Source organism: Talpa europaea (genome assembly GCF_964194135.1).
Source record: "Talpa europaea genome assembly, chromosome: 12".
In the NCBI taxonomy this organism is placed as follows: domain Eukaryota; kingdom Metazoa; phylum Chordata; class Mammalia; order Eulipotyphla; family Talpidae; genus Talpa; species Talpa europaea.
In genome coordinates, this window is record NC_140079.1 from 78,328,500 (window position 1) to 78,398,695 (window position 70,196).

A 70,196-nucleotide genomic window follows, 5' to 3' on the forward strand; every position below is an offset into this window, starting at 1 on the left:
AATCAGGAATGGCGTATCTGGACAGTCCTGGCTCAGAAAGTAAGTTTGCAGCAAAGAGATTAGCTGAGGCCACGGTCTGTTGAAGACTTGACTAGACCTGGGAGGATCCACCTCAAAGATACTTCACACAACTAGAGAGTTGGTGCTGGATGATGTCTATGTTTTCCTTCCAATTGCTTCATGTATTTCAAAACAATGTTTTCACGTACCTGCACATTTCAGTTACGTCTTCTTGGTTATTAACACTTTGATCGTAATGTAATTTCCTCTTTACTCCTAATAATTTTTCCAGTTCTGAAGTCTACTTGTTTGGTTTTAATCTAGTCCAATCCAACTCAATCGAAACTATATATGGCCAGTTCAATTTAAATATATGTTTACAAATATTTTTTATATGTTGCAAGTATTTACTCTTGACTTTGGTTAAGCTTTTAAAAAGTATTATTTTAAACTCTAGAGTAAAATAGATTTCTTTTTCTGCCTTCAGTTCCACGTGTTTCAACATATTTATAGATTAATATAACCACAACCATAATTCGAATATAGAAGTCCTATCACCCTCAAAAAACTCCCTCCTGTTGCTTAATTTTAGTTAATTCTTGCCCCCGTCTAATCCCTGGGCATTCTCCATTCCTGCAATCTTGCCTTTTCTAGAATGTCTAGAATCATACTGTCTGTAATCTTTTGAGATTGACTTCTTTCACTCAGCATAGTGCTTTTGAGATTTATCAATGTTGCATGTCTCAAAGGATCATTCCTCTTTGTTACTAAGTAGGATTCCACTCATGGGCTTACTGCAGTTTATTCATTTACCTGTAGGTCATCTGGGTCATTTCCAGGTTTTGTCAGTTATTGAAGAGAGCCTGTAGAAACATTCATGTACGTATAGGGTATGTGTACACGAGTTTTAATTTCTCCAGTGCAAATACCTAGGAATGGTTTTATAGGGTTATATGGTAAATTATACAGTACAACGATGATAAATGTATGACTTTGTAAGAATAAAGAGTGGCTGTGTCACTTGGCATTCCTGCTGGCAATATATGAGTGTTCCAGTTCCTCCAAGTACTCACCAACACTTGGCGTTGCAGCCATTCTATTAGGTGTGAGTTACATCTCATTGCAATTTTAATTTGCATGTCCCTGAGTGATATCTGTTTTCAGATGTAGTGATATAAAAAACTTTTGCCTACTTAAAAAAAAAACAACTGGTTTGTTTGCTTTATTTTTCAGTTTTGACAGTTATTTAGATATTCTTTTCCAGATATGATTTACAAATGTTTTCTTCCTATCTGATTTTTGTCTCTTTATTCTCTCTGTATTTTTGTAGAGCAAAAGTCCAATTTATCAATTTTTTTCTCTTTTGTGGATTGTGCCTTTGCTGTCATATCTAAGAGCTCTGCTTAGCCCAAAATCATGCAGACTCTCTCCTGTTTTCTTCTCAACATTTTATACTTTTATATTTATGACCCAGTTTGAGTTAATTTTTGAAATTTGAGAATTAATCTGGGATTTTGCTTATTTAGATATATGGATGTCCTATTATTCCAAAGACACTTGTTGTAAAGACTATCCTTTATTAAATTGCCTTTGCATCTTTGTTAAGAAGCAAGTGGCCTCTCTGTGGCACAGCGGGTAGAGCACAGTGCTGTGAAGCCATCCGCAGCCTCTGCAGTGCTGGTTCAATTCCCTGCCAGCCAGGGAGATTCCCACAAGGCAAGGCAGACCTCTCTTGTCTTGCCTGCTGCTCCCCTCAGCAGTGCTTTCGGTCCGTCTGCCTGTTCTGCTCCCCGTTCTGTCTCTGGTGAATCCTCTCACCCTCCCGTGCCTCTGACCTCTACCCCAGTGCTTGCATAAATAAAAAATAAATCTTAAAAAAAAAAAAGGGCTTCCCCTGGTGGCGCAGCGGTTGAGTACTGGGCTACGAAGCTGCCCGTAGCCTCTGCAGCGCCGGTTCACTCCCTGGCCACCTGCGAGGGTCCCACATGGTGCGCAGACCTTTCCTGCCGCGCCCACTGCTCCCCTCAGCAGTGTACTTCATCAGTCTGCCTGTTCTGTTCCCCGCTCTGTCTCTGGTGAATCCTCTCACCCTCCTGTGCTTCTGACTGTACCCAGTGCTTGTATAAATAAATAAATAAATCTTAAAAAAAAATAAAAAAAAGCAAGTGGCTCTCTATATGTGGGTATCCCTGTGAGCTCTGTTCTGCTCCATTGGTTTCTCTGTCCATTCCTTTGCCGGTACCTGTCACAGTACAGTGTAGATTTATAGTAAGTCTTCAAGTTGAGTAGTGTGCCTTCCTTCCAACTTTTTCTTTCTCTAAAATTGTTTTAGCTTTCTTAGTCCCTGTTTTTCCATATAAGTTTTAAAGTCAGTTTGTCTATTTCTACAAAAAAAAAAAAAATCCTGGGACTTTGGTTGGAATTGAGTTAAATCAATAGATCAATTTGGGCAGAATTAACATCTGAAGATGAGGTCTCCCCACTTAGTCTTCTTTGGTTTCTTTCTTCAGCATTTTATAGTTGGATTTATAATTTTTAGACTCAATTTTGTTAGATTTCTTTTTTTCAAGCTGTTCAAGATGGTGTTTAAAAATACTTTGGTTTCCAACTGTTACTTGGTAGTATATAGAAATACAACTGTATCTTCTAACTTTGCTAAATTTCATTTTAGGAGGTTTTTTTTTTTTTTTTTTTTTTTTGGCAGATTCATGTCTATGTAGATGATCACATCCTCTGAAATAAGAAAAGTTCTGTTTCTTCCTTTCCCACTTGTGTACTTCTTAACCTTCTTGTCTGTTTCCTTATCTTCCTGGGCTGGTCAGGGCTTCTGGTCCAGGGCGAATAGAAGAGGGCCAGTTGTACCTCCTGCCCTTTCTCACCTGATTTTAGGGAGAAAGCACACATTCTTTCACTTTTTTTTTTTTTTTTAGATTTTATTTTTATATAGATGAACTGGGGTGTAGGCCAGAGGTGCGGGAGTTGAGACAATTTACCAGAGACAGAGTGGGGAGTAGAACAGGTGGATGTACTGAAATATTCTACAGGAGAGATCTGCTGCATCATGTAGGTCAGTTCCATGGCCAGGGATCAAATTCAGGCTGTAGTGATGATAGCACTGAGACTTAACCCCTAGGCCATCAGGGAGGCCCACATTCTTTCACTTTTTTTTTTTTAAAGATTTATTTATTTATACAAGAACCAGGGTACAGGCCAGATGCGTGGGAGGGTAAGAGGATTCACCAGAGACAGAGCAGGGAACAGAACAGGCAGACTGACGAAATACACTGCTGAAGGGAGCAGTGGGCGAGACAGGAGAGGTCTGCTGTGCCATGTGGGATTCTCAACGGCTGGCAGGAATCTAACCTGCACTGCAGAGGCTGTGGACAGCTTCACAGTGCAGCGCTCAACCGCCTGCGCCACCAGGGAGGCCCCATATTCTTTCACTCTTAAGTATAATTAGCTGTTGGTTTTTGAAGCCACCATTCTTTGCTTCAAGGAAGTCACTGTGTATTTTTAGTTTGCTAAGTTTTTTTTTTTAAATCTGCAAACCTTTTCTGTCAATGCTTCAGTTTTTTGATAATGATCTAGTAATAGAATAGAGAACATTGACTGATTTTTAAAAGTGAGATCTAATTCACATTCCTTAAAATCCACCATTTTCAAGTATACAATTCAGTGGTTTTTAACATGTTCAGAGTTGTGCAACCATCACACTAATTCCAGAACATTTTCTTCATTGCCCAAATAAACTCCTTTTACATTCCTGATAGCAATGTATGAGGGTTTCAATTTTTTCACATCCTCACTTATTACTGTCTAACACCTTACATTGTGTCATTTTTTATTGCTATGGGCGTGCAGAGGTCTCTCACTGTGGGTTTGCATTTTTTCACATGCTTATTGGTCATTCCTGTCTTCTTTGAGAAATACCTATTCAAGACCTCCACCCATTTTAAAAAATGGGAAATTTATCTTTTTATTATTGTGTTCTGAGTTCTCTAACCATTCTGTATACAAATCCCTTATCATATATGATTTGCAAATATTATCTCCCATTCCATGGGTTCTTACTTTCTCAATAGAGTCCCTTAGTGCACAAGCTTTACATTTTGATGAAATGGATTGTTTAAGTCAACCAAAACTTACCAAAGAAAAAACATGACTTATCATTTTTTTCCTACTAAATGAACTGAATTTGTAGTTTAAAACCCTTAAAAAAAGAAAGCTTCAGGCCCAGATGGTGTCACTGGCAAATTTAAAAAGGAGAAACACCGATTCTACACAATCTCTTCCAGAAAACAGAAGAGAAGGAAACATTTTCTAACTCATTTTATGAGGTCAGAATCACTGAGAAACCAAAATCAGATACAAGAGAAAATTACACTCCAGTAGCATTCAAGAATATAAAAACAACCATCTTCAGCAAAATATTAGTAAATAGAATCCATCAATATCTAAAAATAATGTACTGTGACCAACTAGGGTTTATCCCATGAGTGTAATAGTGATTCAATTATTTAAAAAAAACCCATGGGAATGTGGAGAAATCCCTGCTAGTGGGAATATTTAAAATGATGCAGCCACAATACCCAATAGTGTGCAGGACCTCAGAATGTTAAAACACAGAGTCATCACATCTCTATGATAGCATCTAGCATTTCCACTCTCAGATACATAAACAAGAGAAATGAAAACATATGTATACACTTAAACCTGCACATGGATGTTCATAGTTGCATTACTTGTAATAGCCAAAAGTTGAAAACTCAAATGTCCAATTGCTTCATTGATTGGTAAGATCTGGCATACACAGAACACACAGTGAAATACTATGCAGTCATAAAAACGAATGAAGTACCAATACATGCTACAGTGTAGATGGACCTTGAAAATGTCACGTTAAATCAGACATATAAGGTCACATATTGGCGATTCTATGTATATGAAATGTCCAGATGAGGCAAATTCAGAGAAATATTAGTGCGGGTATAGGGAATAAGTGCTAGTGGATACAGGGTTTCCTTTTAGGGTGATGAAAATGTCCTAAGTTGTGGCAATGGTTGCATAACTCTGTGAATACATTGGAAACTATTGAATTTTACCTTTCAAGTGAGTAACTTTTGTGTGAATGATCTCATAAGTGGTAAAAAAGCAATTATGACATCATAACCAATTGTAGAAATGAGGACTCCGTTCTGTTGTATATTTTCTTCTTTGAGCATGTGCCCGTCAACTTTTCCTTTCCCACTTACTTTACGTGTTGATGATGATGAACTTTTAAGTCTTTAGGTTTCAGAATATTCTAGTGGAATCCTGCCTGGAATTAACACTGAGTGGAGATGATGACTATGGAAATTTGCTGAACCTCCTTTTCTGGGAGAGAATGATCCAACTATACACAGAAGATGCTTCCCTCTTGCTAGGTAGAGCCACAAAGTTGTAAGCGTTGTATGGAAACTGAATGCCAGAAAGGGGTGTGGGGTGATGAGACCCAAAAGGGTGGACTCTGCTGGCTGTTTACTCTATCTCAGCCCCAAGAGATAGCTCAGTCCCTTTTCCTTTCTGTGATGTTGCTGGACCACTGAAAACTACATTTCCCAGACTTCTGGCCAGTTGGCTGTTGGCCAGTTAAGAGACTTGAAAGTGAAAGAGAAGAGACTTTCTTCCGCTCTCCACTGCCTTTCAGCATTAGCAGACACTGGCTCCAGCACCGACCATTTTTTACCTACCTTCTTAGAGCTTCCAGCACCAACTGCTTTGAGTCCAACCCTCACCCCCAACTCATAAAAAATGCAAGCACTGGTCCCAATGGGTTCCTTCCTCAAAGTTCCAACCCAGCGTCCAAGATTAGCCCCTGTGACCCCGCCTGGCCCTGGTATTTGTGACCTTGTATGGTCCTCTCCCACACCTAATCAAGGTTGGCCTCTGTGACCAATGGAATATCATGACATGAGGCCGCGTGACTTCTGAGACTAGGTCATAAAAGACATGGTGCTTCTGCTTTGCTCTCATGGTATGTTCACCCTAGAGGCTGCTGTGAGGACAGTCAAAATGCCCTGAGCAGGACTGAGCCTCCCACTGACACCAGCACCAACTTGCCAGTCGTGTGAGTGAACCCCGGGCAAGGCTCTTTAGTCCTCTGGCCCTCATCATGCCTCAGACTCTGCAGCCCCAATAACTGACCAAAACAACAGGAGAGACTCCAGGTGAAAACCACCCACCCACCTCAGGAGACTCCAGACCGAACTACCCACCAAGGTGCTCCCAATATTCTTGACAGAGAAAGTGTAAGGAGCGATTGCTGTTATTTTAAGCCATCAAGTTGAAAGGGTGGTATGTTAAGCAAATCAATAACTCAAGTAACCATGTTTCTTAAATGCTTCCTGCAGTTCATTATCTCTGGGTTACCCCAGTATTCACATCCTACCAATCAAATGTCTTCCAGCAGCAGTGTAAGTACGTCCCTGGATTAAATGCCCTATATTTGAGTAACTAGTGTGGTTTCTGTTTTCTTGATAGGATGCTTTCAGTTTCAGGAAGAAAACATTAAAAGAAAGCAAAACACTCCTTAGTGCCTCCCTGTTCTCCTTCCACAACCCAGGAAATTTGGAAAAGTCTGGACTTGTCCCAGCTGAGCTACCTGTACTACACAACACTGGGCTGAGGTCAGACTCTCCTGTCCTGGGTGTCCCCTGCCTACACTCCTCCCATCCTCCACCAGGCCTCTAGGCACAAGTTCTTCTCTTGTCCTATTTCTATGGGGCCCCGGGACACACATGGCAACATGGGGTCTGGGTAGGGAATACAGAATTTATTTATTGTTCTGTGTCTGGGTTTTGCTCCTTAGACATGACAATTCCTGGATGGAGGTGACTGTCTCACCTCCCTGAGTGGTAGTCCCATGGGCCTGTTTAAAATTGTTTTCCAGGTTCAAAGTGCACTGAGAAGGTTTCACAGTTTTTAATACTTTCTAGATGCTCAACTGAGGCAAAGTGACAAAATGGCCCTCCCGCCCCCGCCCGCCAAAAAAATAAAACCCCAAGCCCCAGGCAGCTGCTGCTGCAGCCGTATGAAAAAATAATACAAACTCTCCTTAAAAAATAGATTACACAGAAAGAACCCAGAGGACAGAGGGACACTGGGGAGGGGATGCGGGGGCAGCTCCAGCCACCGGCAGGAAGCCTCGAGGAGAGGCCTGGGGGGGCACTGAGATGAACTTCAGGGGCTGAGATGCTGGTGGACTTTCCTTGTCCGCTCTGCCCAACCTCTCTCTGCTGCTCCCCCCTGCAGCTCTGGCCTAGAGGCCACAGCTCCCCTCTCCTCACCCTGGTACCTGCTTCTGACTAAAGTGGCTTCAATAAAGAAACAAAATGACCCAAAGCAAGAGAGAGCAGCTACCTGGACATAGGGGTTTTACCCAACAGGAGCAGACGTCTCTCTGCATTAGGGGTTTGGATAACTACCAATACCTGCAGCTACCTGGGCACTGCCTGGGGGTAACAGGCCCCAGATTCCCCATCTGGCTCCTAGGAATATGGCCTCTCCTGTGCAACACACCTTCCTGGGGAGGCCTGGTCTGAGGCGTCCTCCAGCCGCCCCTGCATGACCTACAGATGGTGGAGCATGCATAGGATGGTGGCGCGTGGCATGGGACACAACTCACATGGGCCCTCCAGCTCATGCAAGGAGAAGCGAGAGGCGGAGCGGCCCCACTAAGACAGAGGTAAGGCAGGGTGAGGTGATGGTGTGTGTGCAGCTGGACCAGCTCAGGGCCAGGGACAGAGACAAGGCAGGAGCTATGGCTCCCAGGGCAAGAGAAGGCGAGTCAGGGCCTGGTGCTCAGGAGGGGCTGGGTGCCTGCTGCCGGGCTGAGAGTGCCACACCCAGCCACCTCCTGCAGAGGAATCTGGTGCAGGGTGGATTCTCTGGAGGTGGGGGCCAAGGTAGCTGAGTGGGCCGGGCTCAGTCAGGGACCTCAGGGTGGGCAGGCAGTCCACTTTCACCACGCCGGTAGGTCTCCCAGAAGCCCCTGTCCAGCTGCTCCAGCTGTGTGCTCAGTGGCAGGTGGCCGGCCAAGTGCATGCGGAGGGTCTCCAGCCACTGCTCCAGCTTTATGAAGGAGGGTCTAGGTGACAGGGGGTGGGGTGAAGGAAGAGATGGTGGTTTCTGGTTCTGCTGGAGGCTGGTCCCACCTCCAAGGCCACTTGAGCCCTCACCACCAAGCCCCCAACTCACTCACCTCTTCTCAGGGTCCAGGTCACAGCAGCGTACAGTGATGGGGAAGAAGCTTGGGGGGCAGTTTGGGGGGCAGTAGCGGTCCAGGAAGCCTCGAACATTGAGACCAAAGTCCATGGTGCGGGGCAGGTAGTCGGGGTCAGCGTTCACACGCCCGATGATCTGTTCAGCAAGAGGCCCAGTAGTTACCCTGGGGATGCTGGTGCAGGGAGCCACCCAGGTGGGTTTGAGGGTAAGTGACACTGGTGTGGTGCCTGCCTGCCCCTGCACTCCCAGGGGAATGCAGATTTCTATGGGCAGCCAGCCCTGCTCCCTGAGGCCCCTGCAGACTTCCAGCCTGCAGCCTGAGAGTATGGGGAGTGCAGTGAAGCCACTGGACCCAACACCAACCACTACCTAACCCTGGACCTACCTCGCACAGGACGATTCCAAAGGAAAACACATCCACCTTCTCATCATAGCTGCGGCCTGCACAGAGAGAAGGACTGTCAGCAGGCGAGGCTGGGCTAGGGATGGCGAGCTGGGTGAACCCAGCCAGCGGATTGGGAGCAAGAGGCAGGTGCTAGCAGCCTCCATGGGACGAGGGAGTAGGCTCTGCTCCCTGACCCCACCTGATCTCAGCACTCCTGGTGGTGAGAATGGGAGTCCTGGGCAAGGGGCTCTGAGCCCTGCACAGTCACGGGCAAGTCATGAATTCTGTGGTTGCCCCAAAAGATAGCCATGTCAACCCCCTGGAACCTGAATGTTACTTTATTGGAAAAAGAAAAAGGGTTTTGCAGACATGATTAAGGATCCTGAGCTAATTCTGGATTACGCACGAGGACCCTAACGGCTGTCTCATGTGTCCCAATAAGAGACACAGAGGAGGAGTGGACACGGAAGGTGAGGAGGTGGCCATGTGAAGATGGGGACAGAGTCCAGGGATGCCCATCCAAAGCTAGAAAAAGCCAGGAATAGGTTCTCCCCTAAATATCCTGAAGGGAGCACAGCTGTACTGGACTTCAGACTTCAGAATGGACTTCAGACTTCTAGAACATGGACATCCCAAAGTCCCTGACTGAGCCTGGCCCACCCAGCTGTCTGTGGCCCCCACCACCAGACTTCCAGAACTATGAGAGCCAATTTCTGTTACTTAAGTCACCTGGTTTGTGGAGATTTGTTATAGCAGCCCCAAGAACAAATATAGCCTGTTTCCCTACTGGGGCAAGGAGAGTAATACTAACAAATTAAGAATGTTTGAAACAATCAGTCCACTTCATCAGGATGAATGGATAAAGAGGTTGTGGTCGTATGCAACAGAATGCTATTCCATGAGACTGCATGAAAAGAATTTCAGAGAAAAGAAGGAAACCCTGCCATTTGTGACAACATGGACAGATCTTGAGGGCGTTATGCTAAGTGAAATAAGTCACGGACAAATACTGTATGATCTTACGATCTTACCGTCTCAAGCTCACGGATACAGAGAACAGATTGACAGGCGCCAGAGGCAGGGTGGGGTGGGTGAAATGGGTGGAGATCCAAGAGTACAAACTTCCAGTCATAAAATAAATAATTCTGGGGATGTAAAGTACTTGCTGGCGACAGCAAGTGAGGACACCGAATTGCATGTTTGTAAGTTGCTGAGAGTAGAGCTTAAAAGTTCTACTAAAGAAAGCAAGAAAAAAACATTTGCAATTATGTGTGGTGAGAGATGTTAATTAACTAGACTCACTGTAGTACTTCACAATACATACAAATATTGAATCATTACATTGTATACTTAAATTATATAATAAATATATCTTTAAAGAAAAGTCAATCATGGGCCTCCCCGGTGGCGCAGCAGTTGAGCGCTGGTTGCGAAGCTGCCCACAGCCTCTGCAGCGCCAGTTCGATCCCCAGCTGCTCCCCGGCGACCGGAGGAGGGTCCCACATGGCGCGCAGACCTCTCCTGCCGCCCGCTGCTCCCCTCAGCAGTGTACTTCGGTCCTTCTGCCTGCTCTGCTCCCCGCTCTGGCTCTGGTGAATTCTCTCACCCTCCCGCGCTTCTGACTGTACCCAGTGCTTGTATAAATAAATAAATAAATAAATAAATAAATCTTTAAAAATAAAAAAAAAGTCAATCAACACTCTTATCTACTGAATGCTGACTACTTTACCAATCTGAGTTGGTGCTGGAGTCAATCCCTAAAAGCAGGGGCTGTGAGTCCCACCTTGGACCTTATCTGGGGAGCTATGCTAACTGCACAGAGCTGACACTGAGACGCTCCGGCTCGGCCAGTCCTGATCTTGTGTTGCCACATCGCTTGCCATGGAGGGGCCATGATAGGCCTGGTCAAGAATCAGAGGAGCTGTGTGAGGCTGACCGGAGGCCGATGTCCATGCCCTCATCCCTGGACCTGTGAACATGCTCCCCTACCTGGGGCTCTGCAGGTGTGAGGAAGTTAAGGTCTGAGATTGGGAGAGTGCCCTTGACTATGCAGGTGAGCCCTGTGTAATCACAAGGTCTGTATGGAAGAGGGATGCGGTAAGGCCAGAGAGGGAGCTGTGACAATGGCTCGGGTGAGGCAGGGGCCATAGAAGCTGGAAAAGCAAGCAGGTTCTTCCTTGGAGCCTCCAGAAGGGAGCAAGCCCTACTGATCCTTGATTTCTGCTCAGCAAGACTGACGCTGGACCTCTGATCAGAACGACAAGGTCATTGTGTTTTTCAAACCAAGTGTGTGGTGATTTGTCATCGCAGCAAAAGGAAGCCAACACAGGGACCTAAGAGGAAGCTGGGGGCTGAGGCTGGGAGAGGCCAAGGGTTGGGTGGCCCGGCTGGGTCTGGGGTCCCTGGGGCCTAGGGGCAGCCCCCACTCACCATTGATCATCTCGGGCGCCATCCAGTAGGGGTTGCCCACCACTGTGTAGCGCTTCTTGCGGTCTGGCTTCTTAAGGCTTCGCAGGTCATCAGACTTTGTCTTTTCTTCCACCATGAGCCGTGCTAGCCCGAAGTCAGCCACTACCACATTCTTGTTCTGGGGTGACAACAAAACAGAGCCCACTGAGTGCTGCCATGGCCACCTGCCACCTGGTGCTAGCCTGGAGTCTGCATTAGTCCACAGATAGCCCAGGACATGCCCAACACAAGGGGCCTCTGAGCACTGTCTGCCAAATCATCGGCAAAGCTTTTTTGTACACAGATGGATTCTGGAGACATAGGGGCTCACAGCTCTCATTAGACTCTAAAGGGAACAGTCCCTGTTGTGAGAACCTTTCCTCACCCTGCCCAGCACACCCTGCTCAGGCTGGGTATTGCAGCAATGGCCATGACTAGCAGGGAGCTAGCTCCCTGGGAGGTGGGGCTCAGGCCCCCACCTTGCTGTGCAGACTGCTTCCAGCAGCCTCCTGGGCAGGCCCAAAGGGCAGGGACTCCCGGTCCACTGTCCACTGCTTCCTGACTCGTACCACAGGGCTTTTGCATGTGCTGTTGCCGCCACCTAGAAAACCTGGCCACCTGTCTAGAAAATGTCCTCTCTGAATCTTCACCTGCCTGCAGTGTGATGGACAGTGACTTCCAGATTCATGTCCACTTAGAACATCAATGTGACTTCATTTGGAAACAGGGTCTTTGCAGATCTAATTGCCTAAGATCAGGGCACACTGGATTAGGGTGGCTCTAACTGAATGATAAAAGGAGGACATACACAGGCAGAGAGAAGGCGGCCATGTCAAGGCAGAGGCAGATGACTGACGAGACTGCACATCAAGAATGCCATGGAAGCCAAGCAGCCACCAGAAGCTTGGAGGGAGGCCTGGGACAAATTCCCCCTCAGAGACTATAGAAGGACCCAACTTTGCCAACACTTGGATTTTGGACTTTTGGCTTCCTGAGCTTTCTGAGAACGCATTTCTGTTGCTTTCAGTTATCCACTCTATGGTTTGCTGTGACAACCCATGGAAATAGTACAAGGGGCAGTGGCCACCGCCAGTCACCCTCCTCTGCCTTCTGTGAACAGCCTGTGGCCTCTCTCATCACCATCCCTTCCCCCAGCCCCCTTCCCCTGCCAGGCTCACCTCTCGGACCAGGCAGTTATGGGAGTTGAGGTCCCGATGGATGATGTTCATGGAGTGGAGGTAGGCCTGGGGGTGGGGAACACAGAGGTTAGCAGGTAGCTGCACTGAGGGACCTCAGCCCAACCCTGGCACCCCTGAGGCTCCCACCACCCCTCTACAGGGTCCCCCAGTTGGGTCCTGTAGGGGTGCTCTTCCCACTCTTCATTGCTCCTCCCCTGCCCTCGTTCAAAGCTTGCTGGTACCTCCATTTCTAAACTCCATTTGGATGTTCAGGTCGGTGATCGAGTGGATCTCTAAGGGGGTCAGGTCACTAGCCCACATGGTGTGTGGGAACCAGGACTACTTACCATCCCTGAAGCGATGTCCTTGGCGAAGCTCACCCTCTGGCTCCAGGGGTACTGGCTGTCCTGGGGGGGGAAGGACAAGAAAAAGATGGTTGGGGGGGGGCAAAGGGAGCAAGAGAGACAGGAGGGAGCAAGTGCCCTAGAGAGTCCAGGGCCCTCCACCCTCCCTTCTGCACCCACAACTGTCTAAGATGCTATAGGTGTGGGTGAGTGACTCAAAGCAGTTTTCTAACAGAGCTGATTTCAAATGCTCAGGAGGGATATTCCTTTATGGTTCCTCCTCCGAGGAAAAAAAGCCTTACCTTCTCTACAAAATCCCATCATTTCAAGTTAAAAAAAAAAAATCTAAACCTACTTTCAGGGTCTGATAGTGGTAGATGGGCCTGGGGGTGGGACGGGGGGTTGCCGGCAGAGCACTAGCCACAAGTCACGCAGGAGAGTAGGAGTTTGGGCTCAAACCATTTGGGGAAAGGCCTGATTCTCTTGTGCCACCCCAGAGACCTCTGGGGAGGGCAAGAGGATCAGTGTTTCTAATTGTACTCAACCACAGAGTAGCTTCCAGGGAACCACACCTGTGGGAACCTGCAGGGACGCCACTCTGGCAAAGCAGGCAATCCAGGATGAGAGACTGAGGCTTTGGGAAGGGGGCTGGGAACCTGGTGTCTCAGCATGACTCCAAGGAGGGGGCAAGCCCTGGGTCCCCAGGACACCACTGTCGGCACCAGAGTTCTAGAAGTGCCCTCCCAGCACTTTATTCCTAAGATACATCTGTGTCTTTTTCCAAGCTCTTAAACTAAGTTCTGAGTTTTATGAAACCCACCTTATCTGAGACCTTGGTGGAGGCCTTGTGGACAGTACTGACCACACCAAATAGAACTGTGGAGAGTACTAACCACTGTGTGTGCTATATTTTTCTGTATTGTACATAATTTATAAATTAGCCACAGTAAGTAACTAACAGTGATAACCAATAGCAAAACAGAAACAATCATAAGAACATACTGTGGTCAATGTTATGTGAATGTGCTTTCTCTCAAAATATCTTATGTACCTAATATCTTCTGGCTCCATTAGATCGAGGGTAACTGAAATTGCTAATAATGAGACTGAGGATAAGGGGGAATTATTGTAGGAAAAATCATTTGGTTTTGCCAGAATCCAAGTAAAGTCCCGCCATCCTGCAAGGTAACGTGAACAGGACAGCTGACCCAAGAGCCTGTGTGTCCCCTTGGTGATACCCCCCAGTTCTTTGGGTCCCTGGCTTTAATGGAGTGTTTTCTGCTATTCATTCAGAATCAGGGCTTGAAGAGCTTTGAGACCAGAGCCAATGTACCCTGAATTGCTGAGGGGTTGTGGCTCTGGGAGGAGCTGGCCTGGCCCAGGGTTCTGTGGAGGGAGCAGTGCCTCCCGCAGTGCACTGTGGGCACTCACCATGCTCTTGATGATGCCACGGAGTGTGCCGCCCTTGATGTACTCGGTGATGAAGTTGAGCCTCTTGTCCTTGTATAGCACCCCAATGAACTTGAGCACATTGGGGTGCTCCAGGCATCGCATGACCTTCACCTGGTGGGGTGCAGACAGGCTGGGCCTGGGGCTGTGCCCACATCTCCTCCCTCTGCCATCCCAGCAGAGGCCACAGACAATCCCAACACTGCCCATGGCCCCTATGGGGCCCACGGCCTCCTTTGCTTGGGCGGCTCCCACCCCCAGGATGTCCTTGCCCTATTGGCCTCCTTTCCCTTCCTTCAACTTGTGGCCTGAGTGTCACACCCTCCCAGAGCCTTGTCTATTTCCTCTCAGTGGGGAAGGGCTGTGGGCCACAGGCCTATTCGAGGCCTGGTCAAGAGGGTGTGAGAGCTGGCCCGCTGACCTCCTTGAGGAATGTCCTCTGGGTTTCCTCGTCGAACCGGATCAGCTCCTTCATCACCATCACCTCACCTGTCTCCCGGTGCGTCACCTGAGTGGGGACACCAAAGCAGGGAGACTCAGTGCCCACAGAGGCTCTGCTCTAAGCCGGCCCGGCAGAAGACCCTATGCAGGACTGACAGGAAGATGGACGGACAACTCGGACTCTTCAATTTCATGCCACAATCCCAGGCCCATGGCATGGGATTTGTTCTCCCTATAGATGAGACTCAGGGAGGAGTCCTAACAAGCCCAAGGCTTCCCAGTTGGCAGGGGAGCGAGGCTGCTGGAGCTTGGGCCCTGGATAGGGGGAGAATGTGCAGGGGTCACCAGGGTGCTGGCATTAGGCTGGGAATGGGCTACCTTCCACCTCCAACCCAAGGAACCATCTCCCAACAACCTCCTCCATGCAAAATAGGGGGTATCTCCATAGTACACTCCAGGAGACCCAGGTGGAGGAGGGCACTGGCCAGGGAGTCTGGAAACCATTACCCCTTCCACAGGATTCCTGGAGGCACTGGGGGGAAGAAGTAGGCCTGCTGGGTCACATGTAGACCCTAGGCCGGCTCACGGCCCACACATGCCCTGTACCTTGATGGCCTGGCCGAAGCAGCCCTTGCCCAGCACTTCGCCATGGATGAGGTCAGAAGGCCGGAAGATGCGGTGTGGTCGGCAAACCACACGGAGGGATTCGGAGCGACCCAGGTCCTTGCGCTGGGAGGCTGGGGAGCTCAGTGAGCTGGCACCTGGAGACCTGTCGATACTGCAGCTCCTCCTGGGGGGAGCAGACATAGTGCCCAGTGCACCTGGTTGAGGCCCAATTCCTGCCCACCATGTTCCCACCTGCCAGTCCTAGGTCACTGCCTGTTCTTCACCCTCACCCTCAAGTTGAGAGGGTGGCAAGGGGCTCTCCGAGGGCTTCAGCCACCCTAATGTCAATGCCCAGTGTCTGTCCTATTCAACCTTCCTGACTGAGGCACCCGTAGGAATATTTGTCCTTGTCCTCCTCTGCCGTGTAATCTGGGTCAAACATTATGTCTCCCAGCATGTGGGTTCCAGGCCAGGGGGTGCAGAAGTAGACAACTGCCCAAGAGGCCTTAACCCTGACACATGTATGGTTCCCTACAGCGGCCTGAGCTCCCGACAAATTCAGGCAAGGAAGAATCGCATTAAAGGTTAAAGGTGGTCCTCCCGGGGTGGTCCCCCAAAGCCTTTACCAAGAGTCCCAAGCAGATCCCACAGTAAGTGGAGTGAGGTCCAGGCTACCTCTGGGTTTCTTCCATGTGCCCCCATCTACCTTCAAGAGAGTATGGTGCCTGGCACCTTCTGCCTGCACCATTCCAACAGCCCTCTAGCCACCTGGCTGCAGGCACTCTCTTACACAGAGGAGGACCCAAATGGTCTCCATGAAGCATATCACTTTGCTGCATCAATCACCCCTTCAGTTGGGTCCCGTGATGGGTGGGCAATAGCCAAAAACCCTTGACACATCCAAGGCCCTACTGTTAGCTTCTGTATGGGAGCTCATCTGTCCCATCCCAGCCCCCACCCTTGTCCCCAATTCCATCTAAAGGTCCCATCATCCTGAGCTACTTGCCTATAGCTCCCGAGGTACTGGTTCCCCCCGACACAGAGCTCTTTGTAATCCCCAGCTAGGGAGCAGTTTCCCTTGATTTCCTATTTCTCATTGTTTTTCCTTGCTCACAGGCCCAGTACACCTTGCCAGACTGCTTTTTTGCAGGGCTGATTCCCCATCAGACTGAGCTCCTGGATGGTGGGGACAAGGCCCAGCATGAGTGAAGTACCTAGAGACCCCAAGGCCCAGCCTGACTTACAGGATGGGCTTCTGCCGGCCGGAGCTGCCAGCCTCCCCACTGGGTGTGTGAGCTGGGGAGACCAGAGGGCTGGGCTCAGGTTCTGGCCCATGGCCCAATGTGTCGTGGGGGTCGTGCTCAAGAGTCAGCTGGAGCAGGCGGCTGGTTTCCTGGATCAGCAGATCAATCTGGGGAGGTGAGTAGACAGGTAAGTACAGGTGGTAGTCACGGGGGCGCTGGAGGAGCAGGCGTGAAGACACCCCTCTGATTCCGCTTGACTGCCCTGGACCCATACCTCATCCAGGGGCACGTTCCGGATGGGAGTACCATTGATCTCTAGGATCCGGTCTCCGACGTGGATGGAATTCTTCACATCGGGGCTCATGCAGCCTGGGTCCACTCTGTGGGCACAGGGCAGTGGTGAGACCCCTGCCTACCTTTCCCCTGGAGCACTTATAGGAAACCAAGGCCCAGGGAATCAGATCAGAGGTAAGGGGGTAAATGGTTCTATCTTGCATAATTCTGCATTGGTGGGAAGAATTTTGTAAGTAGTTGCTAATGTCTGCTTCAGATGTGAAATTGGAGAGAAGTGGCTTGTTGTCTCTGCCGTGAGGACAGAGCTACCCTTTCAACTGCCTGGTGAATCCTAAGAGGGCCTGAATCTACTGGCTTCCAACCTGACTCCACAATCACCGTGCAAGATGAAGCTGAGGTTCCCACTCCCCTGGAATCGTGGGGGTCTAGCCATCTGCCCTGAGCCACACTGTAGGCCAGAGCTAACACCCCTCAGATCAGCTAACTTAGGATGGTCAATTTGCCAAACTTTTTTTTTATTGTTAATACGGAAAGTGTCATGAATTTGTGTCATCCTTCCTCGGGGCCGTGTTAATCTCTGGGTCCTTCCAAATTTAGTATATGTGCTGCTGAAGCTAGTGCTTTTAACTCTCTGGTGTTAGTTACATGGTTATCATGTTGTTATAAGAGTTTTTTTTTTAAATATTCACCTTGTCTATGTTTGTGATGGAGAGCTGCTAAGATGGGGGCTAGAAAGACTGAGTCCTTTAAGAAAAATGATTCAAAATTCTTTATTATCAAGTCTATGTGCTCACGTGGAGGAGAGGCTCTTCCTTACACCAGAAACAAACAGAGGAGAGCAGAGTGAGAAAATCACCATTTTGTACCATGAAAGTAATGACTGATAAAGGTGAGGTTCACCTGTAAATGCTAGGAACCGTGCGGGGAAAGGTTCTTGGGGACAGGGTATTTAGAGACTCGAGTCTCACAGATGACTTATTGATCCCATTACAAAGGGCAGAATCCTTTTCAGCAGAGAATGGACTGCACTTTATCCAAGTATTCAGAGCTAATGTCCCCAACAAAGGACATACTTTATTGATGTTGTGTGTCCACCAGTGAGATGCAGGGGTAAGGACAGAACACTATGCAGCAGCAGGCCAAACACGTGACCTAAATCTACTGAGGGAAAGACATTAGGCATACCCAAGTGGAGGGACGTTCTACTTAACAGCTGACCCATACTCTGCACAGATGCCGAGGTCAAGGCGGACAATGAAAAACTGAGGAACTGTCACAGATTAAAAGAGACCTTAGAGACATGATGATCCAATGCAGTGGATGATCATGGACCTGCACTGGGGGAAACTTCAGTGAAGGGTGGCATTGAGACAACTGGCAGAACTGAAAGGCAAACTTTGAATCTGAGCTATATATTGGATAAAATGATTGTATCAATGTTAAATTCCCTAAATGTCCTAACTGCATTATAAGATACAACTGATAACTGTATAAGGGAAGACTTTCATTTTTAGGAAAATGCCTGAAGTATTTGGCGCAGGGGGGAGGGATGGGTCTATGATGCCAGCAATTTGCAATCAAATGATTTAGTAGATAAAATGTAAATATATGTGCTATACACAAGCATAAATAAGCTGGAGTGTGTATGAATACATGTGTACATATGTGCACACATGTATATAGACAGAGGGTGATACCTCTATCCCCTCCCCACCAAATGTGGCAAAAAGTTAAAATTGGTGAATATTAGTGATGAGTGTATACCATATCAAGGTACACTTTATTTTAGCAAACTTACTGTAAATTTGAAAAACTCAAGATAAAAAGATCACAATACAATGAATTTATTTTAACTGATGCAGGTTTCTTGTGGATATCACCTTAAAAATACACATCCATTAAACTCAGTCTCCTGCTAAGGGAGCTGGGGCACAGATACATTAAGCTTTCTTAAGATGCTGCTATGAACAAAACAAAAGTGGTCACCTAAGACCAGCAGACAAGCAAGAAAGCAAATGTGGCCAGCAGCCCTTGGGCAAGCTACGCTGCTTTCAAGAAGGCTGTGGCTCTTTGCCAATATTATTAGGGAGGCAGATGTTGGCTGGAGAGAATGCTCATCTGGTGGAAGAGACAGGGAGGGGGGTGCCAGGGGCTCTCCATTTCTAAGATCCTGCCTGGTTGTCAGAGACCAGCTGGGCCCCCTGCCTCTAAGGAGCATTTCCCTTGGCCTCTGGCAAGATGCCCTGGTCTGGGAGTTTCTCCATCTCTCTCACCAGTCGGACCCACTCATTTGTATACATAAGGCAGCTGCTGACCTGGCTGAAGCTCAAGGCGGGGGTGAGCTGCAGATTTCAGCTCAGTAGCTTTTCTTTCTCTGGTTCCATCTTTATTTCAATCAGGCTGAGGCATGGGGCCTGAGGTCCAGCCAGTGGGTGAGAAATGTTCCCTGTGTCAAAGGGAAGCTGGGACCTGGCGCTTAGGCCCAGAGATGGGGACATTTAAAACTACACCTCAACGAGTCAGTGAAGGCCTAGGAGAAATCTTCAAAGGCTCCAAGGCATCCAATTTCTTCATTGCTGAAGGACCACAAAGCCCAGAGAGATGGAATATGTAAATATATGTGTTTACATATGTTTACAGAGCGCTACCAAGGTCACAGTGCACTAGCAACTGGGCTGGCTCCCCACTCTTCATGCCTTTGTGCCCCTCGGACCTTTTCTGCCTGCTGTAGAATTTTCTTTAGGGATGGACCTGCTAGTTTCAAATCCGGGTTTTGTCTGCCTTGCTATGCCTTTATTTTACCCTTATTCTTGAAGATATTTTCATCAAGTATAGAATTCATAGTTGAGGGTTATTTTTCTTGCTCAGTGCATTGAACAGTTATGCTTTAACATTCTCAGAAATGTGCTGTTGGTGATTTTGCTGAGCATCATAGAGAATACTTATTCACACCTGGACGGCACAGCCTAACTACGGGGGGTGGGGTGGGGGGGTGGGCGATGGGGTGCAGTCTCTGGGGCCACCACAGTGCACACAGCATGGTTTTTACACAGGGCATGGCCACACCCATGTTTCACTGATTCTGGCTTCATTGTTTCTGTTGAGAAGTCAGCTATCAGTCTCATTGTCCTTTTACTAAGATAATTTTCTTCCGCTGTGGCTACTTTAAGGACTTTTCTCTTGTTTTAGAAATTTCACTAGATGGGGTAGGTTTCTTTTTATTCTGCTGTTTGGGATTAATGGGGTTTGAGTGTGCTGGCATCAGTTCTGAAAAGTTCTCAAGTCACTGTATCTTCAATTATCGCCTTGCTCCCATTCTCTCTCTTCTTCCAGAATTCTAAATAGTAATTATCAGATCCTGTCCTTGTCCTCCAAACGTCTTAACCTTTCTTTCACAGTTCTCATCGTTCTAGAACCCTACTCTGCTGTTAAGCACTTGCACTGAGGCTTTTATTTTAATAACAAATATTATTGTAATAATTTCACTCAATAAATCTTAACATTTAAATTTAATATTTACTTAGTATCTTAATATAATTACAGAATAATATAAAATTTTAATAATTATATTTTAATATATTTCTTTTACTTGGTTCTTTTCCAAACTTATTTGCTCTTTACTAATTTTTTCAAGCTTTTTGTATTTATGGAAACATGCTAAGCATTATTTCAGTTTCTGATACTTTCGGTTTTGGGTGGCTTTTCTCTGGGCACCTTGCTTCCTTATATGCTTAGTGATTTTTGCCTGAATCACCCATCTTCCTTGGGACATTTATCTCATTCAACGAAGCCTCATGGTGGGATCCTCCAGAAGGATTTATATCTGAGTCTGTCAGAGTCTAGGAGCATGGGCAGTTAGGAAGCACATTCAATACTGACAATTTTATCTTGAGGTTTTTTTGAGACCCACCCAGACATAATGAACTTGGCTTGTAAACCCAAGTTTATAAGGTCTCAGGGAGTTTCCTTCCCCTTTCATTCAAATTCAAATCAGTTTATCTTACTTTCTGGGAGTGGGAGCCTGATGAGAGGTGCGGTTATCTCCCACCCATCACCCTGAGTGCTCTTGGTCCCAGCTCTGGGGTGAAGGGGGAGGAGCGGCTCTATCAGACCCACTTTTTGAGCAGCTCAGGGCTCTGAGTGGCCTAGTCATGAAAAGATTTGAAAATTGAACCATCATTTTCAAGTACCAGGTTGTCAGAGCTGGGTTCTACCTGTCCAAATGCTCGCCTATTCTTAGGGCCCCAGCCCCAGAGTTTGCCACCCACCTACAGCACCCACAGCCACAGTCACACCAGCTGCAGCCTCAGCAGGCCAGTCACTCACCCCTGGACGCGAACCGTGTGGGAGTGCTCTGTGCCACAGCCTGGCGGGCCATGAGGAGGATCAATAGAGACCGAGAGGCCACGTTTGCCGTGAGTTGAGGCTGGGATGGATACGAGAGTTACTGTGTGGGGCAGGTGGGAGCTGGGGGAGTCAGGCAGGATCTGCTCGATGACGGGGGTCACCACAGTCTGGTAGTAGCAGTGCCCACTGCAAAAGCCGCAGATGGTGAGGACACAAAGAATGGGGGAAAAAGAGCGTTAGGACAGTCACCAGCATTACCTCCCACCTCCCCTGCTACCCCCAGTCCTAACCTCCTTTCTGCCACGCCCCTTTCCTTCACTACTCCCATGGGGAGGATGGTCTTAGCTGCCTGATGGCCTGGGAAGGACTGAGCATGCCCTTCTCAGTCCAGCCCAGCCCAGCCCTTGCTCCTCTCTGGGGCTCAGTCATCCTGGGTTTGTCTATTCTCTGTCATGCTGTAAGATGACCTGGGATAAATCCAGCTTAAGCGGACTTGATTCCAAGTCCATTTGGGATCAAACAACCCTCAAACCCAGCTTTATCAGTGGTGTGTATAGAATTTGTTTGGTCTCCGTCCTGGTTCCTGAGAAAGTGGCTCTAAATTCTTGGAATAGGAGTGTCTTTCTTTTCACACCTGAGTTGATCTTACTGATATGACTCAGCATGGGGGCTGGCCCCCGCCATGCCATCACCGGAAAGATGAACTGGTGAGTAGGTGGGGGAAAATGAAGGGGACTAGAGAGTGGGTTCAATCACCTGGCCAGGCAATCAATCTTGCCTAATAAGACCCTTCAGGGTGTGTGTGCCCACGTGCGTCACACGTGCTGACTCCCTGAAGAAGTATGGAAGCTCTGCATTGGTATCCTCCCAGACTTCACCCTTTGTACCTCACCTCTTCATATGGTTGATCTGTTGAAAAAACTTATAACCCTAAATACATAGCACTTTCCGGAGCCTGTGGGTCAATTAAGGAATTGTCAAATCTGATGGGGTTGTGGGAAGCCCTAACTCTGTAGCCAGTTGGGGACCACTGAACTCGCAGCTGGCATTTGAGGTGAGGGTGGTCTTGCCAGGCCTGGGGCCCTGCACGTGTGAGGTCAGTGCCTGTGAAAAGGCTGAGGCTGAGGCCCTCTAAGTCTGACTCCTGTGTTGCATCTCCCAGTCACTTCTGCACTGTCACCGGCAGGCATGACCGCCTCCCTCAACCTCACCTTGTGGAAAGGGCCAGGGCCCTGGTGAGGGAGACCCATGATGCAGGTAGGCGTAGGGCCCAGGTTCTCACCAGTACAGCTTGGAGTGCTCCACCAGCGTGTAGGTGTCCCCATCACCGATGAAGGTCCCACAGGTGAGGCAGATGAAGCACTCTGGGTGGTACTTCAGCTCCCCCGCCACCTGGTGGGGGTTGGGAGAACAACCAAGCTCAGCACCACCTTGGGCTCCATCCTCCTCCCCTAGTTGGACCTCAGAAGGGCTCCCCAAACTCAGGGGCCCGGCTGTCAGCTCCATGGGTAGGGGGTGCAGGGAAACAGATGGACAAACAGGTCAGAAGGCACGAAGGAGTCAGAGAGCAGTGAGAAGAATGAGAAGGAGGTGGAGCAGGTAGACCTGTGAGGACACAGACACCCCCTGTGCCCCAGGTGCGGTGTCATGGGGGAGGGGCACTCACCATGACCAGCCCCTTGGTGATGTGTTCAGAGCACCCATGGCAAGACTCGCCATAGCGGGCCCAGTAGTCCTTCTTGCAGAAGAGCTGCCCATCCTTTTCATAGTACTGGTGTGAGAGGGAGATACTGCATTCACAACACCTGGAGGAGGGGCGGGGCTTAGTACCACCTGGCACCCCGCCCCCTGCGATCCTACCCCTACCCCTTGCCATTGTCTCACTGCTGTCTCTGGAAGAACTGGGGAAGGGCAGAAGCAACCTGCGCTGGGGCACAAGGCTCGGGCCAGTGGAGGCTGAGATGGATTTAGTCCCCTGGCCCCACAGCCGGCACAACCATCCACAGCAGTTTTGTATCCAGAGTGTCTGGCCTGCCTGCCAGTCCTGGGGTGAAAGTGCTCCTCATCTGAGCCTGCTCCTTGTCAGGTAAGGAAGAGGGTCCAAGACTTGCTCCTGTTCGTGTCAAGTGGAAGGAAGGGAAGCTGGGAGCCGAGGGCGCAGGTATAGGGCTGGAATAAAACGTGGCGGGCCCCATTCTTCGCGGTGGTATTCCTCTCCTCACCCCTCCGCCCCCCAGCAATGTGGAGGCAGTTGGGCCAGCTTGTGTGGATGGCAGTGACTTGTGAAAGTTGTGAAGACCTATTAAGGGCTAGCACCTTGCTCTTCTCTTGGTTAATCCTCACAGGCTGCCACGAGTCACATGAGCTTCAGAAGAGCTGCAGTGCCCCAGCATGGGTGTCACAGTCTCACAGAGCTAGTTCTTGCCACACTAAGATAATGGCAGGAATTCAGTTCAGAGGAGACCAGTCAGGATCAGCCCCATCAGCGCTGTCAGTTCTAAGAACGGACTTAGGGGGTTCAGCACAGCCCCCAGCTCAGAGCCACGGATCCTACTTCTCTCAGAAAAGCAGTCACACTGTATGAAGAATGACCAGAGGAGGCAGCAGTCCTTCTGCCCACCTGTGACTATGCAGGTGCTTCTTTTCATCAACTCTCTCCCTCTGCAGGGCAGCAGCTTCCTGCCTGCCCGTGACCTGTCCCATGCCGGGGCTTCTCTTCACTGACCTCCCTCAGCAGAAGCAGCTCTTCTCAAGGCCACCTGCCTGCAACCATGCAGGCCTCTCTCAGCAAACCTGTTCCTTTCAGGGCAGCTCTTTCTGCCCATTTGTGTCTATGCAAGTGTCCTTTTCTGTCCCTTTCTCTAATAAACCTGCTCTTTTAAATATAAAAAAAAGAATGACCAGTGGAGCAGCGTCAAGACCAGGATGTCCCTACCCCTCACCCGGAGCACCCCACAGGCCAGCAGTCCAGCTAAGCCAGGAACAGTAAATGCAGAAATGTGGGATCCTAGGTGAGCCCAAGAACCACCAGTTCTGCAGAGCCTGACTGGGGTGCTGGGAATGTGGGCCAGAGGACAGACACACTGCAGAGAACAGGTTAGGAAATCCTTCATCTCTGCTCTTGCAGGTGCTCTGGGGCCATGCCAAGGACACAAAGACAGGAGGACCCTGTCTGAGCTCAGGGCTCAGCAGGGAGACAATCCAGGGGACAGGAGGACAATGAAGATTGAAACCTCCCCCCAGATAGCCAGGGAACCCTGCACCAACCTCGGCCTGCACAGACCTCACTCTGCTGCCTACTACTAGGGAACCAGGGATGAGGGGGAGGGAGAGGACAGCAGTAAGAGTGCTGGTGGGACACTGTCTCTTTAAGAGGATCCAGCCAGTTCCCCATTGTCTGGAAGCCTAAGGGGAGGGGCAAGAGACCACAGCAGAGAGGGGTGTGTGTGTGTGTGTGTGTGTGTGTGTGTGTGTGAAATGTCAGAGTTCGGAAGTACAAGGGGGTGTATTCAGGAAGGGGGGCCATCTGTGGGCTCCCCCCATGAAAAGGGAGGGGGGAGTGGGCAAGGGTGGGGGAAAGCCTCAGGAGACTGCCCTGGGATGTGGAGGAGGCTGCCTGCCGGAAGTGGAGGCTGGCCACGGAGCCATGATGTCATCCACTGCCCTGTGTGGCTGTCCTTCCTGCCCCCACACTACTGCATTCCTGCTCCAGTCCTGGGTGCCTGTAGGGGACCAGCACCTTATTAAGGGGGCAAGGAAGATGCCTGGCCAGGAGGCAGGAGGCCCAGGGATGGGGTGAGATCTCCAAGGGCTCTAATCTAGAGAGAAGGTTTAGTGGCAGGAGTTGTTCTGCAGAGTCAGACAGTCGTGACCTTGGGGAGGCCCCCACGCCTGGTGCAGAACGGTGATTCATTCATGCCCTTCTACCAGCTAGACACAAATCATGTCATAGGAGTCAGTACAGGAGACACCCTCTCCCCTCAGTCCCTTCCTGCTGCTGGGCTGCAGGAAGCCTGCCTCTCAGTGGGTGGGGAGGTGGGTGGGAGCTCAGGAGCAGCTGCCTCCCTGGGGAGAGAAGGCTCTTGTCCCAACCACAAACTCCTACTCCCTCCCTCGCTGGCAGACGCTGCTTGCTGCTCACCTCAGCGCCCTGGAAGACCCACACTGACCCACCCATGGCGCCCTGGTCACCACTTCCTTGAAGCTTGCTCAGAGGCCTCCATACTGTCTGCACTAGTAGCCTTTGTTGGCCCACCAGTCTGTTATTAAGCCATGGGCTCCCAGGGATCCCGGGCCAAGCACCCACAGAAACTGGACCCTGAAGAGAACAGAATGGCTCCTGCCACACACCCAATCTGTAGCAGTCCCCATCCCAGCATCTTCAACGCTGTCTCAGAGTACCCAGTTCAGCCTCCATCTCAGACTGGCACAGGGGACCACTGTCTCAACCGGGGATCTAGTTGAGGCTCAAAGCGGCTGGGTGGTGGCACTCAGGCCTCAGTGGACTTCTGCTGGAGGAGGCACACAGGAGTCCCTGACCCTGTCTACTCCCTTGCTCCTCAGGCCCACAACTGACCAGGAGCCAGAGGAAACAGGTGGGGCAGGGCAGGTCTGGCTCTTAGGGTGCCCTGCACAGGCTCCTGCCCTTACAGAGGATGTCAGGTATGAGGGTGTGTAGAGATGGCCCAGGATCAGAGAGGAACACTTGGAAGACAGGTGTCTACCTGTCTGGTCCTGGGTGTCCCTCCCGGAGACTAGTGAAGATGTAGCAGGCACAGGCAGGAGAGGAGGTCATTGTGGGGGGTAAGAAGAAGGGGATCCTGGGAAGGGATGAAAGGATTAGGCTAGGAAGCAGTGGTAACCTCTGCAATGGCAGTCTACCATCCCAGGAGTGTGCTCTACCCAGGGCGACATCCCTGGATGCCAGGAGTGAAGAAAGAGTAGCTGGAGGACTAGCCTCCAGGGAGACTATACCAAAAGGGCCAGAAGCTCAGCGATGGCCTGCTCGCTCCCCCTTGTGAGCCATCAGACAGTGACCAAGTTGTTTCAGTTCTGCCCCACGCGGCAGGGCCCAGATGGCCCACAGCTGACCCAGTCTGAGCGCTCACACCAGGGGCCTTGCCTGAGGTCTAGGACAGGTGGGGAGGGGGCTTTCCACTTACTTGGCCCCTCTGAGGAAGCAGTTTCTTCTTCTCAGGGCTGAGGTCAGCATCCTTTGCAGCTATCTAAGGCAGGGGGCTCCGGAGGCCCACAGGGAGCACAGGGGTGGGCCAACCAGCCGCTTCCCCATCCTACCCCAGACACTCAAGATTGGAGGCTGCAGGGGGGTGGGGCTGGTGTGGTCACACGCACGGAGGAGGAGCAGCATGCGTGCGAGAGGACGTGGTCCGCAACAGGAAGCAGCTAAAATCTTCTGCTTGGGCTCATTGCGGTGGGAGGCTGTGGCCAGCAGTCTGCCCTCAGTCCTGTACAGGAGAGGCACCTCCATGCTCTTCGGCCTCTGCTTTGACAAAGGCACTGGGGACTCATGGCTCTCCGGAGACAGGGACAAGCTCAAAAGCAGCTGCCTCTTCCGGTGCTGCCCCCCAGGGGGCAGTCCTGTCCTTTCCTGAAAGGTCCCCAGAGAAGAGACTGTGCTCCAGCCTAGGCTCTGACCCCTCAGGGCCAGCTGCATGCTTACCCTCCTTGCCCGGGGCCAGCCCACCTGGCACCCAGGAGATATTTCCTGCACGAGGGCAGCTCTAGGGCTCCTGCGCTTCAGACTTCTGGGAAGGGACCTCCCAGCGGGGTTCCAGAAGGGAAGCCTGGATCACTCTGGGCCTAAACATAACCTACCAGGAGGTGCAGTCCCTTGGGGCTGGATGACTGGAACAAAGAAAGAGGCAAGCCTGGGGTGACAAAGACCCCAAAGCTCATGCAAAATGCACCGTACTGCCCAGCCATGAAGCTCAGGGGCTGCTGGCAGCTCCACCACAGTGGCACTGAGATGCTTCCAGTGGGACACCAACCAGTGTTCACGTCCATCGGCTGCCTGTCAGCCAAGTGGCCCAGGCAAGCAGCAACCCCTCCTCTCTGAGCTGCCCTCCTAACTGTCAAGGGAGTAGGGATACCGTCAGCCTCACAGAGATGTAGGGGCTGGGAAAACCCACTCCACTGGGCCAGGAACACTCGTGTTAAGTCACACTGTAGACTATGGCTCTTGCTGCCTGTGGGCTCCCTCTCTGTGCTCCCGTCTATCACAGGAAGGACAAACTGGACATGGCTTCTCCCTTCTGCCCCCAGCTGGGGCCTCACCCCCCTGCTGATTACGGAAAGCAGGGACCCCTCCAAAGCTAGACAGGTGCATCCCTCCTGTGGCTTCTGTGGCTGTACTCCTGGTCCTCCCCGATGTCTCCCAAGACTCCATCTCCCTCTCTACTCCAGGCCCAGGGGCCCCAAAATTCGCTTGTTCCTATTTCAAATCTCATCCATCACTTCAGCGTCAGTCCTGAGCAGGACCTCATCTCTGGCCTTCACCTCTGACAGACCCCAGAGCACTCTGGCCCACGGTGGGCAGGGAGGGCACTGCCACCCTGGATAATCTACTGCACCTCCAACTCGACACAGATGGGCATAGCTCATCACCACCCTGACCTCTGACTCCATCAGAGACAGCGGAACACAGCCCTCCCCAGCACCAGGGTGAGAAACCTCAGGTTCTGCCCCTGCCCTCACCTCTTTCCTTCCGCAAGGATGTGGACTGCTTTCTGAAAACTACTTGCTCCCACTGCTCTCAGAATGCCCTCACCTTGGCCTTCAAGGGCCCTCACAAATCAACCCCAATCTTGTCCCCTCAGTGCATCCCTTGCTGTTTCAACCAAATAAACTACTTCTGTTCCCTCACCTGTCCACATGGTTCCACCTCTCTGACTCTGCGCACGTGGTTTGCACTATGGAGAGTCACTGTCTCCTCCATCCCGAAGGCCTGAGCACCTGATTGGGAGTCTCTAGCATGGTGTCTGCCTCTTCTGACATTACCAGCCAGTATGGGCCCCATGTGTTCATTTCACTCACTGGCCGTGTTACTTCAGGCAGAGAATTGACCTCTCTGTGCCCCAATGAATGGAGACAACACTATGCAGTAGTCCCCTTACCCAGTTTCACTTTCCTGGGTTTCAGTTACCTGTGGTAAACTGTGGCCCAAAAATACCAAGAAGATACTTTGAGAGAGAGACCACATTCACACAACGTTTATTACAACATATTGCTATAACTGCTTTATTTTTCGTTATCATTGTTACTTTCTTCCAGAGACTAATTTATAAATTAGACCTTACCAGAGGTACGCACATATAGGACAGGCCAGTATGTAGGGTTCAATCCTACCCACTTTTTCAGGTATCCACTGGGTGTCCTGGAACACATTCTCTGCAGATAAGGGGGGATGACAGTGTCTAGCTATATAAAGTCCTAAAGCCGTGTCCAGCCCTCACTAAATCATAAAAACTCTAGGTGATATTCTTAAAAAAACAAAAACAAAATAAAAAGCAAAAACCTCATCTGAGGCGTCCACTGCTGAAAATGAACTCTTTTAGCTGGTGGTCGATGCTCTGGCCCAGACAGGCTTCCTGGCACCTCCTTCCTCCTAAACCTGCTGTTCACTAACTGGGTCAGGTGGTGTCACAGTTCTACTCTTGGCACCTGCCGGGGCCTCTGCCTGGAAGTGCTTCCTACCACACCTTCCCACCTGGAAATCTCACGTCCTGTGAGACCCCAGCTCTGCCGTCTAGCCATCTCTAAAGCTGTGCCCTGTATCTGCCCTTTGGTATGGTCTTGCTGGGTCACTTTTGGGTCCTCACGTGCTTGGCCTTGGTCCTAACCCACACTTAGGAGCAGGTGTCTGGAGGGAAGGGGCTGGTCTAATTGGCCAATGTATCCTCACAAGCCCCACTTCCTCCTAGGTGGGGTTTGTCTCCCTCCCTCCCTAGGAATAGGAGCACCCACAAGTCAAGGGTGCACTGCTCTCCACCTCTTCCCCCCCGCGACCCCCTGAAGTGCCAGCAGGCTTTGGTAACTAACACTGGAGGAGATGCAGGTCTTTCCCCTTCTTTCCTGAAGGGTCTAGAGTGATGAAACAGAAAGGCCTGCGGGGATCTCATCCAAATCCCTTATTTTTACAGGTGGAGAAACAGAGGCCAAGGACTCATTGGAAGTCACAACCAGAAACAGCACCAGGAGGAACAGCCAAATCTGGACTGCTTGCCCAGCCTCTCATCTCTGGCAGCCCTTGCTGAGGGCACCCCATCCCTGACCAGGTCACCCTACCTGAAGCAGTCTGCGTGCCAGTCAGCGTTCAGGGCCTGGAGGTACTGGCCGTCATAGATCCTCTGGCCGCAGCTTGCACACACGGGCAACTCGCTTCCTGCAGGAGTGGAAAGAGTCGGGAACCATTCCTAAGAAGCATGGTTTGGTGCAGGCACAGCTACCATCCAGACCCACATGCCCTGCACCACCAGCAGCGCTGAAGAGTGACTGTGCCCAGAAGAAGGAGAAAGAACACAGGTCTGAGAGTCTTGCTGAGACTTGGCTAAGTGACCCAGCCTCTCCGGACCTCAGTTTCCCTCCTGTAAACTGAGAGGAATCAGATGTTCACCCTGCAGCAGCAACATTTCAACTTGGGGTCTGGGCAAGGTAAAAGGGGAGAAAGTAGCAGGATTTTGAAAAAAGACACCAGGTGACACCTCTACAGCCCCTTTCCTCTTCTGCCTGCTTAGGAAGAGGACCCTTCAAAGGGACTGGGCAGGGCTGGATTGGTGTATTCTGACTGAAGCCCCTGGGGGAGGGCAGGCAGGAGTCCAGAAGTGCTGGCCCCATACTGAGCTTTGGCTATGCCCTGACCTGATGAGGAGGCCAGGGCTGCAGAATGGGTTGCTCCCAAGCACCTGTTTCAGGGAGGCCTGGCATCTCCTCAAGCTGGCCACTAGGCATGCTTAGTCATCCTTGAGGCCTGGCATCTTGGAGCTGGGTGGGCCCTGGAAGCTCCCCTATGCTTGTCTCTCCCCATTGTAGAGACGGGGAGACTGAGCCCTGGACGGAGGGTACGGCTTGCCTGGTCACAGTCAGGCTCCCAAGCTGCTGCCTGGCCCTCCATGAGAATCCGGGGGCCTATGGCACAGATGAGGGGAAGGTCAGCTCTAGACCCAAGTAGACCTTCCGTGCTGTGGGGGAGGCCTGGCGCAGCAGCACCTGCCTTGGGCCAGGTGGGCCTACGTGATGATTCAGCTGAGGCAACCCAGGAAAGGAGACCTGACACCTCTCTTGGGTGGGAGAGTTTTGCAGGTTTTACACTCTGGCCATGGTGCAACACCAAGCGCTGGGCCCCAGCAAGGGTGACAGGGCTGGAGAGGCTCACCCCATCCTCCTAGCCAAGACTGACTCAAGGCACCTGACAGGAGCAGGGAGAAGGGGTGGGTGGGCGTCCCCAGGACACTGCCTCCATTCCCTGGAGGCTTATCTCTGCTCTGCCTATCTGGACCCCAATCACCAGCACCGAGGGTCAAGTACGTGGCCCCCAACTATACACACAGGGAAACTGAGGCCTGGCAAGCAGCACCAGCCTCAAGGTCACCGGGCCATGAGGCAACTAGTACCCAGAGCTGCGGCTTCCCCAGCGTCTCTTTCTTCCAAGGCCGGGTTAGAGCCTGGACAAGGGGTGGCCTCAGGGAGAGCCCCGGGTGCACAGAACACGAGGAAGGAGGTCTGGGGGGCAGTGCCGGGGACTCCTCCGGGCTGGTGGCTGGTCGGAGGTGGGGGAGAGCGGGGATAAAGGGGAGCAGGGGCCCTCCGCCCGCGGGAGGGCAGCCCACCACAGGCCGAGCAGGGGAAAATCGGACTGGAGCGTGTCAGGGAGGGGCCTGCGGGCTCCGCAAGGACTAGCTCATCCAGGAGGCGGCAGGGGCGCGGCCTCGGGGCAGACCCGGCCTCCGCCGCAGCGCGGCCCGACCCCCTCCCGCGCGCCCCGCTCCCCCGCGCGGCCCCCGCCCGCCCCCGCCCGGCCCCGCGCGGGCGCCCGCCCGGCCCGCACCCCGCGCACCTTCCTCTCCCATACGTTCGTCCCTCCAGGTGCAACAAAGTAGCGTCAACCTCATGCACTCGGCGGGGGGCGGGGCCCGGCGGGGCTGGGGTTGGGGGCGGCCCGGCCCCGCGAGCGCGCCCGCGGCCGCCGCCCGCCCGGGAGGCGCAGGCGGAGATGGCGGGCCCGGCCGGGCTGGGCTCGGGGCTCGCGGCGCCCCCGCCGGCGCCTGTGCCACGCCGGGTCCCGCGCGCAGCCCGCGCCGCCGCGGCCTGGGGAGGGAGCCGAGGGGCGGGCCGGGGCGGGGCCTCCGAGCTGCGGCACGGGGCGGGGCGGGCCGGGGCGGGGCGCCGGCGGCGGCGGGAACGGCCCTGCGCGGCCCGGCCCCCCGCCCCGCCCCGCGCCCCGTGCGTCCCCCGCGCCCCGCGCCCCGCCCCCCGCGCCCGCCGGCCCCCCGCGGCTCCCCCCTCCTTTCATTCATCTTCCCCCGGCTCCGCCCGGCGCGGCGACGCGGGACGCCTTAGCCCGGGCCTGCGCCTGGGAATGGTGCGCGCTCGGGCGCTGGCCTAGGGCGGTGCGGGCGGCCAGGGATGGGGCCTCAGTTTGCCCGCGGGGAGCAACGGTGACCGAGGCCAGCTGGAGGCTCGGGACCTGAGCCAGAGCTGTCCCTGGGGACCTCGGTGGTCGCCTTGGAGAGGAGCGCTGGCCGCGCCTGGACCGCCTCTAAGCCCTGCTGGGAGCGAGACCAGGCTGAGGAAGCCATGGCCCATGTGTCTGGCCCTCGCTCGCCCCTTAGGCGGGTTGCTCCAGGTGCAGGCCCTGGGGGAGGAGAGGCACCCCTGTCAGGCTGCCACAGAGGTGCTCTGGTGTTTGCTGCAGTGCTGGCTGCCTGGAGCAGGCACTGCCCAGGAGGCGACACAACTGAACAGGGTTTGGGCAGAGTGACCGAGTCAGAGGAATTGGACTGTCCAGGTAGCACAGGTGCAGGGTTCAGCGCTAGAAGGGTGGAGGATTTGCCTAGAAGTGGAGGATCCTGGAGTGTTGGGCCTGGGGAGAGGGTGACCCTCTCTCTCCTAGACCCACTCTCTCACTTGATCCCACTGCCTGGGAGGGAAGCTATGAGCCGAGAGGTTGACCACCTTCCTAAGAGCAGCCAGTGGGCAAGGGGTAGAGCTGGCTTCAGCCTTCAACCTGTGTAGACGTCTCTAACCCAGGTTTGGGGCTGATGGCCTGCAGGGTGGCAGCACTTAACTCTGGGTGCAATACAGTTATCTGGGGGAGGGAAGAGAATTTTCTTTTTTAAAAAGAAAAAAGTTAGATTTTAAAAAGCTAAGTGTTCAGGTTGACATTGGTGCCCTTGCTCTGCCCACTGATCATATACTGTCCCAGGACTTTGACCGAGAAATCTCGCCAGGAGGCATGGAGGTCCTCAGAGGCAGTGCAGCGATGTTTCTGCTTGTTTGTCGCCTTTGTACAGGGTATGTATCAGGTAGGGTTCTGGCAGGAAACAGGACCACTCGGTGGAGCATTTAATAAAGGGGATCTTAGGACAGGAAAGGGTTAAGCGGAGCTAAGGAGAGCTGTACCATCCCTGGGTGAAGGGGCTTGGAAGAGGGCCCCTGTAGGAGAAGCCACAATGCAGGTGGAGGAGCCCAGAGTGGAGCTGTACTTAGTTGGCTTAGTGACATTACCTAGTTTAGACAGAACTAACCTTCTTAGAATGAACTGCTGGCAGCCAAAGATTCCTGAATAGAAAGCAGAGACAGAAGACAATCCTAACACTGCAAGACAGCAGAAAGAGAGCGCAGGCCCCATCCCTGATAGGAGCTGCTGGCCAGCCACCAGGGACCGCTTATCAGCCCTGACACATCCAGCACATAGTGCGGAGGAAATGTTGTCTTTATTTTAGCGAAAGCAAAAAGGGAGTTTTGTACTATTAATAAATAAAATCATTCAAATATGATTCATCTCATCTTTAGAGCATTCTTTGAATTTGGCTTTTGCAAGAGTTATGTGACCAGCATTTTTATAGTCAAATCTATATATTTAATTTATAATTGAATATGTGTATTTGGACCCAAACCTTAATTTGAGCACAAATTGAGGGCTCTAACTTAAATGTGTTAAGTTTTAGGTGCCCATTTGCCATCCGGGTAACAAATATATTTTTTTTCCAAATGGGGGTCATGATGAACGTTTTCTACATGAGGGGTCTAGAACCCTGTGAGAAAGGTTCACTTACTCCAGGTCAGTGATTAGGATTATTTCAAACTTGCCAATTTGGCGCCTGACTGAACTCAAACTGGTGATGATCAAGAGGCTCCCCAGAGACCCGGTTGTCGGGTGAGCCAAGGACTGTTACCCAGGGCAGGAGCACCACAGCCTGAGCTGTCCTCTCCTAGGGACAAAAAGAGCTGGCATCACAGGATCCCTGCTGTCAGACTCCATCTGCCCCTCCTTGCCCACGCTGGGTGACCTCATCCAGACACATGGCTTGGTGACTCTTCTGTCCTCTCCTTGAACTGCAGACACAAGGACCCAAATGTCTACTTGGCATCTCTTCATGGAAGGCAAATGGGCACTCAGACTTAACACAGGCAAACGTCATTTGTACCCAGGTCTGCTTCTCCAGGTGTTTCTCTTCTCAGTAAATGGCACCACCCTCAGTACCAACTGCGTTCAGAATTTCAACACTTGGCCCTCCTCTCTGCCCTAGCTGGGCATTCAGTACAATAGTCCCTAAGTCAGGCCCATGCTCCCTGTTACCCTTCAGAGCCTCTGAACATGAGTGTCAAACTATGGCCTCTTGTTGCTTTCAAACCCAAAGCCCTTACTTTGCTCTATATAGGACTGACCACCAGCTACTTCTTTGCTTTCATTTCTTCTGTCCTTACTTAACTTGTCTTAACCTCGGTGTTAACGCTGCAGTTCTAAAGCACGTGCTTATCACAGGGCCTTTAACCTGGGGATGTCCCCAACCATCCCCAGAGCGTAACATTCTGTGACACTCTTTGTTACCTTCCCTGGTGTTTCGTTTTCATCGCACTGATTCTCCTGCCTTAGAATTGATCATTTATTCACTGTATCCCTGTGGCTTCTCTACCAAATCACCACAAACTTGGTGGCTTAAAGCAACAGAAAATAATTTTCTCACAGCTCTGAAATCCGTTTCACTGGGCCAAAATCAGGAGCTGCTTTCCTTCTGGAACCTGTAAAGGAGAATCAGTCCCTTTTCCCTTCTAGTTTTATTTTTCTTTTTTAGAATTTATAATAAAAACACGCATTATATAAATTTACTGTCTTAACCATTTTTAAGTGTATATTTCTGTGGTCTCATGTATGTTCACATTGTTGTGAAACAGCTCTCCAAAAGGTTTTCATCTTGCAAATCTGACAATCTGAACTGTCTATCCATTAAGCAACACTCCTCTCCCACTTCCCTGGGCCCCAGAAACCATCATTTTACTTCCTGTTTCTTTGAAATTGGACTATTTTAGATACCTCCTATAGGCACACTCATATAGTGTTTATCCTGAAACTTATTTTACTTAGTTCAATATCCTCTATGTGTATCTGTGTTGCAACATGCGACAGGATTTCCTTCCTTTATAAGGCTAATATTTCATCAATGTATGTATCGCATTTTGTTATCTGTGCATCCATCCGCTGGCGTTTGGGTTCTTTCCCTTCCTCCTCTTGCTGGAATGTGAATCGTGTGTTATGAACATGGCTGTGCAAACATTTAGAGACTCTGCTTTCAATTTTTTTGGTGCATGTACTCAGAAGCGGGATTGCTGGATCATATGATAATTCTAGTTGTAGTTCTTTTTGGGTATCTCTATATTGTTTTCCACAGCCCCTGCATCATTTTACTTTCCCAACAATAGTGCACAAAAGTGCCAATTTCTTCACAGCCTTCCTGCAGCTTTGTTACTTTCTTTCGGTGGCATCATGTTTACCTGCTTCTTCATGGTCTGTGCAGTCTTGCATTGTATCTGCACATTTGAAGGAGAAGACACCTCTTCTCCAGTATTTATATGCTGGTCTCAGAGGTAAACACCTTTTCCTGCTGTGTGCCTCGGCTTGTGTCAGGTCTGTATTTGGGGTGGAAATCTCGTGGGGCTGGATCTGGGTCTTATGACTGTCATTGCCTCTATGCTTGTGTCCCCTGCACTTGGCAGGCCTGTTACCAGGGACACAGAGAGATGTGGTTTCTTTTGGGTCTCAGAGTGTCTCTGTCAGGGACTGGGCTGGTCCCTGGTTAGGGAGGGCTGCCCGCCAGGCTGTTGCAGCGGGGACTGGGCCAGATCATGGGACCTCTGTTGGTCTGAGGCCAGCAAGCCTGTTTCAGGGGCTCAGATGCACATTGCTCTCCTTGATCCCTGGGCAGGAGGTGCCAAGTTCATAGAGGTAGGGGCCGCTGCTGGTGTGCAGCAGAGACCACAGGCAGTGGGCCCGACACCGGTGCATGTATCTAGCTTCTCCAAGTGGGCTCCTGGGTCTTGAGCTCCATTGGGGTTTTACATCCTCCTATCTGGTCCCACAAAAGGTTTTTTTTTTTTAAATTTATGCATGCAAGAACTGGGGTGTAGGCCAGAGGTGCAGGGGGTGAGAGGATTCACCAGAGACAATGGGGAGCAGAACAGGCAGATCTACTGAAATACACTGCTGAGGGGAGCAGCGGGTGAGACAGAAGAGGTCTGCTAAGCCCTGTGGTTTAGCTTCCTGGCCAGGGATTGAATTCATGCTGCTGTGGCTGGTGATAACTTGGTAAGACTGAGGCTTTAACCCTTGTGCCACCCGGGAGATCCCCCACAAAGGTATTTTTGCCCATGCATGGATGGCTGCCAAATATTTGTTTTTGTGCATGGGGGTGTGGAATGAGCATCTTCCACTCTGCCATCTTGCTGATGTTACTTCTCTGTTGATTTTTTTTTCCCCCTTGTAGTATCTTTGTCTGGTTTTGGTATCAGGATGATGCTGACCTTTTAGAATGCAGTTAGAAGTGCTTCCTTCTCTTCAATTTTTTGCATAAGTTTTGGGAGGACTGGTGTTAATTTTTCTTTAAATGTTTGGTGGAATTCACCAGTGAAACCATCTGGCCCCGGACTTTTCTTTGGCAGGTTTTTGATTACTGACTCAATGTCCTTACCCATTATTGGTCTGTTCAGATTTTATATTTTGTTATGATTCAGTTTTGGTGGGTTGTGTGTTTCTAGGAATTTATCCATGCCTTCTGGGTTATCCAGTTTGTTGGCATACAATTCTTCCAGCTTCTAAGGATACTCGTGATGATATTTAGGGACTCTTGGGATAATTTCCTTATCTCGTGATCCTTAACTTAATCACTGCTGCAAAAACTTTTTTCCATGTAAGCAACTGCTGTGAGCTGAACCCCCTTCCCCACCCCAAAAAATCACATGTTGAAGTCACAACCCCTAGTACCTCAGAATGTTGCAGTGTTTGGAGAGAGTCTTTAGAGAGGCAATTAAGTTAAAATGAAGTCATCAGAATGGGCTCTCATCCAATCTGAGTGGTGTCCTTATAAAAAGAGGGGATCAGGACACAGACATGCAGAGGGAAGACCATGTGAAGACGCAGGGAAGAGACGGCCATCTGCGAGTCCAGGACAGCTGCCTCAGACGACACAACCCACCAACACCTTGATCTTGGACTTCCAGCCTAGAACTGTGAGAAAGTAAATATCTGTTGCTTAAGCCCCCCAGTTGGTACCACTTTGCTCTGGCGACCTGCATAGATGAATATAGATTAATAATACTTCACAAGGTTTCAGGGGGTATAGGACCTAGATATCTTCGGGGTTATTACCAGAGGCATAAATAATGAAAGCAGGTAGTTATCTATTATGTTCTTAAAATAGCATCTGTTCTCAGGGAATTTCCATTCTGGCGTGCAGCATCAAGTAATAAGCAAGGGAGTAAAGCTACTGTGCCCCATGGCGACAGGTGCTCTGGAGAGAAAGCAAGTGGGCAGGTGGGGGTGAGGGAGCACTGCATGGGGGAGGGGCCGCAGTTTGCAATGTTGGAAAGGATCTTCGGAGACGGTGACACTTGAGTTAAGATCTGAAGGCGCCAAGCACATCACCAGGCAAGGGAAGAACATTCTAGGCAGGAGAGACTGCAAATGTGGGGGCTTGCGGTGGGGGAAGCTGCTGCCTGCAAGGGAAAGGAAGAGGGCCAGCGCTCCTGATGGGCCAGCACAGGGCTGGCAGCAGGGGTGTTCAGCTAGGGACCCCAGGCCATTGAAAAGCCTCTGGCTTTGGTCCGGAGTGAGTTGGGAGCCTTGCAGGAGCTTGAGCAGAGGCACTGCCTGATCTGACTATGTATTAAAAGGATTGCTTTGGCTGCAGCCTGGAGAGAAGGCTACTAACCAGATTATGGGGCTCCATGATGCCCAGCCCCTTCTGAACCACCCTGCATCTTGCCTCCCCTCTGTCTTCTCCCACCTGGCTCTCCAGCTCTCCTGCCCTCTGGGCCCTCACTCCACTGCTCGAGACTTAACCCATCTCCACTCTTGGCCTGCTACTTTGCCCTTTGCACTCCGCTATCCTTTGGGAAGCTCCCCTGAGCATTACGCCACCCCATTTTTCTTTCACCCCAACCCCTCTGGTGCTTCCAGGGCCCTTGCATACAAACGCACAGGTGCTCCAGTCTGCTTGGCAAAGTCCACCCACACTCCCAAGTGACAGCTCTCCGGCCACCTTCTGGCTCGGAGGCGTGTCCAGTGTCCCCCGGATCCACCCCCAGGACAGAAGGAAGTTGTGGGCTCCAAGTGGCCACGGCCCAGGACCCCATGAGTTTCTGACAGGGAGGGGCGGGGACCATTTAAAGGTGGTGCTCACTTTCCTGGTGCCACCTGCAGGTGCCATTTGTTACATTTCATGAAGAAGCCAATGTGCTTCCTGGGAGGGGATATTTCAGAGGGAAACATGTTTTTTAGTTTTCTTAGGTTGGGCCCTTTCTTCCCTCTCTGTATGACTGCTCACCAAGGCCAGAGCTCGGGCTGAACAGCTGTGTCACTTCCATTTCCTCCACCACTTAGGTGCACCCTTTCCGTCTGCAGGCCGCTCACTGGACCCTGTGCTCAAGGTGGGCGGTGGGGTGGGGAGGGGGGTGTTGAGGGGGGACCCTGAAGGGAGGAGGGTTGGAGGTGTGGCTGGCGGGGGCTGGAGGAGGGTGCTGCAGGGGGTGCTGCGGGGAGATGGGATTGAGGTGGTGCCTGCTGGAGGAAACCTATGGAGCGCAAGCGGCCAGTGTGAGGCCAGCTGACCCTGCTTCCTCTACAAAAGGGCTTTCATTGTAAAGGATGAGCGGAACTTGGAGAAGGGTATGATCATACACAAGGAGCCAGGCCTCCTCCAAACACCTCTAACAGCAGGTGTTCCCCAAGGCCCTGGCCAGTACCCGGACCAGGAACTGAAGCAGATAGGAGTACAAAGGAGGACAAGACACGATTTCCTTTAAAAGGTTTTCATTTATTAGTCTTTTCTGAAGCAGTTAATTTTCTTTTCTTATTTAAAAAATGTGTTTCATCCAGAGTTATATCAAAGTGATTAAAATGAGTTTTCTACTGGGGATATAGCTCCCCAGATCAGAAAAAAAAAAAAACAAAAAACAAACCCCTTTTTATTTTTTCAATTAACCACAAAAATAAAGCCAAAAGAGAACATCAACAATCAAAAATAATCCCCAAATATCCAGGACAAAAAATAAAATATTTATTGATCTATCACAGCGAGACACAAAGAGATGGGCGGGGCAGGGTGGGAAATGCTCTGAAGTACAGTGGCTCCGAGGGAGGGACGGGGGGTTACAGTACTGCGTGGGGGGAGACCCAGGTTGGGAGGAGATTCCTGCTGCCCCCGTGGAAGGACTGGCACCACCCCTCACAGCCCCAGCGCAGCCCCTTCCTAGGGGTGCATGTGGGGGGACGGAGGCAGGGCACAGGCTGCCATGACAGGTTAACCAGGTTGAGGTGCCCAGCCAGCTGGTGGTGCCAGGCAGTCAACTGGGGACATGGACGGATGGACAGATGGACAGATGGGCAGATGGACAGATGGATTCCACAAGAGCAAGAGGGCTATTCCCAGTGAGGGTCTTCTGACCCAAGGATGCACCAGACATGGGGAACAGTGACCCACTGGGGGAGAGGGAATCAAAGGGGCCCGAGATGTGTGACCGAATCCAGCTTGAGGCTTTCTGTGCTTGGGTACCAAGTGGACCACAGCCAGAGGTGGGTCCAGGTGGGCAGGGGGAGGTGGGACTGCCCAGGAAGTGTCTGCACCTTCTTCAGAGGAGCCCCAGGGAGGGGGATTCCCCAGGGACTGCCCTTCCCTCCTCCCTCCCCCCAGGAAGATGAGAGCACCAGCTTGTAGCACCAAGTTCTTCTGGAGATGGAGAGTGTGTAGAGGGGGAGCTCCTGGGTGGGAAGGGGACGGGAGAGGGGGCCAAGCCCGCCCACCCCTTGCCTCTAAAGAAGGGGACCTCCTGGGGCCAGCTCTGCTCTTGTTCCTTGCCCTGTGGATTTCCAAGTCTCCTGGCCTGCCTGTCCCCTCCCGGGGTGGGGACTTAGGAGGGAGGATGGGGTGAGGGTCACAAAGGGTTTACATTCTCCACCAAGCAGTAGCACCAACGTTGATGAGGTCGTGAGTCAGGGGTCCTGGGACGCTCACTTTCTCTTCCGGCCACCTAGGCAAGGGGAGGTACATGAAGGTCATTGGTGGCTGGCGAGGGGAGATGGGGGTGGTGGTGAGGGTGTTGGGGGGTGTGGGGGTGTGTGGGGTGTGTGTGGGGGTGGCCCTCCTGCTGGCCTTGTGAGGCCGGGCTCACGCTGACCAACTCCAAGCGGTCACTGTACCAGGGGGGCCTGAATTGAGCCGTGCAGTGTGGCCCCTATCAAAGGAAATGGGGTGAAGGGAAGACCCTAAACATGAGAATGCATCAGAGATTAAATGAGGCCCCCAAAGAGGGGAGTCTCAATCTCCCCATAGTGGCTGAGCTGGGACTGGAACCCAGGACTCCTGACCTTTGCTGGGAGGATCTGATTGGTGAGCCTTGTTCAAATCAAGGCCGGGTTGTCTGGTGGGCCTGATGTAGGAGTGGGTGAAATCCCCAACCGGTGCCCCTTCCCAGGAGCTAGATGTAGCTCATTACCGCCACCTAGTGGTGACGGGCAGATGAGTAGGGCAGGGCAGGCTTCCGGGAAGCTCCTCCAGTGTTTGGAAAGCAGCCTGACAGGGCCGCGGACATCAGCCGGGCCTTGACTGAGAGGCAGTCACCCTAGAAAGAGTGCCTCTGCCTCTGCCTGTCCTGTCCTCAGCTGCTTCATCTACGTGGTGGGAAGCAAGTGGGATGGGGGTGGGGTGTGTGTGAAAGGGAATCTGGAGCCTGAGTAACCACAGCGGAGAGGCTGGGTCTCCTTTGGTTTTTTTTGGGGGGGGGGCGGGGGTGGGGGTGTGTGATCAGAACTCAACCCACACACTCCCAGAAGTTTGTCTGCCTCTCTGAGGTCGGTCTCTTTGGGGGCTGAGTCTCCACTCACCTTGGAATCCCAGGGCTCCCAGGGCTCCCCCATAGGGCTTGGGTGGTTTGCCTGTGGACGGAGCAGAGATTGGGGAGGGCCAGACTTTCCCCGCCTCTCCCAATGCCCTCTTCCCTGCCCCCAACCATGTACCCAGGCTCCATCCTGTCACAGTAGGTTCTGAAGGCCTCCCTGTCCCCAGTTTGCCCTCAACCCAGCCCAGCCCGTCCCTCCTGTATGGCCAGTGCTCCCTGTGGATGCCCTGGAGGCCTGTGCACTCAGGGCCGGCCCTGTCACCATAGTCAGACCCAGCCACGCTTCCTGGTCTCACCCTGCCCCATCTCACATGCTCAAGTCTTCAGCCTCCTCTGACCACCTGCTTGAACAGAACTTGCTCTGTTCAAACCTTGCCAGTCTCTCCAGTTAGCCCCTCAGCACCAGCCCTCAGCCCTTGCTCCTGGTGTCCAGTCAAGTGCCAGACAAGAGTCCCAGGAGTCTGGATCCTGGCCTGTGTCCCCACATCCTGGGCCTGAATTCTCAGCTTCTTCCATTCTCTTGGGGGCTCTCAGGCCCCTGTGCCAGACAGCCAGCCCAGGGTTGTGGCCACACTAGCTACTCCCTCAACTCCCCGACCCTGCAAAAGGAATTGAGGGCTCTTGGCCCTGCTTGATAGAGGGTCCCCTCTAGGCCTTAAATGTCTTTTAATTGCAGACTCACCACCAACTCCCAGGCCCCCGGCTCCACCACCTGCAAGGCAAGGAGAGGAACTGTGAGTGTGCCCACTTTTGGGGAGCCCCCAAGCCTTCCTGACAGCAGGGCCTATCAGAGGGGCAAGTTCTGGACTTGGGTGTCAGGAACCTTACACTCTGCTTCACTCACTGTGTGACCTTGGGCAAGCCCCTGGCCCTCTTTGAACCTCTGATTACCTCATTTGGAACATGGCATTTTAGAAAAATTGATGCAAGTGAGGGAGAGAAGAATAAGGGGAGGCCTGGACTATACGTAATCTGAGGTCATGGGTTCATACTCAGGCCCTGGCTCAGTTTTTCTGAGCAGGAGAGTCTGAAGCAGGGGAGGAAGGAGAAGGGTCTGGGGGTGGGGCTGACCTGGGAAAATGGGGGACAATCCGAAGCCAGGTCTTGCTGCAACTCCTGTGGGAGACATTTGGGTTGGCAAGGGGTAGGCCCTACTTCGGCCTTGTCACCTGTGGCCTCTTTGCCCATGACAACCTATCCCCCATACCCCACTCCTCTGCCTACCCCAAACCACAACAGTTTTCTTAACAAACCTTACCCCCAACTGGCATCTTGGTAGGGGAACCTGTAGCCTCAGCTCATCAGACCAGGTTCTGAGGCCCAAAGAGTGGCACCAACCTGAGGCCTGCTCTTTGCCAGGATGTTTCGTCTCTGGATCTGTGCCCTCCACCCTCTCTCTGTCCTGCGCTAGAGGAGGCCCCAGAGTCCCCTTTGCTAGCCCGAGAGGCCTCTCCTAGAGCTGAACTGAGGAAGGGCCTACCTACCTGGAAAGGGCCTGGCTCCAAGGACACCTCCAAGGCCAGCGGCACCTGAGAAGAGTACAGATAGGAGTCAGGACAGGGCAGTTTAAGGGGCCCAGGGCAACCCCTCTGAATTCAGGGTCCGGGGTATCTGGGTGGGCCTTCGGTGGCTGCTGAGAGCAGGGCCGAGGCCTGCACCAGGGACACAGGAATTGAAAGGGGCGCACCAGATCAGCAGTTTGCAGACCTGGGCAGGTGGAGGGCTCAGTGGGCAACTCACCATATTTGGCTGCTTTAGGAGATATAGCTGGGGCCACACCTGGGGAGATGGGGCGCGTGAGGTTCGGGAACATCACCTCCTTCCAAGTCACATGCCCCTCCCTCCCTGCCTGCTGTTTATCAAGGGCCTTTGGAGTCAGCCTCCCCGCCTCTGCACCCCTCCTTCATCCATTCATTTCCCTACATCTTTGTTAAGCTCCCACTGTGTGTCCAGTCTCACAGAGCGCGCAGGAGGACTTCGGCTGCTCTAGGGCAACAGTGAGGCTCATGGGAGAGGGAATGCCAACGTGCAGCTGCTGGTGGCGGAGGCCTGGGCATGCCTTTTTCTCTGTGCTTGGGTTTTCTTCTCTGGCATGTGGGCGGAACCACCATCATCCTGAAGACCTCCACCTGCACGCTCTGGCAGGTTGAATGAGGACGGGGAGAGAAGACTGGGATCCTCAACTTCAAGGGTCACACCTAGCTTCTGACTGTCAAGGGCCCTCAATAAAGACTGCCCACAGGAGCCCAGAGTAGAAGCGGGGCTCCCTCACCCTGGGTTGCAGGTGAGGTGGGTCTGGGATTGGAGGCAAAGAGCACAGTTTGAGCAAAAATAGTCTCTCTCTCTCCCTCTCTCTCTCTCTCTCTCTCTCTCTCTCTCTCACACACACACACACACACACACACGCACACACCCCACTCACTGATTCCAGAGCGGCCCCTCACCTCCAAAGCCTGGGACGACTCCACCTGCCCCAAGTCCTCCAACCCCGAGCCCTCCAGCTCCGAGGCCACCGACTCCGCCCAGGCCTGTGGAGACAGCTGTGTGTTACCTCCCCAACCTCTCACTGATGCCTCTGCAGAGGGGTGCATGGTGATGGTGGGGCCTGAGTTGCCAGGGCTTTCCAGAGTACACTGGGGCCAGGAGGCGGGCCGGACCCTGGGCAGATGATGTTCCCAAGGGGCTGTGGGGGGCAGGTGCAGGGAGATATTCCTCATGCACATGGTCAGAGCCCCATGCCAGGGAAGCTGGCAGCAGCTCCCCTCCCCCCAGCACTCACCAAACTGGGCAGCTTTGGCAGCAGCTTTGGCAGCAGCAGGCCCAGCTCCTGGGGACAAAGGGTGCTCAGGGAGGGACTCTCCACAGTCGGTTCCCCTCCCTGCACAGCCTGTCCTGGGGCTTCAACTCACCTGCCACACCACCTGGGACACCTACTCCTCCAAGAGCTCCTGCGCCTCCTGCTCCTGTGGAGAGGAGAGAAAGTCAGTGTTCTCCTTTCTGAGGAGGGTCTCCCTGCCCCTGGGTCATTAAACAGGTCGACTAGTGACTCCAGGGGAGGAGCACTGGACAGCTGTGCCTCCCACCTGAGGGGAGAGATGAGCCCCCAGCTCTGCCCTGACCAAATGGGCAAGGGCAGCCCCCTGAGCCTTGACCTGTCTGTCTCCCCTCCTTCCCCAGGACCAGTGCTGGGGCCACAGGCGGCCACAGTGGTGGCCCAAAGCTGCCGAGGGCAGAAGACTAGTCTCCAGCTCTCAAAGTCCCAGGTTTGAATCCAGGTTTCTCCACTTAGATCTGTTGCCCCAGAGACCCACTTCCCTAGGAAGATGATGGGGGAGTAAAAGGACACATCAGCTGTGAACTGAGTTTGGCACAGAGCATATAGCAAAGTGTACGTGAACACTCAGTCCCCAGAGCATTACTTGCATGAGCCTGCTTATTTTTCATGGTGACAGGAAAAGTGGGTACCATTAGCAGCCCCCTGGCAGATGAGAAAACTGAAGCATGGCTGAGTTTAAGCAACGGGCTCCTGGCTGGAAATGGTTCCACGGCCAGCGCCTCAGTCATTGTTTCCCTCGTGACAGCTGTCAGATGCAGACTGGCGGAGCAGCCAGCAAGCCACAGAACAGCAGGGAACCCGTCCGGCCAGCGAGTGGGGGCTAAGGAAGCTGGGATTTTCCGAGGTGGAAACTGGCCCTAGAGGACCGGCTGGTTCCCTGGTTGAGTCCTTGGGCCAGCTCCCAGGAGGCCAGGAATGTGGGGGCTGCAGACAGTATGAGTCTGACAAGGTGGGGCTGCCTGAGCGCCAAGTCGGGGAGCAGGCAGCTCTGCCACGTCCTTGGGCTGGTGGCCTCAGTCCCGTGGACAGGGAGGCTGGTAGGAGATGGAGTTCAGACAGGAGTCTGAGCTCTGCCGCCAGGGAGGCAGAAACCATCTAGCCTTCTCACACCCAGCAGGCCAGGCCCTTCCCTGGCCCCGGAACCTTTGAAACTGTCAGGCCAGGGAGGCCTTAGGGACCCTGTCCTCACTAAGGTGGCCCTCTAGGGGCTGGAAATGCAAGAGATTTTTTTTTTTTTTTTTTGGTTGTCCTGGGACTGGAGGCATGATTGGTATTTCGGGGGCAGGGGCCAGGTCTGCAAAAGCATCATTAACGTGTCCTAGAAACTGCCTTTTTCCATTCTGCCCATCCCAGTCCTGTGCTACAAGCTCCGGGCAACGGGCCCTGGCTGGTGTGGGAGTGAAGCGGGGCAGCAAGGGAACTGACCATGGGAGGGGTGCGCTCACCATATTTGGCTGCTTTAGCTGCAGCCAGGGATCCAGGTACTGGGAAAAGAGAAAAAGGAAAAGGGGGGGGGGGTGCTCAGCACCTGAGTTCTGTGCCTAAGGCTTCTGCCTCCTTCAGGGAGCCCTATCTGACTTCCTTGGTTTTCATTGCTCCTCTCAAAGCCCTGAGCTCAGGATCACCTCCTGCCTAGAGTCAGAGTCCTGCCTCCTCCTGTCAGAGTCCCAGCGTCTAACAATGCCTCTAGCAGTCTGGTCTGGGAGATGCTTGAAGGATGAACTGTGCTTCTTCCTTCTATCTCTCCCTCGTATCCCCTCCAGGCCTGAGGCTGGACACAGCAGGTTCAGAACCCCCAGGTGAAGAACTGGATCTCCTAGTGCCCCCCCTTGCTACAGCACATTGTTAATGTGGAGCCAAGATGGCCCACCCAGGCCCACTGATTTCAGGGAGCTCTTTCTTTGGGTGGCAGCCTGCTCAGTTTGGAGCCCTGCTATCCTTCCACGGAGCAGGGAAACTAAAGTCTGCAGCCTGGGTCCTCCTTATCTGACTTGCTCCCCCATCTGCTACTCTAGTCATTTCTGACTGCTCAGAAGCCCCTTACGGAGAATTTACCCTGATTCCCTGCGTGAGATTGCTGGGAGCAGGAGAACTCCCTCCTCTGAGTTCAGGGAGCATTTTCTGCCCAGCCTTTAGAAACCTCCTCACCTGCACCTGCCCCAAATCCAGGAACCCCAGCACCAACTCCAAATCCAGGCACACCAGCACCAACTCCAAATCCGGGCACACCAGCAGGAAGCCCAGCTGCAGCCCCTGGGGGAGGTGGACAGTGAGTGGTAGCAGCAGGCAGGGAACGTGTGGCTTTGTGTGCGCGTTGGGGGTCCTCCCCAGTGTGCTGAGCCAGTTCCCCAGGGCAGGCTCCCAGACCCACTCAGGGACTTTCTCCCCCCTCAGGTCCTTATGGGGCCCTCCATGCCAGTTTGGACTTTCTGAACCACCCCCCCACCCCGTCCACCAAATTCAGCATCCCCTCCCCAGCTGGCATTCAGGGGGCACACAGTGCCACTTCCCTTTCCAGACTAACCTCTTGCTCTTCCCTCTTGGATGAACTCTTTTAACTCTTCTAGCAACCATCTGAGTTCCCCCACCCCCACAGTTCACACGGGAGAGCAGGACACTCAGAGGGTGTTCAGCTGGTAGGGGGCCTAGGATTCGAAACTGGGTCTCCCTCATATCAAATCTATGCTCCCAACCCCTCTGCTGCCTTGGGGACCTAATGAGGCTGCCGTGTGGGCCCGCACACGGGGCAGGCCCTGGGCGGGGGGTTGAGAAGGCAGGCAGGGCACTCACGGAGCTGGGCTTTGGCGGCCAACTGAGCAGCGGTTTTGCCTCCAGCCGGAGCCCCTACTCCTGGAGGGAGAGAGAGGTGTTCAGGGATGACACCCAGGGAAGAGTCAGAGGCTCCTCAGGCCCATCATGCGGCTCACCAGGAATACCACCAACACCAGGAACCACGCCACCGGGAGCGCCAGGAATGCCTCCGGGAACGCCTGGAACAGCTCCGGGAACGCCACCGGGAACACCACCTGCCCATGCAAGAGTGAGAAGAAGTAATCCTCGACCACGTCCTGGGCAAGGAGCGCAGAAGCTGCCGAAAGAGCAGTGGGCTGGGAATCAGGAGCCGCGGTTCTCCTCCAGCTGGACAGACTCGGTCAAGCTATATGCGATTTCAGACAAGTTACTTTCCCTGGGCCTCAGGGCCCTTATCCCTAGAATGAGGCATGTGCAGGATCAGGAGGTGTTAACCACTGGAGAGACAAGGACCCCTTGGAGACTTCTGAGAGGGAAGGAGGCAGTTATGTGAGACAAATGATGGGTTCGAAGCTCAGCTCAGGCATTTGGCTGTGTGACGGTGGGCAAGTCACTTAAGCTTTTGGAACCTCAGTTTTCACATCTGTAAAATGGGAATAATAGCACCAACTTCATAAGTTGGTGTAAGGATTACCTCAGCAAGTGGTAGCTTCACAAAAAAGGGTCATTTCTCATATTGAGGGTGAGGGTTGGCAGGTCTGAAGTTAAGATTCCTCTGTCTAGATAACAGTCCTGATTTTCTGATTTAAATCTTGATGCCTGTAGTTCCCTAAAGCAAAGGTATGTGGGGGCTGGCATACAACTGAACTCTAAAATGCTCCACTTTGCCAAGTTCAGGAGGGTGTGAGCCCAGCAGGAGGTATGCAAGTGGAGCAGGCTCCAGCTGGACTGGGAGGCACATGGGCTTTGCAGGGAGGAACTGGGTACCAGAGGACTCACCAGGCCCTCTCTCACTTGCTTCCTAACCAGGAACTTGACCTAGACCCCTAAAAGTGGTCAGAGGGATCAAAGCTGTGAGGAAGGCCCGTGTTCAGAATAGGACAGCCAAAGGGGGGCTTACTTCTCAAAGGGGGCTGAGTGCCAGACCCAGAGCCAGGGAAAGGAGACAGCAGGGCTCTAGGGTGCAGGCTGGCACCAGACTGCGTGGGGCTGGGATACGTACCAAACTTGGCGGCTTTGGCAGCAGCTTTGGCAGCAGCTGCAGCTGCTGGGGCCCCCGCTCCTGAGGAGGTGATGAGCAGAATTGGGGAGTGGTTCCCCAGCACCCCCACCCTCCCTGTGCCCCATTGTGGAGAAACCTCTCGGTATCCATCTCTAGGGACTGTCCCTGTTCTCAGAAGTCCCTCCCAGAGCTGCCTGTTCACTCGAGACCGGGAAGCCCACAGATCCAGCCAGGTAACTTCCACCTGGGACTGTGCCCCTGGACCTCTGCCTACAGTGGAGCGGAGCCCAGCGCTGTAGCTGGTAGAGGCATTGATCCTCACCCCTCTCCAAACCTCAGTCTAAATGATTTGTGGAGCTTCTTAAGCTGCTTTTAATTTTAAAAAATCCTAAGAGAACCTGTATTCAAAACCATAGTAGGAAACAACTCATTTCTTAGGGAAACTCTTGCAAGGACAATTTCCTCCCAGAAAGAATGCAGAAGAGAACTCTTCTGGTGGGAAAAACAACCAAGGAAGGTGTAACTTAATTTCTGTGTAACTCTGCATCTCTTCCCTTTGGTGTTTGATGGAGGAAAAAGCTCAGGGGAACCAAAGGGTGACACAGTTTCGCTCACTTGATTCGGAACCAGAGAGCACCTGTGGATGAATGATGTCCCCCAACCCTGGCAGAGCTCCACCACCCAGAGGGATGTCATTGGCTGTCTGAGGCCTCCAAAGGCAGGGAGGGGACTTGATCGGCTGACTCAGCAAACTGGAATCCCAAGGAGGGTTCTACCCTCCAAATGAGGGGGGAATTGCTTTCCCTTCCCCTAGCTCTAGGCTCAGTCTTGCTACCTTCAAAATGATACACTTGAGCGGGGTCAACTCCAGGACCCCTTCTATCTCTGTGGGGGCCACCGCTTACCTGGCACAACTCCAGCGCCTGGCACAACTCCAGTGCCTGGCACACCTGGTACCACGCCTCCAGCACCTGGCACCAGTCCTCCTGCGGCACCTAGAAGGGTGAAGTGCTGACCCTCCAAGCACCCTCCTCTTAGGGGAGCAGAGGGTGGAGGTGGGGTGGGAAACCATAGCTGCATGGGCCTCTCCAGCTCACTGGTTTGGGGTGGGGGCTGTAACAGTGAGCAACTGAAAAGGCAGAAAAGTTCAGTGTGGCTTTGGAAGATGGGGTCAAGGACTCCTGACATTGGCCCAGGCCATCTCAGCCCTGGAGAACCAAGTGTGAGGTTGCTCTGCCCTTTGGCAGGAGAACAACTCTGAGTTCAGAACCTGGACCCCAAGGGATTGCAGAGCCGGGGGAGGGAGAGACAGGGAAGGTGGTGCCCTGGGCTTGGGGCTTGGGGCTCAGGCAGGCAGGGCACTTACCATACTTAGCTGCTTTAGCCGCTGCGGCTGCTGCTTTGAAAAAATGAGAAAGAAAGAGACCCTCAGTGACCCAGGCCTGTCTCAGCCAGGCTGTGCTACTGTTCTCCAGCAGCTGAAGGTGCTGCAGGCCCTCCCTTCATACCCCCTGTTCCCCTGACTACTTCCTGGGTGCAATGAAGCCCAACCCACACTCCCTCCACACCCAAAAGTCCCAAGAAGAGAAGCTGTCATGCTTTCTCCTGGTTTCCCCAGATGAAACTAAGGCTCATGGGAAAGGATAGTTCCAGGAATACCTCCTGCTCCAGCTCCAACACCAAAGCCAGGAAAGCCCCCAGCACCAGCCCCAAAAGTAGGGACGCCGCCAACTCCTACTCCTCCTCTGGCCCCTGCAGAGGAAGCAGATCATGGAAAGTGTCTCAGTGAGAGGATCTGGGGGATGCCAGCTGCCTGGGAGAAAAGATACAACCTCTCCCACCTGGGCCCCAAGTATAGTCAATGAAGAATAGGAACTATGGCCTGGGCATCCCTCATCCCAGCTCCAGCCTCTTCCACAAATCCTTTACCAATACCCCCATCCCATTGCTCCCCACCCCCTTTTTTCTCTGAGCACTTGGATGAGGGGCCCTCTGGTGGCAATGGACAGATTGAAGGCTGGTCCCCTGTCCCCAGCCAGGCTTGGCTTCCTCTGAGAGCCCCTGATCAGGACAGGTATGCTCAGGGACACCGTCCAAGAGGGGATGCCATCCCAGGACTCTCCCATCACGCAGCCCCATGGCATCAGGGCCATAACTGGGGTCACATCATCCTGGAGTCCAACAGTGCCAAGTCCCTGCTCTGCCACTGAAATGATATGTGACCTTGGGCAAGTCTCTCCCCTTCTCTGGTAGAAGATGAGGGTCCTTCAGTTTGGCAAGGAAAGTCCAGAACAGAGAGGGACAACAGATCAGTCCGACACTCACCGTATTTAGCAGCTTTGGCGGCTGCCTTAGCAGCTGCAGCTGGTGACACAGCTCCTGGAGAGACCAAGGGGGACATGCATGCTCAAGAGAGATGGGGGGAGTTATCTATAGCCCTCTGCTCACCTGTCTGTCTTTTGGCCCATTGTTCCCCTAACTATTGAGGCCAATATAGAGTTATCCCTCCATTCATCCACTCATATCCAGCTACCCACCTGTCCTCTCCACTCAGCTCATCCACCACTGATCTGTCATGTCTGTTCATTTGTCTGTCTACCCTTGGATCTCGATCTACCCACTCAACCACGTTTCTCTCAGTCTACCCGTGCACCCATCTAACCATCCACTTATCTGCCTATCTTCCTATCCAGCGATTCACCTAACTATCTAGCTAACCATCCATCTGCATAGCCTGCTACCAACTCATTTATTCATCTGTTCATCCAACCATGTGCTTATTCATCCACCTATCCACCCATCATCCATCCATCCATCTACCCACCTCCCCAGCTAAGGACTTGGAACATAGGGATGAAAAAGTCACAGTTCCTGCCCCAAGGAACAGGCAAGAGCTGGAGAAGCACTGGAGAAGATGGTGCTGGCAGGAGCTAAGTAGGACGTGGGATAGCCCAAGGGAGAGAGGAAGGAGGCACGATCAAGTGTATGGAGAGAAGAGGACAAATGAGTGAGGTAAGAGGGAGAATCCAAGTCTTGACAATAGTGTCAATATTTCTCTCTTACACACACACACACACACACACACACACACCAGCTCACCTGGGACCCCAACACCTGGGACCCCAACACCTGGGACCCCAACACCTGGGACGCCGACCCCTGGGACGCCGACCCCTGGGACGCCGACCCCTGGCCGGCCGAAGCCTGGCACACCTGGCACCAAGCCTCCAGCAGCTCCTGTGGAAGGAAAGAATTATTTTTAGCCTGGACCCAGTGGGGACCTCAGAAGCCTTGGCTTTGGAGACCTGAGGGAGTAGCAGGTCTCGAGTGGAGGATCCCAGGTGGGCTGTCATTGTCTCTGTGTGGATCCAGCTGATCCAAGAGATGGGGAGGGACTGAAAAAATCGCTGTGGTGCTTGAAGGGTTTGGATCTGTGGGTGGGAAGAATACAATTTATTTCTAAAGCAGCTCCTGGATGCCATCAGGCACTCAAGCAGTTGATGCTGAAGCTGTGGGTCATCTCTGGGCATCAGATGGGAGTCCTCCTGCCCACGGGGTCCCACTGTTGGGTCAATCAATAGAGCACAATAGATATGGCCTCCAGGCAGAGTGAGCAGAATGGGCAAAGACAGGAGGCGGAACAAGGCAATTAGGGGTGGAGGTAGGAAGCTGCCACAGATGGACAAGTGCAAAGTCCATCTAGCCTTGTTGAACTAGGGTGTCTAAGGCCTGGAAGGGGCCAGGGCAGGCCCTGTGGGCCTGGGGACAGGCTGGAAGCCTGGACCTGCCACCCTTGGAGGCACTCACCGTATTTGGCTGCCTTAGCAGCAGCCTTCGCAGCAGCAGCTGGACCCCCGACCCCTGGAGAGACAGTCACATGGGGGTGAGGGCCTCTCCCTGTGGCCCACAAGGGCAGGCCCACCCCTGCTGGAAATGACACTACCTGCGATGCCTCCAATCCCAGGAATTGCACCTGCAACTCCGGGGAGCGCTCCAGGTCCTCCAGCACCTGTTGGTATGGGGACAGTGCAGATGTGAGTCCCAGCACCTTTCCTGAGGCTGGGCAGGAAGGCCACTTGGAGGCCAGCATTTTAACCAACACAGTCTCCACTGGGAATGAGGCCCAGGCGTCTCCGGCTGGGCCTGCTTGAGGAGGTCCCCACCCCACAATTCTTTGACTCACCCCCAAAGTGTCCATTTCAACACACTCATTAAGGGACTTGTATGTTTTCAGACAAATCCCATTCTAATCACTGCCACATACTGAGAAACCACAAGCGGCAGTTCCCCGGGCCAGAGGGGCTCCTGTAGGAATGTTCAAGGCTTCCTCTCCCTGTGTTCCAGACACTCGGCCAAGTTTGTAATCCAAGTGCCTGGCTGCCTGGCTCTGGCAGCCCCTCACTCCCTGCTCTCCCGATCCCACATTCCAGCCTTCCCACAAGCCACGTCGGCCAAGGAGTCTTGGGGGCCTGGTAGGGGGGTCTGCGGGGCCTCCATTGGATGGGCCTCCCGCTCTATGCTTCCCCCACATTCCTGCCCCCTTGTGCTGGTGGGGAGATGTCTTCTGTCCCACTACGGTGACAGGAAGGGCTCTCTGTGACTGGGGGTGAAGGAGGGAGGTGTGGATGAAGGATGCCTGGAGGGCTGGAGAGGCAGAGGGATGTAGGAAGGGTTGGATGGAGGGAGAGATGGGGGATGGATGGAGGAAGGAAGGGAGGCACGGATGGATGAGGGGTTGGAGGACTGATGGATGAATGGAGGATGGAAGGAGAGTGAATGGCTGGATATATGGATTGGCGGGTGAAGACTGGGTAGGGTTGAAAAGTTGGAAAAATGGGGGTGCGGTGGGAGGACCGCTTTTGTTTAATGAGGCAGGCTCTCAGCAGTAATAGGGATGGAGAAGTTGGGGCTGGGTGCTGGCAATGGGGTCTCAAAATACTCACCGTATTTTGCTGCTTTAGCTGCTGCAGCAGCCTGGGCACCAACCCCTGGGGGAGGGGAAGGGAAGAGATGCTGAAAACTATGGTCCTGCATCTGCGGTGCCCAGCACTCACTCCAGCTCCGGGAAAACCACTCATGTTCACAAATGGGATGCCCGGAGGTTTCCCAGAGCAGAGGCTGATACAGCCACTCCCACCCAGGGTCCTTCTCTAGGCTCAGGCGGGTGTCTGTATGCAGCCCGGGCTGGTCTGTTTTCTGGAAAGACCCTGGCCCACTTCAGGGCCCTGGAGCGTGGGTGATTAGTGCCCTTTTTGCTGACCATGGGGTGACATTCTCCTTACCTGTGCCTGTCGGGTACCCAGCCTTGCCCCCAGCACCAGCTACTCCTCCAGGCCCGTAGCCTGTGAAACAGAGAGGTTGTGGCCCCTGCCCCGACCTTCAGGGGTCAGGGTACCCTGAGCCCCCACCCTGTCAACCCAGCCAGAGTTAAAACAAGCCTAAACATATGTGTGAGATGGTTATTCCCATTTTACAGATGAAGACACTGAGGCTCAGAGAAGAAACTGGTTTTCCCAAGGCCCAGAGATAAGTGGGACGGACAGGATTGAGAACCAGGCTGTCCAAGTTCCTTGTTCCTTCCTCAGGGGATTCCCATTCCAAGATCCTCCCCCTTCCCCAGCTCAGAACTCTCCTAGCCCAGGCTGGAGCCACAATGCCCTTGCCAGGGCCCTGTAGCTGGAAAGAGCCACAAGTTCACAGTCTAGGGGAGCGTTACTCACCATAGGGCAGTTTTCCAGTGCTGTACGGCAGTCCATAGCCACCTGAGGAGAAGGGAGCAAGTTCAGGGGCTCCCCATGGCAGCCTCAGGCCTTGCTGAGCTCCTAAAGGTTAGGTGGCAGAACTACCCCCACAGGGCCTAGCACCTGGGACACTCCATCTCTCCCCTCGCCCCCCAAGTGTCACGAGCTGCTCATGGAGGCTCTCAGGAGAGCAGAGTCTCCCTGCTTCAGAGCCCCATGGGATGCCCATTCCCCCAAATCCAGCAAATTCTCTAGGGCTCTACCGTGGCCCTGGAGTCTGAGTATATTCCTTGCTCTCCATCCCCAACTGGAAACAGCTCATCATCAGAGCTGATTGTGAGGGTAAGTTGATGTCAGAGGGGTCCTGCCAATGAATAGTATCTCTTACCATCAACACTAATGGTTTCCCAACAGGGGTGTCTGTGTGCTCACATGCATATTGAAGTAGGCTTCAATATCCAGGTTTTCTTAACTGCCCTTCAGAGACCTGGGAGGCCAAGCAAGTCCTCCTCCCCTCAAGCTGATGTCTCAGCGCTGATGGGAGACTTACCTGGCAACTTGGGAGCTTTGATGGGGTAACCCAGAGGGACTCCAGGCTGCTGACCCCCAAAGGGTCCAACTCCTGTGAGAACAAGAAGGGCAAACTCAGATCCCAGCAACTTGGCCAAACCACCTCTGCTATGCCTATAGCCTTGCTTTCCACTCCACACAGACAGAAGGAGCCCCTACTGCATCCTGCTAAATGGGACCCCTGTCTCCCTGTCTCTGGGGAGCTGGGTACTCCCCAAGATGGGCCATGGAGGAAGGTGCAGGATTCCCTCCGCCCAGGACTTGGGCCACAGAGTCTGCAGCCTTGGCTGCATCTTGCATAGATGAGTGGGTTTGGGGACCGCGACACGGTCAGAAGGGTTGGGTGGGGGAAGAGGCCTGTGACTGATGTTGCTGTGTGCAGAGGCCAACCAAAGCTTGGAGCAGGATGCATGAGGGAAATAGGACAGGCCCGCTCCCCCCCAGGGCAAGGCTGCTCCCTGGCTGGCCGACCTGCTGGCTTGCCCACGCAGCTAAAGGCTCACCTGGGATTCCACCAAAAGCTCCACCTACACCTGCAATGACAAGATACTGTCATGGAGCCCAGTCGCCATGGCGCTGGACACAGAGGCACCACTGGCTGGCTTCAGGCAGCACCAAGGGGCAGGCCGCCCAAGCTGTGACTAGTTCTGCCCAGACCTCCTCTGTGACCACACTGTCCTCACACACAGTGAGGACCCAGGGAGGTGTGCTGCCTGTCTCGGCCACCTTTATGAGGACTGGAGCATAAGCGGTGCCCAACTGGAGGGCCCTGAGCCCAGGTCCCCCCACCCCACCATCACTCCAGGCCAGAGGGTCCTGAGGGTGGGTGAAGATCTTCACCATGGGCCCCCTAGTCCAGCTGGTTGCATACCTGGGCCCTTGGGCTTGACTCCTATTCCTGTAGGAACTCCAGGGAGCACCCCCACGCCTGGGAACCGAGCTCCTGAGGGGGTACAGAGGTTAGGGCATAAGGGCAGGGTCCAGCTCAGCACCCATACCCTCTCAGGTCACACAACTGATCTCCAACATGGTCAGTAAGAACCCCAGCTCATAGGGTAACTTTCCTTCCTTATCTGACCCAAGGTTAGAGGACCTGAGTTTAATCCCATTTCCAGCCACATGAGCTGGTGCCTAAGTTGGTTTCTCTGAATTGGAGTCAGTTTCAAGCAGTTCTGCCCACCTTTACTAGAGAAGGTGGACATGAAACAGCCAGTGCGAAGGGGGAAGCCCATTCCCTTTGGGGACTCTCTCATGACGCTCACAATCAAACCTGAAGCTGCCATCTGCTGGGGCCCCAACTCCTTATCTGCCAGCATCTGGAGCTCCCACCTCCCCTCTTTCCCTGTGGCTGGGCCAGGAGGGAAAGAGTCTGAATCTGGGCTTTTGGGGGAATTCAGAAGATCACATGTTAGGTGGGGTGGCCAGGCCCTGGCAGGGAGAGGAGGTGAGAGCACTGAGGGGTCCCCCGCAGGGCGGATATGCTGGGCGGGGCCCTGGTGACTCATGGCTTTTGGGAAACATCTGGCCACACTGGAAACTTGGTGTGTCCTTAGGGACCCACCTCAGGCTGTGATGATGACCTGGGCTGGGCTGGGGTCAGGGTTTAGGTTGGGGTGGGGGCTGACTGCCCTTTGTGGGAGAGACCTGCAGGGACCTGTGGCCTGAGTTTTGGTGTGTAGGGAAACAGGGCAGGTCAGGATCCATGCCTCTGGTGCCTTCTGCTTTGGGGAGATGTAAGGTCTACCAGGGAGCCTGACAGGGGCTGCTTTCCTTGCCACAGGGTCTCCTTCTCCTTGCTCTCACCTGTTCCTGGAAGAACTCCACCTGGGTATGCACCTGGCAGCCCCACACCTGTGGCCAGAAGAAGGAGAAGCAGTGAGCAGCAACCTGGCCTCCAGGAACCCCTCCCTGGTCCTTCTAGGGCAGGCAGCTCTGGAGCTCCAGAGCCAGACTTGCCAAGGCCCGGTGGGGGCGGCCAGGGACATGTGTCCAGTGGCCGAAGCCCTCTTCCCACGAGTTTCGGAAGTCATCTGCCTCCCCTTCTGTGCGTGGATTTATCTTGTCTCCTGGAGCCTGTTTACATGGTCGGCCCAGCCCACTTCTGGCCAACAGCTTCCAGATGTTCCCTCCCTGCTGTGTGGACTCAGGCAGCCTTTTGTTCAACCTGAAGTCACTTCCTGAAGGGCTCCGTGCAGAGGAACTAGCACCAGATGGGGAGGCAGCACCCCTGGGCCCCCCTAGCTATGCTGCTGCCTGAGCTTCTCTGTACTCACTCCATTCTGAGCCTTCACATCACCTGACAGCACACCAGAGTCTGTCTCTGAGGTCTCTTTCCATTCCAAGACCCCAGAAGAAGGACCCAGAAGGGAGACTGGGACACCTCTGCCTGGTTGTGGACATGGCACCACGCTTTGGACCTGGCTGACTTTCCCGCTCTGCAACAGCCAGGGCGCAACTTTCCTGCCCATTGTGGAGGTGGGGGCCCCTGGCCCTCCCTGACTTCTGCCCGCCAGCCCCAGGGTCTGCACACTGACCAGGCACTTTCCCAGGCTTCGCTCCAACTCCGACTCCTGCTCCGAGCTGAGGCACCACAGCACCTGGCATGGAAGGGGCTGCATCAGAGTGGGTTCCATCAGGACCTGCAGCCTTCACCTGGGCAACTCAGGTCTGGCCAACCTACCTGTAGACACTCCAACTCCAGGAATGCCTCCAACGCCAGGAATGCCTCCAACGCCAGGAATGCCTCCAACGCCAGGAACGCCTCCAACACCACCGAGTCCAGCACCTGCAGAACCAGGAGTGGGCGAGGCGAGGGGTCGTGCAAACAGCACTGGGAGACGGGAGGTCCTGGGCTGCGTGTTGCAGGCCCAGCATTGCGGTGTGGCCCTGCCACCACACTTTGAGACTTGGGCACAGCTCATTGCCTCCCATGAGTTGTAATAGATTGGAGATGAGGGTCCCACCTGCCTGCCTCCCAAGGAAGGTTATTTGCAAAGGGGAGAGCCCGTAGGCTGGAGGGCACGTCCCAAACACTCACCAGCCTTAGCAGCTTTATAGGCTGCAGCAGCACCAGCAGCTCCGCCAGGTACTAGTCCCCCTGGGAAAGCTCCTCCAGGAAAGGCTCCCACCCCTGTGGAGGGAGCTCAGGGTGAAGGCCTAAGCCCCAGGCCACCTGACCCTGTCCCACCTGGGAGGCACAGCTCAGGCTTTTCTGCTACTGCAGGACTTCCATGCCAAGTGGTGACGCTGCTCCGGCCCGGAGTGAGGGTTGGAGAGCAAAAGTACCAGACTGTTCCCTTTGGCCTGACAAAACTGCAGGGGTCTTTCAGGGTCAAACTTTCACACCTACCCCCTTCGGAAAACCTTCCTGAAACCTTGCTGAGCCGAGTGACACTTCTGGAGTCTTTTGGCCCATGGGGTTTCCTCTATCCTGTCCTCACTACAAAGTTATAATGTATCCAGAGCCCAGCTGTGGCTTCCTCGTGACCTGGGCAGCTGTTTGGGGCAGGTGGTCTCAGCATTTATGCCACTGCCCAGGACAGGCCTGGCCCACCCCCGGACCCTGACCACCTTTCATATTGGCCAGCTGCCCTGGATTGGGCTCTGGTGCCCAGAGGATGTCTTGCGTGGGTGTCAACACTAACCTGCCCCGGGGACAACACCTGGGAGAGCTCCAGCACCTGTGGGAAGAAGCAGACAGTTGAGCGGAGGCTGGTGTGGGGGCATCATTCCTGGACCATGGAGCAAGGACAAGACTGCTCCATGGGCCAAGAATGACCACAGACTGATAGTCTGTGGCCAGTGTGCTGCCACTCAGACCCTTAAGCTGCCCCCAAGTCTTTGGTACTTGGGAGTCGAACCTGATACAACAGCAGTCTCCTTTTAAGGACTAGCTGCTGTGTGCCATGCAGATGTTATTGCATTGACTCCCCTTAATGTGCCTGGGCCAGACCTTGTTTCTCCTAGAAGAGTGACCCAGCAGAAATTTCTATGAGGGCTGGAGCTGAGAAGAGTCTGCCAACAAGACCATACTCTGGCCGAGCCTGTCCTGCTACCACCATTAGTACCAGTACTCCAGACTGCTCCTCTTCTTTCTTGAAGGGGTGCCCTGGATCAAGCCACACCTCCTGTGTCTGAATCCCTCGGTCCCCCACCATTTATCTTTCTGTCCATCCAGGCTGCCCTGCCATCCAAGAGTCTCCTTACTTGCAGATGGATGCTAAAATGTTTATGAGAAGCCAAATGGGTCCCTCTGGCTCTCTCCTTCCCACATCTGGGCCTAATTGCTCCATCTACCCCTCCAGGGGACATTCCATGGCCTTGGCCAGGACTGATGGGCAATCAAGTTGGAGTTCACAATCATGCGGGATTTGTTTCCAATTATGTGAGATTCTCTTCTGCAAGTGCCAGTCCTGGCTGCCAGCGTCCCAAGGCCAAGGGGACCTCCCTGGGGATAGAGCCCAGACACGAGGACTGCTGAGCCCTAGAGGGTCTCCCTGGCTTTCACTGGGTGTGTTCTCGCCCCACATCCCTCTCCCTTCCTCAATTTCCTACTTGTGTGAGCTAACTCCTCTGAAACTCAGTCAGCACCCCTGTAAGATGGGTCTCTAACCCTGGGCAGGTGTGGCGAAGCCGGTTCACTTCCCACCACAGGCCCAGCCCTTCCCCAGCTCCATTAGGATCTTCTCTTGCACCAGGCCTGTTTCCTGAGCTCCAAGAGGGCAGGCGACATGCTCAGACCTTTCCTGACCACAGAGGCACTGGGGAGAGAAAATGGGGCCTGACAGGAAGAAGACAGCCCCTAAACATCCATCTGCCCTTTTCCCAGGCTCCTACCCCAGGCCACCCTCTGGGATGACCAGCTCCTTCCCCCCTCCACTTCCTTCCTGTGGACTCACCTGGCGCAAATGCCCCAAGTCCAGCCCCTGGAAAGGAGGAAAGAGGCGTGAGGGACTGCTCACAGCTGGGAGCCCAGGGGCCTGGCCAGCCCAACCTTCCCTTTTCCCGATGTCAGAGAACACTAGACTCACATCCTGATGCCCACCTACTCTTCTAGTGCACGGGCAAGTCACATCGCTTCTCTGTGACTCAGTTTCCCCCATACCAAATGGTCATTATGGCCCTGGCCTTCCTGGGACCAGTGGGCTTGTGAACAGAAAGCACTGAGTTCATGTAGCCTGCCAGGGTGCCCAATAGGTGACCCTTCCTGTCCTCTCAGGTGGGTGGTTGGCCTCCAGCTGGTGCTTAGGATGTGGGTGGTACTGGCTCCCAGCTGCCTGGTCTCCTGCCGAGAGTCGAAGCAGGGCCAGCCCCCTAAGGCCCCCACAGAACAGCTGCCAGGCCACCCACCGTCTGCTCGCCAAGGGATTAATTGGCCAAGGGATTAATTGTTCCCAAGTCCGACACACGCTGCCTGCACTCCGCCAGGGGCAGGCTCAGGCTTCCACATGCCAGGATGTACGGCCGTGTGGCCCTGCCCCAGCCTCTGTAACCCTGCGTCCCCAGACTGAAAGAAGATTGGGGGGGGGGGTCATGGAATTCAGCCCCTTTTCACCAGATGCCCTAATTTCCTTCCAGTCTACTCCTTTACCTGAAGCTGGACTTTCTTTTGGACAGCTAAGCTGACTCTTTCCTCAATGCAAGTTTCACTTTAGTGTCTGTCCACTATGGGATTCTGGAGGCAGTTTTCTCTGCCTTCCCTCAGTGTTGAATCACAACCTGCCATGTGTTCTCTGCTGCCAATGGGGTCAACCAAGACCCCTCTAGCTGCTGGGCTAAGAGCAGTACCACCCCCGGCTTTGCTGATTTAGACTGCCTCTGTGTTCTCTACATCAACAAAGATCCTGTTAAGAGGGCTCAGCTCTTGGGAAGACAAGATGAGGATTCTGGCAGGATGAGCAGTGCAACCTAAGGGCTCCTGGCTTGCCGACCCCCACAGCACCCAGGAAAGCCCTTGTCCAGGCTGCCGCCACTGTTCCCCTGCCCCCCTCAACTTCTTGCCTCTCTATTGCCTGACCCCAGCCCTGGAGTTTCACAACCAGGGGAATCTTGTAGATTCATTTGCACTTGGATCATCGAACTTTGTGATTTCGTAAGAGCTGTTGGACATACAAACTGTATTCTGGAGCCTTGGGTTTCAGAGCTGGGAGACACAGAGGGTGAGTGCCAAGGCCACATGTGGAGCCTCTCATGCTGACGGGCCCATAAATCTGCAGAGATGCTATTCCCTCCACCTGCTCTTTACCCACAAGTGCTTCCTGAAGGGCCCTCCCTCCCTTTTTCCTGGGGATTACTCCATGGAGCTAATGGTAGACCCCAGGAGCAAGGCCAGGCAGATCTAGCCACATCTTCTTACTGGAAAACTCCATGGTCTGGACACAGCTGGAAGGGAACTGGGATTAGGATGGGACCTCCTCTGGGGCCAGAATCAGGGTTCAGCCTGGGGTAAAGCTCAGGACTTGTCTGGGCTCAGATAGTCATCAAGGTCAGGTATATCTAGGGTCTTTGTCTGGGCTTAGAGAGGGCTTGGTCTGGGTCAGAGGATGACCCTGGAGGAGTCTGGGGCCTACTATTTGTGTCTGAGCTCGAGGCCTGGCAGCCACTGGAACACCAACCAAAAGCCCCAGCACCAGGGCTGCCTCTGAAACCCTGTGCAGAAGGGAGTTTCTGGGAAACTGGGCACATGGGAACTGGCAGGATAGAGGCCAGATGACATCAGCTGCCTCCAACCTGGGCCCCTGGAGCCCTGGGGTGTGGTTCCAGTTTGTACTTGCCTTCCTTCTCGTGACATTTGGATCCCTTGCTGGGTCCACCACTCTGTGCACCCCCTTCCCCTTTTCTCTTGGTGCTCTGAGGCTCTGATCTTACCTGGTTTGGGTGGTTTGCCTCCAGGCCCCAATGCTGTAGAGGGAAGAGATGGCAGTGAACAGTAGTTCTAGTTCCAGTCCTATTTATCCCCCAGGGCAGAGTGAGGGCATTATGGGGTCCTGCCCCCAAGTCCCAAAAGGGCTCTCAGGGAGGGTCCCCTTATCTGGACAGGGAGTCCATGAGAGCCTAGTACTCAGACACCTGGGTGGAAAGCCTGACTGTGCTTTGACGTGTGGTTATACTCTTTGAGACTCAGTTTCTCAGCTTCCAAAGGGGACAGAGACACTTGCTCAGCCAACTTCAAGGATGTAGTGGGCTTCAAAGAATATGAAAGAAGGCAAGGCCGCAGGGAAAGAGCCCAGGGGGAAAGGCCGGGGCCATGGGCTCCAGTTCTCAGACAAGTCTTTCCCCACTGGATGCTTGGTCTGTGAAAAGAGGTGCCCTTGCTGCTTGGGCCTTCTGGGGTTCTGAGGTCTGAGGATCTAGATGGGCTAGAGTGATACCCAGATGCTGTTGGTGAGGAACCAGTTTTGGTTTCTGAGCTTACCTCCTACTCCCAGGCCCCCGACACCAGCCCCTAAGTTGAGAGAAAGAGAGAGAGAGAGAGAGAGCTGTTAGCACTCCCCAAAGAAAACCACCCTCAATGCAAGGTCTAGCTAAGTGATCTCTGTGAGCCTGTTTACTCCTTGGGCCAACAGCCCATGCAGTTTGGGTCTGGAGTGCCCCAGGAGTTGCCCTCCCATTGACATCAGTTCTGAACACTTATGAGCTTCTTAAATATTGAAAAGATTACTTTGATTTTTCAACTTTAAAGTGTTACGTTTTTTTCCTACATTAAAAGAAACTCGGCCCCCGATACCGTTGCTTCCACATTCTGCCAATTTTCTGCCAATTTTCTCTTCGGGGGGTGGGGCTCCCGGCCTCCATCCTCCGTAATCATTGCTTTCATATTGTTTTTACTTGTAAAACATCTCACCATATTGCACGATTGCAGATTTTTACTTTTTAGTAATGGAGTCATGTTTCAGGGTTTACTTCATCACACTCTCCAGCCAGGTGGCTTTCTGGCTTTACATTTTTGCAAGCGCCACTCCTATAAGCCTCACTGCAGATTGTTGTTTTTCTCTTTTTTTTCCAATTATTTCCTTTGAATGAATTCCCAAGAGTGGAATCCATTGGTTCTAGGAATCTAACAGTTTTAGGACTCTGACTGGCAGGAGTGTGAAGGGCCCACTTCTCTAGCCTCACCCGCACTGTGATATGCTGTCAGAAAATGTAAGCTCCTGACAGCTGTCACGCTGACCGCTTTTCAAAGTAGGCGGGACTTGTGGCTCCTACTTGCCAACTTTCTTCCCTTCCGCAATGTCAAAATGTGCTTTTCTTCCCAAATCATCATGATCTGTTTCAGCTGTTGATGGGGAAGTTCGAGTACCTTACCTGGGTAAAAGACTCCTCCAGGAACTGCACCAGGAATAGCACCTGGGACCCCTGGAAGGAAGCAGATAGAGTCCTCCATTAGCCGGAACTAAGAACTGTCTCAGGTCAGGATGCTATCACACATCTATAAAACAATTTATGTTTACAAAGCATTTTCTCATTCATGCTTCTGAAAGTGGCCCTGTGAGGCTGGAAGGGCAGAGATTAACATCTTCATTTCAACAGTTGTGAGTTCAGGCTCAGAGAGCTTAAGGAATGTGCCTGGGGCCACACAGCTGGGAAGAGATGGAGTCTGGCCTCAAACCAGGCCCCTCTCGGAGTGTGACAGTTTGTACTGCCTCACCTGCTCTCCACTGCCCCTTGGAGAGGGCCCAGCACAGGCCTAGCTGGGTCTGAGCCTGTTTCTTTCCAGCCCTGAGGAGGGCAGGGACAGTTGAGGGAGGGCAGGCAGGGCTGCCACAGTGAGCGGTAAGGAAGTGTGACTGCTGCCAGCAAAAAATGGGGCCATTCCCACACTGATAGGATAGCGTGAGGTCAGCGTCCTCAGTCACTGGGCAGCGGGGGTTGGGTGAAGTTTCTGGCTGGCTGCTTGACACGGCTGTCTCATGAGGCGCCGGGCCCTCTCAAGGAGGGGGGAGGGGGATAGCATGAATGAGCAAAGTGAATAGTTTCCTAAGGAAAAGCTAATTCATGGCCCAGGCCAGGGGCCATCAGCCCAGCCAAGAACACGAGTTCAGCCCCCACGGACAAGTGAAGCTCTCACTGGGGACGCTGTGATGCTGGGCTGCAGACCCAGCCTGCACGTCGTCATGTCAACAGACAATCCTGGTGTGGACCTGGCCCTGACTCCACCACCACAGAAAGGCTGTGACCTTGACCCACGCTCCGAGCCCCAGCACCACCCTGCTGAAAGGGGCACAGGCAGGGTTGGGGGGACAGTGTCAGGCAGCTCTGTAGTGTGGCCAGACGTCTGGCCTCCATGGCCTGGCGACACTGCCCAGCTGGGCCAGGCCGCATCAGCCCCAGCTGTAGCCCAGCAGGGTAGGGGATGCCAAGTTGTCATGACCATCCTGTGCCAAAGCCCCGGCGCCACCCCTCCTGCCCCCGCCTCTCCGGCCCCAGGCCTGCGGCCCCCCAGGAACTGCAATCCAGGCCTGGAGTGTGCAAGCAATCTGGTCAGAGCCTTGGGACTCGAAGCCGTGGCCCCAGGAGGCTGGGCCTGCTGGGAAAGAACGCTCTGGTCCTGTCATCACCTGCCAAGTGCACACATGGCCTGCCTCGGGGCTTTGATGCCTTCCTCGCTGGCTCCGGCCTCCAGCTCAGAGCATGTCTAATATGTGCCTTTCCCTGTCGTGCTCCAGGCTTTTTTCTGCCCCAAGCTCTCTCCTTCTGGCCTTTCTTGTCCCCACCACACTTCTCTGCTCTGACTACAGAGCAGAGTGGAGGAACAGCAAGCCTGGTGAGTAGAGGGACAAGATGCTCTGGACAGCCCCATGTGATCTCTAACCCTGGCTGGGCCATTTCTTACCATCTTTGTGTCCTTGGGCAAGTTGCTTAATCCCCCTGAACCTCAGTTTCATCTTTAGCAAAGTGAGGTTGATAACTGCTGCCTTGCAAGTATTTTTTACAGGTTGTTAAGTAAGACACATCACCCCCTGAACCTGGCACGCAATAATTATGCAAAAAAAAAAAAAAGGTGACCCTTTGTTTCTACTGCACAACACATGACCTGGGGCCAGGTATATAGTAGTATTGAATAAATGGGTAGATTGGGTGCAGGTGAGGGAAGGATATTGCCTGTGGGTCTGGGTTCCACCTTTCCCATCCCCAATGACCCCAGGCATCTCTCCACCTATGACTGGTATAGCCCTCCTGCCTGACTGAACCGCCACTTCCTTTCCCACATACTGCTGTTCCATACCCAACCTTCCTTCTCTGCCCTCTTCTCTCCTGTGTGAGTCCCTGTCTCCCCAAATTTACCTTCTCCCCACTTTCCACCTCCATGATTCAGATCCTAAAGGTAGTTGCCAAACTTCATGTCTGAATCAGGACAGTCTGAGGATTTAAAGAATTTGATCCCCATCTTGCACCGAGGATATGGGTGGTGTAACAGATCCATGCATTGCCTGCCTCTCTTCAAGTGTGGGAGAGGAGAGAATAAAATCAGACAGCAGTCAATCAAGGGCTTTAAAGAAGATAGGAGCCTCCTCCAGTGTTCCAGCGGGTCTTCTTCCTTCCCACCTCCACCCCTTGGCAGGAGTCGTTTTTCCTGCCAGGAATGCCCTCACCTCATTCCAAGTCCTACCCTTCCACCCAGACTGAGCTAGAGCAAGTTCTTCCTCCTGCCTTCCCTGAGCTTGTGCTGCTCAGCTGGCCCAAAGCAGTTGGCCTGGAGCACACTTGTCTTGTTTTATGTGGGTTTGGCTCATTTCACTGGCTAGCCCAGGGTGGGACTTGTCTCTTGCAACCTAGAATTATGATCCTAGACTCTCAGTGATCATAACAGCCTTCTGGCCTGGGCTGAAACACCTTCTGCAAGCAACCCCTTTGTGCTCCTGCTCACATGCCTCCGGGGACAGGAAAGTCACCGCCACCTATGGTATCAGCCCTATTTCCTATGGTATCAGGTGAGGGTTCCCTCCTGCTGAGATACAATCTGCCCTTCTGTCCTGCCAATTCTGCCTCCCAGAGCTCCTGAGAAAGTGGTTCACCTCTTCTCTGTGGCACAGCCCCTCCAAAGGTGACCTTTCAAGGCCTAATTCAAATGTCACTTCTGCAGTGAAGCCTTCCTGGATTTCTTGGGACTCCTCCGGACCACCCCTTCTCTCAGGCCTGCCTGCCTTCTCCATCACTGCACCTCTACTTACACATGGCTGCCCCTTCCCCCCACTAGACAAAATGTGGGGCGAGTACAAGAGGGGAAATTAAACCCATGGGGCCAATTGACTCAGCAAATTCTGAATAAGAGACTATATATTGTTTTTAAAATGCACATTTCTACAGTTCTCTTATTTGATGCTTTTTTTTTTCTTCAGTTATTATATTGTTGGAGCTTCCCACTGTCCTAGGAGATAAGCAGGGCAGGGATATTTCTTCCCATTTTACAGCCCAGGAAACCAAGCGCCAGTGAGATGACCCACCAATGACCCCAGTCATATGCAAGGCCTTTTGCCTGGGCCCTGGGGTACAGGATCAGAGTTCTGCGAGAAGGCTATTTGGAGCAAGCAGCGGGCCAGCAGGTCTTGGCAGGGGGCTTTGCCAAGCCTAAGTCTAGGGGGTAAGCTTGGGGAGCAGATAAGACCTCACGAAGCTGTTTGTTGTTTGCACGGAGAAAGCTGCCAAGAGTTTTTCAAAAACAATCTGTCCTCCAGAGGGTGACTGTCCCCTCCCTCCTCTGGGCAAATCTGCCCTCCTGCCTCGGCTCCAGCAGACACAGAGAAAAGGATCACCCCCAACCAGAGTCTCCCCAGAGTCACCTGGGCAGCTTTATGAAACTTCTAGGTCTGGAACCCTCCACAGACCCAACAAAGCAGGAATTCTTGGATGGGACCCTGCCTGGGAATTGTTGAGTTTCTGGGGTAACTCTAATATGAGCCAGGGCTGAAAACCTCTGTTCCAAACATCTTCAATTCCAAAATCAGGGGGAAAACAACAGATAATATTTCCGGGGGGAGAGAATTAATAGACCTGAATTAATTTTTTTCTTTCTTTTTAAATGACATGGGGGCTGGGGGCAGCTGGTTCTCAAAGTCACTCTGACCCATCCTAAATGGGTTGAGATGACCCTGTCATCACAGTCTTTCCAGGCAGGCCTTTTCTTCCCTCCGCTGGCAACAGGATTCTTTGGAGCCAAGGAACATGTGGGGTGCTACCTGTTGGGGAGGGGAAGACTGGATTCCCCAGAACAGCTAGGTGGGTGGCTGTGTGTGTGTGTGTGTGTGTGTGTGCGTGCGTGCGTGCGTGAGAGAGAGAAGGAGAATATGCATGTGAAAGTGTGAGAATGAGTGTGTGTGGTGTGTATGTCTCTGTGTGTGGCTCCTCCTACTTCCCAACTTCTAGACTTTGCCCCAGAACACCTCATCAATTCACACACCCCTTATTTGGATCCAGTTCCTCTGGTGACTTGGGACAGAGAGGAGATTTATGTTTGCAAAGGAAGAACGAGGTCAGCAGAACATTTAGTGGTGTTACTTGGGACACGAGGAGAGAGCACATTCTACTCTAGGGTGTTCATCCCCCAAAGAACTCAACCCCAGGCTTCCCCCTCCCCAAATGTTCCAGTACCTGACCCCCACTCCCTCACCACCTGGCCCAGGGCAGAGAACAGGTTGATACTAATCCTGGGGGGCTGCCTTAGACTGTTTGAGCCTCAATTCCCCCACTTGCAGAATGAAGATGGTCATCCCCAGCTGTCAGGGTTGCTGTGGGGGTTACTGGATACTCTGGGTGGAAGCCCTGCCTGGAAGGAAGGTGTTCAGGAGTCAGTGTGTGTGTGTGTATGTGTGTGTGTATAGAGGGGGTGCACACCTAGAGGGGGTTCAGCAGGGTCCCGAGCTACTGCTCTCAGGTACCAGAGCTGCAGGTCTTCTGGGCTTGTCTCGCTCCCCTGCTGCGCCCCACCTGAAGGTGTGCATGTCCTAGCTGGGCCAGGAGCTGACCCCTGTGCAGGAAGCCCTGCTCCCAGAGGTCCTGCCAGCCGTGCAATCTCACGGAAACAGCTGCTGCTCCTGCCCAGCCTCCTACTCCAGCCCTCCGCCTGGCCCCGCTCCACCCCGTGCCCCCAGGCCCCCACTGATGTCTGGTTCTCATGGCCAGAAGGACTCCCACAGAAACCAGACCCCACCCAGGTCACCCCACCAAATAGCTCCTGAGTCTGCACCTCTCTCTTCTCACAGCAAATGAGCCCCTGGGGGCGGGGGGGCACTCCCAGCCGCTCCTAACAGCCTCAGCTGCATTAACTGCCCCAAGGCAGGGCACACACCAGATGTCCAGGCCTGAGCTGAGGTCCACTCCAGCTTCTACCACTGTTGCACTCCCAGTGCCCAGAGGTGGGCCCCGTCCCCCTTCCCCACCTTCCCAGGTTCCATACCACACCCCTCACACGCACGGGCATGCAGGTACACACACCGCCACATGCACAGTGATAGTCCACACTTAGAGACACACCTGGCCACCAGACCTCCCATGTGTACCAGCCTGTTGAGTGACAGGCACTTTCTGACAGGGGCACATGCTGACAGGCACTTTCACCTACCCCACCACTACACACACACACACGCACACGCGCACACACACACACCCCTGTCCACGATAAGCCTGTGAATAGGCATTCATCCCCTCCAAGCAAACTCCTCCACTATTTGATGACGTATTTGATGCACATTTGACACACATGTGCACCTGTGCAAGAGCACACAACACACTTGTTCACTCACACTCACACATAGTGCTTGGAAGTCCCAGCCCTCCTAACCAGGGACAGATCATAGTGGCAGTTTTCCAAACTGCAACCCAATAATCAAACCCAACCTTCCCCAGAGGGGCTTATGACTTCCCAGGGGTCCAGGAACCTGCTGAGGTCACACAACTTGGAGGCTCAGCTGGCCTCCAACCCAGGTCCCTTGTCCCCAAGGCACACGTGCACACCTGGCTGGGGCCACAGGTGTGCAAACTGCTGTTGCCAGAGGACCCAAGAGGACCCCACTGGCCTTATCCACCGTGCTCCCAATCCCTCTGCTGGGAAAGCAGCCAGGACAGAGTGGTGGGAGGCTCGGTCCTCTCGGCACACCAGAACCTGGACAGTGGGTTGGGACCACTCTGAGTCTGTGTGACAGGTTCCTCGGCAGCCTGGGCCAGCTCTGGGGAGGAGGAGTTCCACGGATCCAGTGGCCAAGGGGCTCCTGCCTGGGACCCATGGAAGACTCAGGTGGTAAAGGGTGCCCTCTCCTCCGTCAGTCCAAGCACCTGGCAGGGAGGCCCAAGGACCGAGGGCCGAGCCGGCTGGGAACAGGGCGAGGCCTACCTCCAGCTTGCGAGGGGCGGACGATGGACAGCAGGAGCAGGAGGACTCCGGGGCGCAGGGCTGCAGCTGTCAGACCCGCCATCTCGGGGAGAAATGCCCCAGCCCGCTCTCCGCGCCTCGTTTTATCCCCAAAGCGTAATTGCTGCCTCGTCGGCTGAGGGAAGGAGGGAGGGAGAGAGGGCGGGCTGGAGGGCGGGAGGAGGGGGAGGCCTGGGGGAGGGGGCCGCAGGGAGGGGGGCAATTACGAAAGGCCGGGCTCACAAGCCTCCCGGGCTGGGACTGACTGGACTGTGGACTTTTTTCCTTAAAACACACACTCGTTCGACACACATATACACACACACACATACACACACACAGTTCCCCCCCCATCTCTCTCCTGCTTTCCCTCTGTGGCTGTTCTCTCACTGCTGGCCCTGTTCCCGCCAGAAAGTGCGAGGGGGGCCTCTGCCAGGACAGCCCTCGGGAGAGGAAGCAGGAGGGAGGGCCCTGCAGCCCGGCCAAAAATCCCAGCCCCAGCCAAGGCCTGAGTGGCCAGGCCCCCGCCCCTCCGGCTGGGCCCCGGGCCCAGTGTGGGGACACAGGCCAGCTGTCCTGTGCCTCTGCCCCCACCCGGCCCTCCAGGCTCCCCCAACACCCCCAGACCTGGTTAGAGACAGTCCCTGTGCAAATCCCTGATGGGCACATCTTGGGTAAGGGGTTTGGGGGCCAGTGTCTGCAGAGGTGAGGAACTATAGGCGGGAAGACTGCTGCTCAGTGGGGCATTGGGGATGGAAGGAAGACCCTGCCACACTACGATGCTCCATGCAGCATAGGCTCAGGTCTCAGCCTCCTGCCTGAAATAGGGCCCAGGTGTTGGGCAGGTCTGGGGTCCATGTCTGCAGAGGTGAGGACTATGCTAGGGGAATGGCCTGCGAGGTCAGACTATGTTGGTGTTGTCTCCTGGGTCAGCTGGGGGCAGGAGGGGGAACCTGACACACTAAGGGTTTTCTTCTGCATGGATCAAGTTCTCAGTCCCACAACAGGCCTGCACAGAACAGTGTCTGATGAAGGTCAGTCCGGACCCCAAAGTGCTCTTCAGGGGACCAGGGAGCTGGGGACCCCATCTAGACAAGGAAGCTCAGCTCCCCGTTATTAATTGCCCCCACCTGTCCCAAGGCTGAGCACTGCTAGTACCCAGACCAGACTAGGGAGCCCCCAGACTGTTGCTTCTCCCCTCCTGGCTGGAAGTCCAAGGCTGACATTCCTCTGGTGGTCAGGAGGGGGCAGCCCTGAGCTGACGCAGCTGGGACCAGCATTTCCAGGAGATCTTGCTGTTCTTGCCTCCTGGCAGGATGAGATCCCTGGGGACTTATGCCATGGAGGGGGCTAGGGACCTGGAAGGAGAGGAGGGTCATGTCTGCCCCCAAAAGTGGGGAAGAGATTTGGGAGCCAGAGGATAGGAGAGGGAAACTGGTATTGGCCTAGACCATAGCCTGTCAGGGACAAAAGTCAAGGCCACGAGTTCTGTGAGGTTTTCCTTGCATCCAGATGGAGAATGGGGGAGGATACAGCCAGAGCTCAGAGGGAAGGAGTTAAAGGAATCCTCTGCCTGCCAGGAGCAGCATGGCAGTCTGGAAGGCTAGCAGGGCCGGCCAGGAGTGGAGACAGATGGCCAAGGCCAGGCACTAGACGCAGTGGGACCTAGGGTTACATTCTGATTCTAGTACTTTCAAGTGTGGTAAACTTTCTACAGAAGTTCAGTTTCCTCATCAGTCAAATGATATATATCCCTGCCTCGGAGGGTTATTGCAAAGATAAATAAAATGTAGTCCTATACTGCCATGTGGTGCTTGCCGGAGCCCAAATATTCTACACTGATGGACAAGGCAGGCACTGGTACTCATGCTCAGGTACCACCTGCTTTCAGCGTAACCACTAGGCGTGGCTCTGTGCTGGGCCACCTTGGGACTCTGGGCCATTCCTTTCTCCTCTGGTCTCAGGTTGGCAGCAGCTCCACAAGTTTGAAGGGGGGTAGGCATACTAGGAGAATAGTCTAAAAGCTGTGCTTAAACAGCAAGCGCTTACTTCCAGTGTGTGTTATTTGGGGGTATCTTGGGGGTAGCTGACAGACCCCAGATAGCCCT

General features: G+C 53.4%; 2 protein-coding genes across 2 annotated transcripts; both read right to left on the minus strand.

Annotated features, from left to right (window-relative positions):
• Positions 1–7,962: 7,962 nt before the first annotated feature.
• LIMK1 (LIM domain kinase 1) lies at positions 7,963–31,125 on the minus strand (the record flags this gene model as incomplete). The annotated part of the gene is made up of 16 exons (XM_084251149.1): positions 7,963–8,125; positions 8,240–8,397; positions 8,648–8,703; positions 11,078–11,234; positions 12,274–12,339; positions 12,621–12,680; positions 14,049–14,180; positions 14,488–14,574; positions 15,114–15,297; positions 16,358–16,524; positions 16,632–16,737; positions 20,978–21,184; positions 22,281–22,390; positions 22,665–22,803; positions 29,303–29,399; positions 31,071–31,125. The coding sequence occupies 16 exons, from the start codon at positions 31,123–31,125 to the stop codon at positions 7,963–7,965; spliced, it is 1,944 nt and encodes a 647-aa protein (XP_084107275.1).
• Positions 31,126–39,737: 8,612 nt separating this feature from the next.
• On the minus strand, positions 39,738–68,152 carry ELN (elastin; the record flags this gene model as incomplete). The annotated part of the gene is made up of 34 exons (XM_084250144.1): positions 39,738–39,757; positions 40,611–40,661; positions 41,307–41,336; positions 41,696–41,742; positions 42,105–42,153; positions 42,365–42,403; positions 43,069–43,152; positions 43,404–43,451; positions 43,534–43,587; positions 44,906–44,944; positions 45,609–45,713; positions 46,251–46,310; positions 46,388–46,486; positions 47,434–47,493; positions 48,800–48,829; positions 49,093–49,185; positions 49,759–49,839; positions 50,533–50,670; positions 51,241–51,294; positions 51,377–51,442; positions 52,377–52,421; positions 52,716–52,775; positions 53,154–53,195; positions 53,725–53,796; positions 54,248–54,277; positions 54,616–54,687; positions 55,548–55,595; positions 56,279–56,341; positions 56,425–56,529; positions 56,782–56,874; positions 60,612–60,644; positions 61,159–61,188; positions 62,049–62,099; positions 68,071–68,152. The coding sequence occupies 34 exons, from the start codon at positions 68,150–68,152 to the stop codon at positions 39,738–39,740; spliced, it is 2,073 nt and encodes a 690-aa protein (XP_084106270.1).
• Between the last annotated feature and the right edge of the window lie 2,044 nt (positions 68,153–70,196).